Source organism: Eleutherodactylus coqui, chromosome 1 (genome assembly GCF_035609145.1).
Source record: "Eleutherodactylus coqui strain aEleCoq1 chromosome 1, aEleCoq1.hap1, whole genome shotgun sequence".
NCBI classification, from domain to species: domain Eukaryota; kingdom Metazoa; phylum Chordata; class Amphibia; order Anura; family Eleutherodactylidae; genus Eleutherodactylus; species Eleutherodactylus coqui.
The window spans coordinates 8,653,685-8,725,773 of NC_089837.1; the positions used below are offsets into that span (position 1 = coordinate 8,653,685).

At 46.3% G+C, this 72,089-nt stretch overlaps 1 protein-coding gene across 1 annotated transcript; it reads left to right on the top strand.

Annotated features, from left to right (window-relative positions):
* Positions 1–20,530: 20,530 nt before the first annotated feature.
* On the top strand, positions 20,531–42,460 carry LOC136625282 (vomeronasal type-2 receptor 26-like). Its single transcript, XM_066603058.1, has 6 exons — positions 20,531–20,818; positions 21,969–22,613; positions 22,688–22,765; positions 39,456–39,665; positions 41,313–41,436; positions 41,556–42,460. The coding sequence occupies exons 1-6, from the start codon at positions 20,531–20,533 to the stop codon at positions 42,458–42,460; spliced, it is 2,250 nt and encodes a 749-aa protein (XP_066459155.1).
* The last annotated feature ends 29,629 nt before the right edge of the window (positions 42,461–72,089 follow it).

Genomic DNA, 72,089 nt, shown 5'->3' on the forward strand with positions numbered 1-72,089 from the left:
AGTTGGCCCTCTGAACTGCGTCTTCTGCCACTAGCGCTGTCAGATGGGAACTTTAGCATTACTTTTTCCACCAGGGCACTGTGGTATTGCATCACTCTTGTACCCCTTTCCACTTCGGGAATGAGAGTGGAAAGGTTTTCCTTATACCGTGGGTCGAGAAGGGTGTACACCCAGTAATCTATGTTGGCCAGAATGCGTCTAATGCACGGGTCACAGGAAAGGCAGCCTAACATGAACTCAAGTAAAGGTAATGATCTCACCTATGTAGCAGGTTATGTCAGCTCCCGTCTTATATTAAACAAACCTCTCTGTACTCCGCCTGATAACATGCTCCCTGACCTACTGACTGCAATCCCTGCTAGCCATCATAAACCGCTCCTGCAGTCACACCGTTTCTGCCGTCACACGGCTAAATGTCTGACCATTGTCTATGTGTATAGCATCGCTCACTCTCCACCTCGCCATACTGTGCACATCTCCAGCCCCTTTACCCTCTGTATCACCCCATTACTTGGAGTATGTAAGCTCGTTGGAGCAGGACCCTCACCCCTATTGTTTCCATCAACTGATTACTATATGTAACCGTGGTTCTGTAATGTTTGTATTTTGTCTTTCTGTATTCCCCCTGTCTATGTAAGCGCTGCGGAATATGTTGGCGCTATACAAATAAAGATTATTATTATTATTATTATTATTATATTTCTTGCTGTGTCCTCTTTTCAGCATGAAGAAAGCAGTCTCTCATCGATACCGCTCGATCCTATCTTGACACGTGCATTTAAATGATAGGAGCTTGGATGCATAGAGATAAAAGCTTTTTTTCTATTTATTCAGTATGTGCTCATCACAAGGACGTTTGTATTTTTCTTGTTATGATGGGCACATACTGAATAAATAGAAGAAAGCTTTTATCTCTATGCATCCAAGCTCCTATCATTTAAATGCACATGTAACATGAACTCAGCCATGTGTGCCAGAATCCCAGTATGCAACACATCGCTGTCGTCACTAGGAGGTTGCTCCTCCTCATCTTCAGCCTATACATGCTGACTAGGGAAGCAGCATGGGTACCCTCTGCAGTGTGGGCATCAGGCTCTTCCCCTCCCCCTCCTCCTCCAAAACGTGCTGAGATATAGACGTGAGGGGGTTCTGGCTATCAAGCGACATACTGTCATCCACCGTCTCCTGTTCTAACAGCAAAGCGTCTGCCTTTATGCTTAGCAGCAAACTTCTCAGCAGGCAAAGCAGCGGGGTGGTAACGCTAATTATGGCCGCATTGCTGCTCACCATTTGACTCCTGAAAGTTTCTGAGGACCTGACAGATGTCTGCCATCTATGCCCACTCCTCTGTGAAGTACTGCGGAGGCTGACTACCAATCCGCCGGCCATGTTGCAGCTGGTATTCCACAATAGCTCTGCCCTGCTCGTAAAGCCTGGCCAACATGTGCAGCGTAGAATTCTAGCTCGTGGGCACGTTGCACAGCAGTCGGTGCTCTGGAAGCTGGAACTGATGTTGCAGTGTCCTGACGGTGGCAGCATCCGTGGTGTATTTGCGGAAATGTGCGCACACGTGCCGCACCTTGCCGAGCAGGTCAGACAAGTGGGGGCAGTTTTTCAGAAACCGCTAAATCACCAGAATGAAGATGTGGGCCAGGCATAGCACATGTGTGAGGCTGCCAAGTTGGCCTGGTTGGAGGCTCAGCAGCAAAAGCCAGAATTCAGTCTGCTTTGTCAGACCCTGTAACAGTTTGGGGGCCGTGTGCCTCTTGCGACCTAAGCTGATTAATTTCAGCACAGCTTGCTAACGCCTCCCCACCACCGTACTGTCGCATCGCGCTATTGACTGCTGGCAATGTGCTCACACTTCTTAAGTAAGAGGGAGGGGGGTTTGGAGGAGGTGGCATAATACGCCGTAGATACCAGCACTGAGGTAGGACCCGCTATCCTCGGTGTAGGTAGCACATGAGCGATCCCAGGCTCTGACTCAGTCCCAGCCTCCACCAAGTTCACCCAATGTGGCGTCAGGGAGATATAGTGCCATTGCCCGCCAGCACTTGTCCGTGTGTCCATCATTAAGTCGAGCTTCCCTGTAACTGCATTGGTGAGGGCACGGTTTATGTTGCGGGAAACATGCTGGTGTAGGGTGGGGATGGCACACCGGGAAAAATAGTGGCGACTGGGGACGGAGTAGCCCGGGACCACCACCGCCATCATGTTTTTGAAAGCCTCCGTTTTCACAAGCCTGTATGGCAGCATCTTCACGCTGAGTAATTCGGCAATGTGCACGTTTAAAGATTGTGCATGCGGGTGGGTGTCGGCGTATTTCTGCTTTTGCTCCAATGCTTGTGTTAGCGACAGCTTAACGCTTTTCCGGGAGACATTGCTAGAGGCTGTGGAGGACCGTGGAGGTGAGGGTGTGGGTGCAGGCCGGGAGACGCTCATGCCTGCGTCCTGGGAGGGGGATTGGATCTGTGTGGCAGGTTGTGGCACAGGGGAAGAGGCAGTGTTGTGACCCGGAGGCGGTGAATGGCCTTTATCCCACCTTGCGAGGTGCTTGGCAAACCATATGCCTGCGCATGCTGGTGGTGGTGAGGCTGGTAGTGGCTCCCCGGCTAATCTTGGTGTGGCACAGTTTGCACACCACTGTTCGTCGGTCGTCCACGCTCTCACTTAAAAACATTCACACCTTTGAACATCTAGCCCTCTGCACGGAGGTTTGCCGCAAAGGGGTGCTGTGGAAAACAGTTGGTGGATTCTGGTCCTGCCTCTCCCCCTGGCCACCCCACTGCCTCTTCCAACCTGTCCTGCTGCTGCACTGGCCTTCCCTTCTGAAGCCATGTCTTCAGTAGGCTTAGCAAGCCAAGTGGGGTCAGTCACCTCATGGTCCAGCAGCTCTTCCTCCGAATCCTCTGTGCGCTCTTCCCTCGGACTTACTGCCCTTACAATAACCTCGCTGACAGACAACTGTGTCTCATTATCCTCATCCACAAAAAGCTCTGGAGACAGTTGCTGGAAGTCCCCAGCCTCATCACCCGGACTCCGGGAACTTTCCAAATGTTGGGCATCGGTCACAACAAACTCCTCAGGTGAGTGAGAAACCATTTTTTTCCACTCAGAGCAGCGACCCGAGAACAGTTCCTGGGAGTCTGCCTGCTCATAATATCTCCTTCCTGGAGTGATGAGGGTGTGAGGAAGGGGGAGCAACCAGAGGATTCAAAGGTGCAGTCTCAGTAGTGGACTGCGTGGAAGACTGGGGGTTCGATACATCCGCGATCCACGACAGCACCTGTTCGCACTACTGTGCTTGTAATAAAGGTCTGCAACGTGGACCTGCAAATTGTGATATGAAGCTGGGGAGCAGAGAGATGTGGCACCCCCCTAATCCCTCTTCAGCTGGCTGTGATTCACCCCACCCAGGACCCTGTCTCTGCCCACACCCTCACTTTGATGCCCGTGTCCACGTCCTCGACCCTTACCCCTACTCCTCATCATGTCGGATAAAGGATAGAGCAGTGCCCAAATAAATTAACACACTGTATAGCACTAAGAAATGGGGCTAATTCACCACACACAGAGACTTGTGGATACCGGAGGCTCTATGCTGTGAAAGAAAAAATTAAACCGCTGTCTTGCACTGATACCTAGGGGTAATTTACCGCACACAGAAACTTGTAGATAATAGAGGCTGTATAAAGTGGCAGAAAAAAGTAACTCAGTGGATAGTGCCGATAAGTGCGGCTACTTCACCGCACACAGACAATGGTAGATGTGAGATGCTCTGCGCAGGGGCAGAAAACTATTATTAACCCAGTGGATAGTGCTGATAACTGCGGCTACTTCACCGCACACAAGGAAAAGGTATTGTGATATGCTCTGCACTGCTGGAGAAAAAATTAACGGACTGTTTAGCGATGAGAACTCTGGCTAATTGACCTCACACAGCAAATGGTAGATGTGAGATGCTCTGCACAGCCCCATAAAAAATTAACAGACTGTTTAGCGATGAGAACTCTGGCTAAAACCGCACACAGCGAATGGGATATGTGAGATGCTCTGCACTGCCCCAGGAAAAATTAGCCCACTGTTTAGCGATGAGAACTCTGGCTAATTCATCGCACACAAAATGGGAGATGTGAAATGCTCTGCACAGGGGCAGAAAAATTAACCCAGTGGATAGTGCTGATAACTGCGGCTAATGCACCCAACACAGAGAATGGTAGATGTGAGATACTCTGCGCAGGCCTAGATGCTTGGAAAAAAAATTGGTGCACTACTGCTCCCAGCCAGCCAAAAAAGTAATGCACACAATGAGGAGTAGCCTTAAGAAGGACTGTTGGGTTCTTGAAAACAGGATCTGCCCTACTCTAACACTTTCCCTATCTGAGCGACAGCTCTTTCCCTAACCTCTGCCAGCATGCGTCTGAGGCGACCCACGGACGGCACCAGTTTAAGTACTCGGTGGTCACCTGACCCCGCCAGCCACTCACTGCTGTAGACATGCAGTGGGCTAGCACGCTTCTGGAGGAAGTAGTAATGCCTTCCCCGCATGTTTATTGGCTAAAAAATGGAGCTAAACATGCGGGGAAGGAAATTAAATTGACTCGAGTACCAAGCATCTTGAGTACCCTTATGCTCAAACGAGCATCAAGCTCGGACAAGTATGCTCACTCATCTCTAGTCTCTAATGTACTTCTTTTGAATGTGCCCTCATAACTCCTTGTAAAGGGGCAGCTATATGGGCAAAATTGGGTATAAAGCGCTGGTAGTAGCCGACAAAGCCTAGAAACCTTCTGACTTCTTTAAAGGTTTTTGGAGTGGGCCAATTTTTCACTGCCGCTGTATTATCAGGATCAGCATACACTCCACCAGCACTAACGATGTGTCTGAGGCAGTGCACCTGAGTCTGCAGCAAGTGACACATTTAATTTTTAGACCATGGTCTACTAAGATCTGAAAGACTTCACAGAGATGTTGTAAGTGGTCTTCATAGCTTTTAGAGTATACATGGTGTCAAATGCTTTAGAGAAGTCCAGATATACGAGATCAATAGACTCTTCCAGGTCAAGCCTAGAACTTACTTCATCATAGAAGCTGATCAGATTGGTCTGACATGATTGACCCCTCTTGAACCCATTCTGAGGAGGGGTTATACTGTTGTTCTCCTTGAGGTATTCTAGGATGGCATCTCTCAGAAACCCCTCAAATATATATTTTTTTTAATTATTGAAGTGAGACTTCACTGAGTGCCAAACAAACACCAAGAGAGACACTGCTTACACCTAAATGTAGAAGTGAGACTCACGGACGGATACCATTTGTGTCTCCCTACAGCCCAATGAGAAGGCGGATCTCGTCGATTTTGAACAGACATTGGCCAGTATTGCAGTTGGTGCCAAATGTAATGAATTCCAAAACTAACCCATTATGTCATATAGGCGTTGTCCTAGTTTACGTGACAAATTGGTCTGTACACGGTTTATAAAGAAGTATTCATCCAAACAGCGGACATTTATCCCTAGCAAAACGGGCAATTACCCATGCTTGCGATGTTCATGCTGTGCTAATATGGTAAAAGGAGATAAATTCCATCATTCACAAAGCGGTGCCAGCTTTCAGATTAAAGGTCGATCTACGTGTTCGTCATCCTACGTTGTGTACTTGATAACTTGTCCATGTGGATTACAATATGCGGGTGAAACCACGAAGGAGGTGAGGACAAGGATAACAAACCATAAGAGCACTATTCAGAAATTTAGATCTACCCGTCTCGCGACATTTTTATGGTCACAATCACTCGATTAGTCAGTTGAAATTTCGGGTTATTGATGACGTTCCACCATCAGTAAGGGGAGGTGATAGGACTAAGGCTCCAAAGAAAAAGGAATTGCAGTGGATATGTCTTTTGGATACGATGACCCAAAGGGCCTTCACCAGGGATACAATGCTGCCGTGTACTTGTAAGATATGTCAGCTTGTGATGCATTTAGAAGTATTACAGCAATAAGTGACGATTTATGTTTTTAATTCTGTGTTCTTTTGTTTTCACAGTCCATATTGGCGATCATTATGGCAGGGGCTTTACACCTATATTTGAATTCTTAATAAATTGGGGTACTTCATTGGTGACACTCTTTCTATATTTTGTACATAACATAATATGGATATGATTGTGATTTAATAGGCATGATCATAGCAAAAAAAACGCTTTTGTCTAAATATAATGATGTATTCTGCGTCTTCCTGTCACATGGAGATTTTATAGCCATTAAAGGAATATATGGGTCAAATAAGGTGATTACATGATAATGAGGAGATGCCTGGGGTCATTATGTCTCTATGCGTATTCTAGATATAATGTACCAGCCGGGTCTATAAGTAAGGTAATGAGACATCAAGAGCGAATTAGGCTGGTATTTAGACATGAGACATATATATTCTATTTTGGTACGCAAAGGAAATACTAGGCTGATCTTACTATCTGGATACAATTATACAAATAACATCTTTTAGGGATAATTGATGCAACTTTGGTTGGTTAATAAACATTATATTGTGTGACTCTACAAATTGCGTTCAGCACACCATCATGCCTATACACAATTCTGCAATACATTTTTTGAATGTAAGCTCCAAGAGCTAATTGATATAATTGAGTTTCTTTAATAAAAACGGACCCCACACAAACGTGGATTGGCACGCCATTATGTCCCCATATAATTTTGTGACATTACGATGCCTGTCAGCCTAGGTACTTGCCCCTTATTATATACTAGCTGATATACCCGGCTTCGCCCAAGTTAATTTGGTACTGGTGTTTATCTGGTGTTCACACGGAAAATCTTATGAAGTCGTGGTTACTTTAGAGATACTGAGGAAAAACATATGTTCACCATTTTGCATAGTTCTCTGCGTTACCCAGGAAACTCCACGTGGAGGAAACCATGCGACGTTTCCTTCATATAAAATTACATCAGGAAGTGAGAGAATTAGATTACGTACATAAAATTTGGACACTAATTCTTTTGCGCATAGAATTGAATAATGGAGTTGAGACCCATTAGCTTTTCCTATTTATGACATAAATGCTCGTGCCAAATTTCCCGTTTCTATGACACCGGAAAGTGAGAAAATTACATACCGCATGTAAAATTGGATGCTAATTCTTTTGCGCATAGAATTGAATAATGGACTTGGGACCCATTCGCTTTTCCTATGTATGACATAATCAATGCTCGTGCCAAATTCCCCGTTTCTATGACACCGGAAAGTGAGAAAATTACATTCCGTACGTAAAATTTGGACGCCAATTCTTTTGCGCATAGAATTGAATAATCGAGTTGGGACCCATTAGCTTTTCCTATTTATGACATAATCAATGCCCGTGCCAAATTTCCTGTTTCTATGACACCGGAAAGTGAGAAAATTACATTCCGCACGTAAAATTTCAACGCCAATTCTTTTGCACTAGAATTGAATAATGGAGTTGGGACCCATTCGCTTTTCCTATTTATGACACAATCAATGCTCGTGCCAAATTTCCCGTTTCTATGACACCGGAATGTGAGAAAATTACATTCCGTACGTAAAATATGGACGCTAATTCTTTTGCGCATAGAATTGAATAATGGAGTTGGGACCCATTAGCTTTTACTATTTATGACATAATCAATGCTTGTGCCAAATTTCCTGTTTCTATGACACTGGAAAGTAAAGAAAATACATTCCGCACGTAAAATTTCGACGCCAATTCTTTTGCGCATAGAATTGAATAATGGAGTTGGGACCTATTAACTTTTCCTATTTATGACATAATCAATGCTCGTGCCAAATTTCACGTTTCTATGATACCGGAAAGTGAGAAAATTACATTCCGCACGTAAAATTTGGACGCTAATTCTTTTGCGCATAGAATTGAATAATCGAGTTGGGACCCATTAGATTTTCCTATTTATGACATAATCAATGCTCGTGCCAAATTTCCCGTTTCTATGACATTGGGAAGTGAGTGATTTAGATTATGTACGTTAAATTTCGACGCCAATTCTTTTGCGCATAGAATTGAATAATCGAGTTGGGACCCATTAACTTTTACTATTTATGACATAATCAATGCTCGTGCCAAATTTCCTGTTTCTATGACACCGGAAAGTGAAAAAATTACATTCCGCACGTAAAATTTGGACGCTAATTCTTTTGCGCATAGAATTGAATAATCGAGTTGGGACCCATTAGCTTTTCCTATTTATGACATAATCAATGCTCGTGCCAATTTTCCTGTTTCTATGACACCGGAAAGTGAGAAAATTACATTGCGCACGTAAAATTTCAACGCCAATTCTTTTGCACTAGAATTGAATAATGGAGTTGGGACCCATAAGCTTTTCATATTTATGACATAATCAATGCTCGTGCCAAATTTACCGTTTCTATGACACCGGAATGTGAGAAAATTACATTCCGTACGTAAAATATGGACGATAATTCTTTTGCGCATAGAATTGAATAATGGAGTTGGGACCCATTAGCTTTTACTATTTATGACATAATCAATGCTCGTGCCAAATTTCCTGTTTCTATGACACTGGAAAGTAAAGAAAATACATTCCGCACGTAAAATTTCGACGCCAATTCTTTTGCGCATAGAATTGAATAATGGAGTTAGGACCTATTAACTTTTCCTATTTATGACATAATCAATGCTCGTGCCAAATTTCACGTTTCTATGACACCGGAAAGTGAGAAAATTACATTCCGCACGTAAAATTTGGACGCTAATTCTTTCGCGCATAGAATTGAATAATGGAGTTGGGACCCATTAGCTTTTACTATTTATGACATAATCAATGCTCGTGCCAAATTTCCTGTTTCTATGACACTGGAAAGTAAAGAAAATACATTCCGCACGTAAAATTTCGACGCCAATTCTTTTGCGCATAGAATTGAATAATGGAGTTGGGACCTATTAACTTTTCCTATTTATGACATAATCAATGCTCGTGCCAAATTTCACGTTTCTATGACACCGGAAAGTGAGAAAATTACATTCCGCACGTAAAATTTGGACGCTAATTCTTTTGCGCATAGAATTGAATAATCGAGTTGGGACCCATTAGCTTTTCCTATTTATGACATAATCAATGCTCGTGCCAAATTTCCCGTTTCTATGACATTGGGAAGTGAGTGATTTAGATTATGTACGTTAAATTTCGACGCCAATTCTTTTGCGCTAGAATTGAATAATCGAGTTGGGACCCAATTTATTTTCCTATTTTGGAGATAATCTATGCTTGCGCCAAATTTCATGTTTCTACGACATCGGGAAGTTGGAGAACTTTTGGCGAGTCAGTCAGTCAGTGAGGGCTTTCAGCTTTATATATATAGATGCGGCTTTCTAGAATCAACTGCGCATGCACGGCTCATGACAGGTTGGGATAACACATCCCTGTGATTCAGTAGTGATGACACATAATGCGTGACTCCACGGAGCGCTCTGCGCATGCGCGGGACATACAGGACGCCATTGATTACCCACGAAGGAGCTAACGCGAGACTTTACGAACACGCGAAGCATTGTGGGCTATTGACATGTGCAATGGACCCCGACGATTGCGTAGGTATACATGGGCTGTAAACTGTCACTATGGCGCATGCGCGAGATATGCAGGACGCTATTGAATGTCTGGGAAGGAGTTATCGCGAGTTCTTCCTATTTGTGATACATTATGAGCTACTGAAATGCGCAATGTGGCCCGATTGAAGTATAATGATATACAGGTTACAAATCGCCATGATGCTGCCAATTATGGACGCTATTCACCCGCTTGTCAGAGGAGGTAACAATTGTGATGATATTCACTGTGATTGGTTTATCCCTTTATGCATGCACTATTTAAATGTGGTTTGTTGCTGAGTGTTTTTAGACTTGAAAAAGACTTGCTAAGAGTCAAAACGTTGTTTTTACACCTGGAGGAATACACAAGTTTTACTTGCACCAAATTGCTGCCACCTTTACCTCTTTTGTGGATCTATTTTTGAGTACAGTTGACTTTTCCATCACTTTCGATAAACTTTTTCTTCCTGATGCTGTTCACCCTGTTCGACATATTGGTTCCATCTATGAACATGATGGAGTGGAGGTGCCTACTCCATCCCCTCCCAACTTCTATGTTGATGAAAGCTCTACTAATATTATTAGTGATACTTCTATTTGAGAAGAAATGATTTTGAGAGGGGGTCTACATCTACAGACTTCCCCTACAATTCCAAGGTTGTACAGGTCTTCACTCCTGACATTCACCAGTAGGTCAGTATGGCAGCCATGATTGTATACACTTTATTAGAGATGAGCGAACGTACTCGTCCGAGCTTGATGCTTGTTCGAGTATTAGGGTGCTCGAGATGCTCGTTACTCCAGACGAGCACCACGCGGTACTCGAGTTAATTCCATTTCCTTCCCTGCATGTTTTAGCCATTTTCGAGCCAATAGACATGCAGGGAAGGCATTACAACTTCCTTCTGTGACGTGCCAGCCCTATCCCACCCCCCTGCATGAGTGGCTGGTGAGATCAAGTGACCGCTGAGTATTCAAAGCGGTCCCACCCGCGGCTCGCCTCAGACACACACTGGGAGAGGGGAGAGTGCTGTTCCTGCTATAGGGAGAGTGTTAGGTTACTGTTAGCGTCTTCAAGAACCCCAACGGTCCTTCTTAGGGCCACATTTGACCCTGTGCATTACTGTTGTGGCAGCTGGGAACAGTTTTGCCCTGAGTATAGGGGCAGTACTGGTCAGGCAGGGACAGTGGTAGTGTAGAATCCTGTCTACAAGAACCCCAACGGTCCTTCTTAGGGCTACCTGTGACCGTGCGCATTTTACTGCCTGGTTGCTGGGAGTTGTGGTGCCTCACTATTACCCAGCTAGGCCTTTTTGCAGACTTGCGTATAATTTTTTTCGGACTACAGTTTGCGTTACATAACCGCTGTCAGCCTCCAACTGGACGCCAATAATTCCATAATTTTTTACACCGCTCTGTGCCTGCCGTCAACTTCACGCACAGCGTGCGGCAACAGCCCCTGATAGAGGGAAAGTCATATACACGCCTGCATCCTTTTTTTTCTTTTAATTAAATAAAAGCTCCTTCTTAGAGCTACCTGTGACCGTGTGCATTTTACTGCCTGGCTGCTGGGAGTTGTAGTGAATCACTATTGCACGGCTAGGCCTGTTTGCAGCCTTCCTTATTCTTTGTTTCTGACTGGAGTTAGCGTTACATAACCGCTGTCAGTGTAAAAAGGGTACGCCAATAATTCCAGAATTATTCACACTCTTTTCGTAATACACCATGCTGAGGGGTAGGGGTAGGCCTAGAGGACGTGGACGCGGAGGTCCAAGTGAGAGTGTGGGTACAGGCTGAGTTCCTGGTCCAGGTGAATCGCAGCCGGCTGCTGTGGGATTAGGAGAAAGGCAAGTTTCTGGGGTCCCCAGCTTCATATCACAATTTTTGGGTCCACGTGGTAGTCCTTTATTACAAGCAGAGCAGCAATGTATCGACCACCCAGTCTTCTACGTCGTCCACTGCTGCAACTCTGAATCCTCTCGCTGCTGCTCCTCCTTCCTCCCAGCCTCCTCGCTCCATGAAAATGACACATTCTGATGAGCAGGCAGACTCCCAGGAACTGTTCTCGGGCCCCTGCCTTGATTGGGAAAAAATGGTTCCACTCTCACCTGAGGAGTTTGTCGTGATCGATGCCCAACCTTTGGAAAGTTCCCGGGGTCCGGGTGATGAGGCTGGGGACTTTCAGCAACTGTCTCAAGAGCTTTCAGTGGATGAGGAGGACAATGATGATGAGACACAGTTGTCTATCTGTGAGGTAGTAGTAAGGGCAGTAAGTCTGAGGGAGGAGCGCACAGAGGATTTGGAGGAAGAGCCGCTGGACGATGAGGTGACTGACCCCACCTGGTTCGCTAAGCCAACTGAGGACAGGTGTTCAGAGGGGGAGGCAAGTGCAGCAGCAGGACAGGTTGGAAGACGCAGTGGGGTGGCCAGGAGTAGAGACAGGGCCAGAGCGAAGACTCCCCCAACTGTTTCCCAAAGTACCCCCTCACGCCAAGCCACCCTGCAGAGGCCTAGGTCTTCAAAGGTGTGGATGTTTTTCAGTGAGAGCGCGGACGACCGACGAACAGTGGTGTGCAACCTGTGTCACGCCAAGATCAGCCGGGGAGCCACCAGTACCAGCCTCACCACCACCAGCATGCGCAGGCATATGAAGGCCAAACACCCCACGAGGTGGGATGAAGGCAGTTCACCGCCTCCGGGTCGCACCACTGCCTCTCCCACTGTGCTCCAACCTGCGACTCAGATCCAACCCCCCTCTCAAGACACAAAAGTTAGGGAGAGCGCCATCACAAAAATGAAAAAATTAGTAACTATATCGGATTCTACTTACCGGGTGTCAGGCGGGGCAACAAACATAAATTTGTGTCCCACCTGCACCAGGAATCCACGTTCACCTTTAGAGCGTTTCTTTGCCGATGGGTGGAGTTTTATCCAGAAAAGCTAGTGCTAGAGAATCTAATAGTTCTACTAAGCTAATCTAGAGAGCAGCAGCTCAAAAAGTACCCCAAAAAGTTTCAGAGAACAAATTGGGAAATAAACAATGATACAAAAAAGAAAAAAACTTTTCACTGCGCTACACTCCCAACCTAAACCGTCCTGTGGGAATAAGCTACTAAAAACATAAGTCAATAGTAAGCTATAATTTTATTCCCCATATTACACATAACAGATATATTAAAAGCAACGCGTTTCTGCGTCCACTAACGCCTTTATCAAGCTAAAACGTTTTAGCTTGATAAAGGCGTCAGTGGACGCAGAAACGCGTTTCTTTTAATATATCTGTTATGTGTAGTATGGGGAATAAAATTATAGCTTACTATTGACTTATGTTTTTAGTAGCTTATTCCCACAGGACGGTTTGGGTTGGGAGTGTAGCGCAGTAAAAAGTTTTTTCCCTCTCAAGACACAGGCATGAGCACCTCCCGGCCTGCACCCACACCCTCACCTCCGCTGTCCTCGGCCCCATGCAGCAATGTCTCACAGCGCAGCGTCCAGCTGTCGCTAGTGCAAGCGTTGGAGCACAAGCGCAAATACGCCGCCACGCACCCGCACGCTCAAGCTTTAAACGTGCACATTGCCAAATTGATCAGCCTGGAGATGCTGCCGTATAGGCTTGTGGAAATGGAGGCTTTCAAAAACATGATGGCGGCGGCGGTCCCACGCTACTCAGTCCCCAGTCGCCACTATTTTTCCTGGTGTGCCATCCCAGCCCTACACCAGCATGTCTCCCGCATCAATCGTGCCCTCACCAACACAGTTACTGGGAGGGTCCACTTAACCACGGACCCGTGGACAAGTACTGGCGGGCAGGGTCACTATATCTCCCCGACGGCACATTGGGTGAATTTGGTGGAGGCTGGGACCGAGTCAGAGCCTGGGACCTCGCATGTTCAACCCACACCCAGAATAGCGGGTCCTTCCTCGGTTCTGGTATCTGCGGCGGTCTATGCCACCTCCTCTAACCCCTCCCCTTCCTCCTCCTCCAACGCAACCTCTACCTCTCAATTAAGAAATGTGAGCAGCACGTCGCCAGCAGTCAGTGTGGCGTGGCGCAGCAGCAGAGCGGTGGGCAAACGTCAGCAGGCCGTGCTAAAACTACTCAGCCTAGATAACAAGGGGCACACGGCCCCCGAGCTGTTGCAGGGTCTGACAGACCAGACCGACCTCTGGCTTTCGCCACTGAGCCTCCAACTGGGCATGGTCATGTGTGACAACGGCTGTAACCTGGTGGCGGCTCTGCAGCTCGGCAGCCTCACACACGTGCCATGCCTGACCCACGTCTTCAATCTGGTGGTTCAGCGGTTTCTGAAAAACTACCCGCACTTATCTGACCTGCTCAGCAAGGTGCGGCGCGTCTGCGCACATTTCCGCAAGTCCATCATGGACGCTGCCACCCTGAGGACCCTGCAACATCGGTTTAATCTGCCAGAGCACCGGCGGTTCTGCAATGTGCCCACATGGTGGAATTCTACGCTCCACATGTTGGCCAGGCTGTATGACCAGCGTAGAACAATAATGGAATACCAACTCCAACATGGGAGACGGAGTGGTAGTCAGCCTCCCCAATTCTTTACCAAGGAGTGGGCCTGGATGGCAGACATCTGCCAGGTCCTCGGAAACTTTGAGGAGTCTACCCAGATGGTAAGCGGCGATGCTGCAATCATTAGCGTCACCATTCCTCTGCTCTGCCTGCTGAGAAGTTGGCTGCAAAGCATAAAGGCTGATGCTTTGCGGTCGGAACAGGAGATGGGGGAAGAGAGTATGTCGCTTGATAGTCAGAGCACCCTCATGTCTATATCTCAGCGCGTTTTGGAGGAGGAGGAGGGGGAGGAGCAGGAGGGGGAAGAGACAGCTGGACCCACTGCAGAGGGTACCCATGCTACTTGCCTCCCATCTGTTCAGCCTGTATGGCCTGTGGACGAGGAGGAGGAGGAGAATCCTGAAAGTGATCTTCCTAGTGAGGACAGCGATGTGTTGCATACTGGTACCCTGGCATACATGGCTGACTTCATGTTAGGCTGCCTTTCTCGTGACCCTCGCGTTAGACGCATTCTGGCCACTACGGATTACTGGGTGTACACCCTTTTTCGACCCACGGTATAAGGAGAACCTTTCCACTCTCATTCCCGAAGAGGAAAGGGGTTCGAGAGTGATGCAATACCACAGGGCCGTGGTGGACAAACTGATGGTAAACTTCCCATCTGACAGCGCTAGTGGCAGAAGGCGCAGTTCCGAGGGCCAAAAAGCAGGGGAGGCATGGAGATCAGGCAGCATGTTCAACGCAGGCAGGGGAACACTCTCCAAGGCCTTTGCCAGCTTTATGGCTCCCCAGCAAGACTGTGTCACCACCCCCCAGTCAAGGCTGAGTCGGGGGGAGCACTGTAAAAAGATGGTGAAGGAGTACGTAGGCGATTGTACCTCTATCCTCCGTGATGCCTCTGCTCCATACAACTATTGGGTGTCAAAGCTGGACACGTGGCACGAACTTGCGCTGTATGCCCTGGAGGTGCTGGCTTGCCCTGCTGCTAGCGTCTTGTCAGAGAGGGTGTTTAGTGCAGCTGGGGGAATCATCACAGACAAGCGTACCCGCCTGTCAACTGCCACTGCCGACATGCTTACACTCATAAAGATGAACAAAGCCTGGATTTTCCCTGACTTCTCTTCTCCACCGGCGGAGAGCAGCGGAACCTAAAGATTGTTTTCGCTGCAACCGCAGATAAAAGCACTCTTCTCTATCTCCTGGAAAATGGGGCATTTATCTTTGTCAATCTGTCTCTGACATTAGTCCTCCTCCTGCTACTCTTCCTCCAGAAACAACATGTCATTTCGCTGAACGGCCAATTTTTCTGCGGCCCAAAAGGCTCATCTACCAATGTTTTTACAATTTTTCAAAGTTTCAAAAGTATTGAGACCGTAACATGAACCAATTTTTTTCAACAGAGCTGCCTACAGGCTCTGTTACAAATTAAGCAACAGTTTGCTGTATCTTTAAAAAAATGTTTATGGGTTTCACCTGCCCTCTCGGTTGATAGATTTTTCAGAGGTACACTTGTACTCTTGGTACACTTGTTTTTGGGGCCCACACCTACACTCTTATCCAACTAATTTTTGTGGCCTTCACCTACCCTCATGGTATCCCAATGTTTCAGAGGTTTGCCTATACTATTACTACAGAAATTTTGCTGGGGTCTGCCTGCCTATACTTCTGCTACAATAACGTTACAGGGGTCTGCCTATACTGCTGCCACTTACGTGTTACAGGGGTCTGCCTATACTGCTGCTTCATGAATGTTACAGGGGTCTGCCTATACTTCTGCCACGTAAATGTTACAGGGGTCTGCTTATACTGCTGCCACAAGGATGTTACTGGGGTCTGCCTATACTTCTGCTATGGAAATGTTACTGGGATCTGTCTATAGGAAATGTTAGAGGGGTCTACGTATACTTTTGCTACAAAAATGGTACTGGGGTCTGCCTATGCTTCTGCTACATAAATGTTATAGGGGTCTGCTTATACTGCTGCCACAAGGATGTTACTGAGGTCTGCCTATACTTCTGCTACAGAAATGTTACTGGGAACTGTCTATACGGTTACTACAGAAATGTTACAGGGGTCTGCGTATACTTCTGCTACAAAAATGGTACTGGGGTCTGCCTATGCTTCTGCTACATAAATGTTATAGGGGTCTGCTTATACTGATGCGACAGACATGTTACTGGGGTCTGCCTTTACTTCTACAGAAATGGTACTGGGTCTGCCTGTACTGCTGCTACAAAAATGGTACTGGGTCTGCCTGTACTGCTGCTACAAAAATGGTACTGGGGTCTGCCTATGCTCCTGCTACATAAATGTTTCATGGGTCTGCTTATACTGCTGCTATAGAAATGTTACTGGGGTCTCCCTAGACTTCTGCAACATAACTGTTAGTGGGGTCAGCTTATACCTTTGCTACAGGAATATTACAGGGGTCTGTGTATACTATGGGTGCACTAAGTCTTCCCATTGCGGTGTTCTACCAAAAAAAAACCTAGACTGACTAGGGCATGGATTGTGGGCCGAGGTCAACTTGTATTTTCTCTCACGTTACCATAGCTATCCGGAGCACTGCAATGGGATTTTTTTATGTACCGTCTGTGGGTTCCTGCTAGCCACCCATGTTGTGGGTGCACACAGACTTGCCATAGCGGAGTTGTACCTGCCTGGCACTTTTAAAAAAACCCAAGCTGCCTAGGGCATGGAGTGTGGGCCGAAGCCAACATGTATTTTCTCTCACGTTACCTCAGCTATCCAGGGCACTGCAATGGGATTTCTTTATGTACCGTGTGTGGGATCCTGCTAGCCACCCATGCTGTGGGTGCACACAGACTTCCCATTGAGGTGTTTTACCTGTCTGTCCCCAAAACACTGACAGGCTTGGGTAGGGTGCAGAGTGCAGATGGTTTACCCCTTGCGTTGTCGATGAGGTATCCGACACCCGAACACAATGAGTAGTGTGTGGACACATGAAGTCCCCATTGCTATGTCACTCGCAGCACCTTGGGCCACACAAGGTGTTTGCTGGGACAGAGGCTGACCCAGGGCCCGCTCACATACTTCCCACACCGAGTATTGCTGCATTGTGGAGATATGTAGAAGTGCTGGGATGGCAGCTGAGTCCCCTTTATGCCCATGTTTGCAGTTCCTGACGGAGGTGGCACAGGATTGGAAATGATGATTGTACGTCAATTTATCATCAATTCTCAACAGCATTGTGGGCTATCGCCCACCCCTTTCGAGAAGGGTCGCTGCCTGACACTGCCAACCCTCTGCAGTGTGTGCTTCCAGTTCCTCCACATGGCAGACACACTTATAAATAGACATGAGGGTGGTGTGGCTATGAGTCCAGCGTGTGGCATGAGGGCAGCTGAAGGCTGCGCAGGGATACTTTTGTGTGCGCTGCGGATGCAGGGTCGTGCAAGGGGGTTGGGCAGCATGTTACCCAGAAGAAGGGGGAGGGGTGTGACCCGCAGGCAGTGATTGTGCTTGGTAGGAGGTAGTGTGGTGCTTAGCTAAGATATGCCTTGCTAATGAGGGTTTGTCCGAAGTAAAAATTGTTAGGGGGGGGGCACTCTTGCCACTATTGTGGCCTAATAGTGAGACCTGGGAACCTGAGATGCAGCCCTGCATGTTGCCACTCGCCTGCCCTATCCGTTTCTGTGTCGTTTCCATCACTTTCATAGGTTTTGCAGATTTTCACAAATGAAAACCTTAGCAGAGCATGGGTCATATACAAAAATGCTTGAGTCGCCCATTGACCTCAATGGAGTTCGTTACTTGAAACGAACTCTCGAACATCGCGGAAAGATCGACTCGAGCCACAAGCACCCGAGCATTTTGGTGCTCGCTCATCTCTACACCTGACGTAATTGTAATACCACCCCCACTTTTATAACACATGGCGTTATACCGCCTGCAGTATAGCTGAAAGTGAACGGAGTGCCATCCAGTGTCCTCCTCACTGTGGGGGTACAATGACCGCGCAATGAGGAGGATGGGAGAGAAGTTTCTATGCAATTGTAAGATTCCAACAGGGAGGTTTGGAGGTGGTTCTGTTAGGGTGGTGGTGGCGGTGGGGTGTTCCTGCTGACTAGGGCCATTGGCTATAGTGAAGTCCACCCTCAACACCAATGGGTACAGAGACATTTCAGGCAATATCGCATTATCTACCTTGTGGCAATATTCTGGTACAGCTCTTTGTCTTTAACAACATGACCGACCACCATGTCATACAGCATACAGTGTTCCGGCTTGTTTTGAGAAGCAGAACATCTACTAAGTTTATTGGCCAGCCCGAAGTCCGTATCTCAATACCAACAAGCATCTTATGAATGAACTACAGCGCCATATCCAAGCATGCCCAACACACCCATTATCCCCAGCTTCACTATCTCTCCACACTTCTATGGGAATTTGGTGGAGAGCAGCCTTGGAGGGTTACCGCAGTCATTGTGGCCAAAGGTGGCCAACACCGGATTAAAAAATGTCAATGTAATCCAATTCCATCACCTTCTATGTGCATCCCAATACTTCTGTCAGCATAGTCTATACTGTATTGTTGGAATGCAAAATTGATTTTACACTTTTGCAATCTATTTGACAGACTGTCACTTATATTCCTTAATTTCGGAAGTCTGTTCCAGCCAGAGTAAAAGTAGATTCTGGACAAAACTGACAAAAAGGTAGTTTCAAACTAAGAATGAGACTCCTGATCCTATTAGGCCACTCTTACATACAGCGTCGATAAAACACCTTTCAAACATGGTGGTTTACTGCGATTTTGATTAGCATTTTCGAATGCAGGTTACTGCGCTCAACAATGCCCTTTGATACTCCCAATCATTGTGATGGGTGATGAGGTGCAATAAAAAATGTGAAAACGCAGAAAAATAGTGGTGTTAAAAACGTTGCGTTCGAGCACAGCTCTCCAAGGCTCCATTGAAATCAATGGAATGTTGTACTGCGATTAACGCATGAGAGCGGCCTTAGTGTGCCAGTACCGATCGCTCATGTAACCTGGCTAATTTCATGCTATTAGGTTATATTCCAGGTTAGCTTCTCCTAAAAAAACTTGGAAAACCATCTAATATTTTGCCCACTTCCCCTCTGCCTTACTTTAGTGTCACACTATTGAGGCTCTATGGCTCGAGTCCTTTATTGTTTCAGATTAGATATTTTTATATATTAGAGAACAAATAATTTATAACATTTCTTTCTTCTTATTAGGCTGCTTTCACACAGGAGACAAAATTGTGTGATTTTCTCGCAATGCCACAGTGCTACAGATCGTATGTACCGTATGTGAAGCCCATGGTTTCCAATGGGTTCCCTCACATGCGCAAGGTTTTCTCTAATGCTATATTGGGATTAAAAAAATTGTGGTATGCTCAATATTTGGGCGATTTGCGATTTTTTTTTGTAGCCCATGTTTCCCTATGGAGCCTCCTTGTTTATCGCATCAATTCTCAAGAACTAGCAATTTTCATGTGATGCAATACATTTCCCTACCCCTAAAATAAGCCCTAGCTGTATTCCCAGAAAAAAAGGCATACTTACCTAGCTGGCTCAGTCTGGTTCCCCTTACTGCTGTCCGGAGATCCGCCATGCGTCCTGGAGTCCTCAGTCGCCCACAGAAGATCACTTCCGGGTCTCAGAATTCCTAAATCCCACCTCCAGGAAGCAATGGCTGTGATTGGTTCATCAAGCGCTGCATTGCTTGGCTGAGTAGTGCTAGATGAACCTATTAACAGCCAGAGCATTGTGGAGGTAGGATTTATAAATTGGCTGAGCCGCGGTATTGATTGGCCTATTCATAAATCCCGCCTCCACAATGTGATTGATTCTTCAAACTCTGCTCAGCCAATCAATGCCGAGCTTGATGAACCAATCACAGTCCTCACATTGATTCATCGAGCGCTGCATTGATTGCCTGAGTAGCGCTGGATGAACCAATCAGAGTCATTGCTTCCTGGAGGTGGGATTTATGAATCCCGCAACTAGGAAGTGATCTTCTGCGGGTGAACGAGGAATGCTGGATGCACGTCGGAGTTCCGGACAGCTGCAGGAGGACCCGGACTGAGCCTGCAAGGTATACATACTTTTTTTTCAGAAAATGCAGTTAGGGCTTATTTTAGGGGTAGGGCTTAAGCTTCTCATGATAAAATAGCATTATTATTGCTGGCAGCAGCAAAGCGATTTACTATTTTTTAACAAGAAAAACGCATCACTGACGCTGCAAAATCAAGGGAACACTGCAGCGATATCGCAGCATTTTTGTAGCTGCAATATTGCTGTCGCCCATGTAAAAGAAGTCTTAATTTTATGTTATAAAGCATTACTAGTTCACTCCGTCTCTAATAGCCAATCATTCTCTCCACAGACCCATGCCTCAGTATTACAGGTATCTTCTGACTTTCCGTTTTGTCATTGAGGAAATTAACCGAGATCAGACAATTCTACCCAACGTCTCTCTGGGATATCATGTATACGACTCGTGCTCCGACAGCAGGAAAGCTGTCAAGAGTGTCCTACAGATTTTATCAGGACCCGGAAGGACCGTCCCCAATTATTGTTGTAGAGAGCAGAGGAACGTAGCCGGATTTATTGGAGACCTGGGTTCAGCATCTACGGTGTCCATGGCTCAAATACTGGCCACATACCGGTACTCACAGGTAGGTGGCATCCTCATGTCCTTAGCTCCGTCAGCAAAACATGTTTCTGGTTTTCATTAATCATTTAGGCTGGTCTCACAGGACTGCATATAAACTGCGAAATCCGCGAACATCACCCGTCCAAATGATCCACGGTATTCCGTACACATTGAAAGAATAGAACATTCGCATGTCCGCTCAGATGAGTGGACAGCGATTGCAATTTCCACCAGCAGATTTCAAATCACAGCATGTTCTATTTTTGTGCGTAATCTACATGGATGGCTTCCACTGACATTGCGGATAGGCCATGGGTACCCGTGTCATCGACTAGTGATGGAATGGGAAAAACAAATACTATAAAGATAAAATCTGTACTGTTATGGCTCATTGTGCCATAGGGATGCATGAGGCCTCTACTGTGGGTACTTTTCAAATATTCTTTATGAAAATTCCAATAAAAAATATTGTTGTTTGCACCGTCACCCTGTCTGGGGGCGGGGCCGATGTTCATTGGCAGCTGACTTCCTGCCCCACGGCGGCTCATTGAATGTTTATCCCAAAAACATTTATCACAGTGAAATAGTAGAGAAGCTGTAGTAAATTGGGCTGTACCGTTTACTGGCTGAAGTGTGCAATACAAACCCCAAGAAAACAACTCACACTCTACTTGCAAAAATACACCTAATGGCTACAACCCCCCGAATATGGAGGCACAACTCACTTTGAAACAATCTCTTTGCTGGTGGTGGCTACAATCTTTTATGGCTGGATTTCACCACTGCCGATTGCTTCCTAGGTGTTCTCTGTCCTCTAGGCAGGCTGCCAAAGAGTCATCAAGTTTGTAATCTAGGGACCCTTGCATCAGCATGGCTTCTCATAACTTCACCTGAGCCCCCAAGAATCTGCTTCTTTAGCTTGGGCTCATCACCCCTTTGCTCTTCCTTTCAATAGTAGGACTCAAGTAATTGCCACCAGACACGGAGAACAACAGGAACAGTTACATACTGCTCTTTCTGTTGCATTTTCTCCAACTAAACTTTGGATGTGACTCCCTTTTGATAACTTTAACTTCAGTCCTTGTTTACATTGGCTCAGAGCCTTCTCATGTCTCACATATTTTCCTATTATCCCTCACAATGTATATTTGTTCTCTATCACTTTTTTGTAGATTAGCTATGGAGCAACAAGCAATGTCTTAACAGACAGAAATCTTTACCCAACTTTTTACCGAACTGTTCAAAGTGCCCAGATCAGTTGTTTGGTGCTATCTAACATGATCAAGTTCTTTAGATGGACATGGGTTGGGATTGTATCTTCAGACGATGACAGTGGTAATGAGGAGATTCGGATTTTGACAAAATATCTGACCATGAATGGAATCTGTGTGGCCTACACCATAAAAGTAGATGTGAAAGAAAGAAAAAACATGGAGATCATCAGCAAGTCATCAGCCCAGGTTATCATACTCTGTGGGACGTATTCTGTATACCTTTCAAATTGGTTACATGCAATACGAGTTGTGCTGCGGGATAAGACTCTGGTCTTCGGTCCTCCATTTGCTTTGATGACAACAATTATGGAACATCACAGAGAAGCATTAAATGGGAGTTTGGCTATCCAACCTACTCGGCTGTCTCTTCCAGATATGAGAAGGTTCTATGAAAGTTTCCAGATTATAAATCATCCAGAAGACATGTTACTGGTTCATATTTGCTTGCGATATTTCAACTGTCTATCAAGAGATCCTCGAATTAATGCATTACTTCAGTTCATACACAACATATCTCTTCATAACTGTACTGGAACAGAAAAGGTCACAGATTTTATTAACTTTCAAGGCGGAGGATCTCTGACCGAGTCTATAAAGCTGTGTATTTATTGGCTCAGGCTGTACATGATCTGCACATGTCTATAGCCAGACAGACTACTGATAAGGTCGCTCTTCTCCAGAAATATTGGCATCAGGTAAGTCGTTTGAAGAATTATTAAACCAGCACTGTGAATGGGACTGTTATGAGCTCATTGTTGGCTGTCATTGGTATGAGCATACTTTGACTTTTGTGATTATGGAGGCACTGTGGTTGGTACTGTTGGCTGCTATTGTTATAGGGGTACTGTCGATGGAGCTGTCATGGACCAATCACTGTAGCTCCCCACCAATCTTGGCATCTGGTGTTGTCTCCTTGGCTCAGCTCCATGTTGACTGTTGTGCTGGAAAACCACCAAAGACTTTCAAGTAATCAGAAATCAAGTACAGGGTAAAAGCAGCACATACAGTAGCTGCACACAACAGTATCCTCCTACTCTCAAGATGACCTGCAGAAAATGGGATTAAAGGTCATTCTATTGTACAGGTGGCAGCGCTGGGGTCCTAGGTTCTTATCCAACTAAGGACAATGTATGAATGGAGTTTGTAGGTTCTTCCCATGTTTGCCCAGGTTTTACCCCACACTCCAAAAACATGCTAATAGGTGCATATAAAATTGTGCAAAATATAATATAGTGCAAAAGCAATAACACTTTAATAAATTGATTTTTGTGGTCATAACCAAGACATTCTTTAAAGTAATTACAAACCTTCTCACCACATGGAACCAGTGATACAAGGAAAACACATAAATACAGTCCACATACCTATAAGAAGAAACTTTGAGCCAGAGTTCTTGATGATATATAAACATATGGCACCTGAACTGCTATGGTCCATAATATATCTGGATGTGCTGCTGTCAGGGAAATTTCTGCGTACAGCACCAATCAGGCCCACCCCAATGCCCCGCTGCCGGCGGTAAAGAAGAGACACCACACATGGAGGTCTGGTATAGTTCCTCACACGGGGACATGACTGCGCACTTTATTACAGATTACATGGGATCTTATACCCTTTGGTTTCATCACTAGGAATGGGTGATGGTCTCATTGGCTCAAATTCACCGCATAACCATATATGTGAAGTCCGGATTTCTGGCTCAGGCACTGATAGTCATATACGTAGTTAAACAGTTGTTATCTTGATACGGCGCCTCTGGGAAAACAGCCAAGCACGCGGCCTTCGTGTTCGGTTCTGTATCATCTCTGAATTTCTGGACACATCTCTCTCAGCCTTGCAAACTTTTGGAATATCTGATGTAAGGCGACATATAAGTTTTTCTCATTTTAACTTTGAATAGAACTTGCATACAGGTATAAAAACATAAAAAACATATGGCAATATATACATATACCCTCACAAACCCCCCTAAAAACTTATATGGAGATCAAGCACCAGGCCTTGCACTCTCCCTTGTGTCAGAGTTTCCCCACTGCCTGTAAGGCCCTACTCCTAGGAGGGGGGATCCCTACCTCACCTCAGAAGGAGGCCATGGATTCCCTGGGCTCATTTCCGGGCATCCATACCCTCTATCTGTACAAGTTAACACCCCACAGGGTGCGCCCTTGCCGGAACCTAAGGTCTTCTGCACTATCCCTAGGCAAATGGGAAGTCCACTGACAATCCTTCTTAGGAGATCGGGGCAGGCGCAGTACTAGTATATTTCTCCATTCTTCTGGTAACGTACATGGTTAGCATTATCGGAACTGGCTCTTCATCTTTTTCAAAAAAGGGAAATGTTGGTGTCACATTATGCAGTTCCTTACTTATACTCTTTTTGATCAAAGGGATAATACACGTACAGGAAGTTACACACCCCACCTCTTTCTGCTAAAATCATATCCAGGGCCACTCTATTTTGGAACGTCATGGATGCAGTAGGCCCTAACTGGTCAGCTAACCCTTGCAAAGCATCTCTGGTGTAGTTTACAAACCTCTGCTGATTGTAATAGATATAATTCATCTAATCTACATTATTATTAACAGTGACAATAGCAAATAAGGACTCAAAACCTGCTTTAGGCCACCTGCACACGGGCGGAAATCCCGCGGCGGTATTTCCCGCGGGATTTCCGCCACTGAAAGTTTGCATAGGAGTGCATTACAATATGCACTCCTATGCAGACGGCCGCGGTTTGGCACATGAAAGAGCCGGGGCCGCCAGGCGCGGGTGAGTACGCGCTCGTCTCTGCAGGCGCTCGGGTCGGGTCCCGCGGCGAGAATTCTCGCTGCCGGATCCGACCCGCTCGTCTGCAGGCGGCCTTAACCTGATCTTTAGAATTAAATTCATCTGGCACCCCATTTGGCACTCCTATTGCATCTATGTATACATGTGGATGGCTAGTGTACAGTAGTCAAAGGTGTGTGTGGCTACTTGTGTGTGTTAGAGAAATTGTACCACAATGTCACTGTGATAGCCACTTCCACCCAGGTCCCCAACCCTGCCCATAGCCTGTAAAGGATATGCATGATCATGAGTTTTTTCAGTGCGAAGTGTGGATCCAAGTGGCCTTTCCTTCGAGCTTGACTGCAGTTGGGGTGGTGAACAACATCTGGTAAGGACCTTCAAACCGGGTTTCTCTCTCAAACTTTTTCACATAGACCCTGTCACCTGGTTTCAGATTGTGACACTCATCTGTAGGACCTGGGAGAAAAGCAGAGACTGCAGAATGCCTTATTGACAATTCCTTGGAGAGGCCTATGACAAAATTAACAAGAAAATCATTCCCCAAACTCAGCTACTGTGGCATGTACCCCCCTGGGAAAGAACTAATGGGAGACACTCAATTCAAGATTTGCCCGTTTTTCTTCATTGCCTTTTGGATCTACTTTCCCACTACTCCGTGGATAGTAGGGTGTGTGAAAAGCCTGGAATATACCCAAAGCAGACATGATGTGTTGCATTATTTCACCTGTGAAGTGTGTACCTTTGTTTGACTCAATCACTTCCGGTGCCCCATATCTGCGGATTACCTCATTCATGAGCTTCTGTGCGGTTACCTGCTTATTTACTTTGGTAGCAGAGTAGGTCTCTCCAACCTGAAAAGACATCAACAACAACAAGCACATATTCATACTTCCCAACAAGTGGGAGCTGAATGTAGCCAATTTGCAATCCCTGAAATGGGTAGAGTGGCCTAGGCAAGTGTTATGTGGCAAATTTACTTCTGCCCTGTTGCTTACGGCAAAGATCATGCAAAATTGGACAAATGATGCAGCAGCTACAGAAAACCCAGGAGCCACCCGTCCTCGTTCAAGCGTCGACTTTATTGCTGCTTTGAGAGGTGCGTCTTTCCGTGCCTCAGCTGGGCCATCATGGGGCACAGGGACTGTGGTAGGCAAGTGCTGTTGACTGTTCGCCATACACCGTCCCTTTTTAGTCCATTTTTCCTTTTCTTCCTTGCTGGCTTGTAACTGTAAAGTCCTTAGTATATCAAAGTCCAAAGTTTTTATCAAAGTTCAAAGTGTAGTCAAAGTCCAAAGTTATTGTCAAATTCTTCTTTTCTTCTGTTCTTCCACGGCTTGAGGGCCACTGCCTTTGCTGTGTGGTCTGTGATGGCGTTGCCTCTTGCTTCTCCGGTGTAGGAATCGGTGTGAGCTTTCCACTTTGTCAGGTAGAAGTAGGGCTTCCATGAGACTCTGCACCGCTGCATCATTCTTAATTGGCTGTCCTGTTGAGGTAAAAAACTGTCTGGCCTTCCATATTGGGCTGTAATCATGAGCTATGCCAAATGCATACCGGGAGTCAGTGTAAAGGGTTGCCGTCTTACCTTCTGCCACTCTACTCGCCTCAGTGAGGGCCTTCCAGTTCCGCTTCTTGTGCTGAGACATGCGGAGGCAGAGCTTCTGCTTTTAGGACATCTTGTTGTGTGACCACTGCATATCCAGTGTGGAGTCGTCAATCACCCTGGGACCATCTATAAAAAACAACTCAAAATATGCATTGTTAACAAGGGCTTTCAGTAACTTTTTAAAACTTAAATTTTCTTGTTGCATCAATGCTTGACAATCATGCTGATATTCTATTTCAAAAAGATCAGAATCTTGTTGCAAAAAATTAAAAAAAATGGCTGATTTGCAATACCTAGATCACCTATGCCTTCTCCTCCCCCCCTTTGAACCAGGGTAGTCAATTGGAAGAAGATTAGTCGGGTTCAAGGTAGTACAACATTGGAAAAAAAATTTGATGGATGCAGATAAGGCCTGTAAAATGTTAGCACCAATAACATGAGACATGAGACATGAGTTACATCGGGGCAGAATAATCTACAAACATGTATTAATATTTGAAATGTGATATCCTTTAAGCAAATTCATTATTAATCTGATCCTGCCTGCAATGTCTTATCAAATTTGAGAGAGAAAAAAAAAAAAAAAAACTTTTACTAGCTGCTCAAGATTTTCACCCCCTCCCTCGTGGACAAGAGGGATGACCCATTACGTCATCTAGCTCCACCCCCTCGATACTGGCCGCTTGCTTCTTTCTACACACCTTCATTTAAGCTCCACAGTCCGCACGTCCACATCACAACCAAGTAAAGTCTTATGCATGGGGCGGGGGGACTTTTATCCCCAGTCAATATCCGCATCACATATTTTACATTCATCACAGCCTAAATACTGGGCTATAACTCTCATCCATCCATTCGCCCAAGTCGGCCCCGTCACCCCCCATTGAAGGTGCACCAGAACACACAGATACACAGAAAAAAAGTGTGACAAACATACATCAGTTGAAAAACATTGAGGTGAGTGCCACAATGCTACAAAGTACATGATTCTATTGAGATGAGATTGTGAATGAGCGCTATTTTTGACAAATTATGTGAAAAAGTTTGTGTAACTGAGACATTCTATCTTTCTTATCTACTGAAACTATTATATGCTATATTAAACGCTGATATATTCTAGAATGCGTGGGTATCTTTCAGCCCCCCTTCCTTTCCTTCTCTGTGTGACTCTGAGCTTAGAGTCAAGTCTGAAAGCCCCCACCTTTGCAAAATAACTGTTATCTCTCTATGAATATGCATTCACCGACTGAACAGAGTTGTTTTAGTTTAACTATTCCCTGCATTTGAACTCATAAATAACACATATGCTGGGACCTTCTGACAACGCAACATGTTCTGCATTTTCAACCCCTGTATTCTTAAAAGCCCCCACAGGATGTGAGTGGGGTATAACTTTCTTACACCTGTATGAAAGAGACCAAGACGTGTCCATTTGTGACCTCAGAACTCAGTAAGAATATACCTTAGAAATTGCTATATTTCCTGAATTCTAAGACTGTATAATTCATTAGATTAATTTCAAGCTTTCATTCTATTCAAGCAAACAAGGCTACTTTCCAGGGTTAGTATTGCATTTTCTCTCGCTCTGTTATCTCTTGACCTTGGAACCTAGACATAGGCTGCAGCTTCAAGTAAACAATCCTTCTCCCACTAAAGCAAGCTCAGTTAACCATTTGTACATATATACACACACACACACATACATTTATATCTATCCTAGTATTATACACCTTTTCCTCTCTCTCTCTCTGCTCCTCACTTCAGCACTTTCTAGCAACCCTTGGTCTTTCAAGGCGCCCGTCTTGGTCCTAAAGACCTCCTCCCAGTCTCCATACTGTAATCTACCGTGCGGGTCCTTGTTACACATTTTCATAACAGTTTTCTTACATTTTACAAATTGGGACCCTTGTTTCTCCTCCACCAATTCATCCGCACGGCGGCGGCCCATAAGGGGCTCTGTCTTCTTTTAATAAGGTCTTAAGCATATTAGAACAACAAGAATAATAATAACACGCTCCATAGAATGTATCCTTCTTAAACCAAATTGTCAGCCCCTTATATACTGGCAAAACAACCGAAGGTCTCTTCTCCTATGGAACCAGCCTCACAGAATGCATCTCTCTGAAATCAAATCGTTAGCCCCATATATAAGGCAAAACAACCGAGAGTCCCTTCTCCTATGAAGCCTGTCTCACAAAATGCATCCCTCTTAAATCAAATTGTTAGCCCCTTATATACTGGCAAAACAACCGAGGGTCCCTTCTCTTATGAGACTAAATGAAAAGAATGAGAAAAAAATTCTGCAGATACAACAAACAATCTCCACTATCATTAAAAACACTATGGACTTCAGCAACAAATAGACTAATGACTAGTCCCTGGGTGAGCGATTGGTGCGCTTATCACGGTCAGTGGTCCGTGACGGCAAACCCGAAGCCCACAAGTTACCGTGTAGAACTCTTAACCCAAGCCGTCCGGTCACAAAACACAGATAGTCCCTCCTGCTGCAAGGCTCTCAGTGTAAAACACAACATAAATATATACCGGTCTTACCTGGAGTTCTGTGAGTTGATCAGGCTCGGTTTGCAGCAGGACGGTTTCCCCGTGGCGTGGATCCGGGTGGACAGGGCTGCACGGCTCGGGTTTTACCGCCCCACGTTGGGCGCCATTTGTCAGGGAAAATTTCTACGTACAGCACCAATCAGGCCCACCCCAATGCCCCGCTACTGGCGGTAAAGAAGATACACCACAAACGGAGGTCTGGTATAGTTCCTCACACGGGGACATGACTGCGCACTTTATTACAGATTACATGGGATCTTATACCCTTTGGTCTCATCACTAGGAATGGGTGATGGTCTCATTGGCTCAAATTCACCGCATAACCATATATGTGAAGTCCGGATTTCTGGCTCAGGCACTGATAGTCATATACGTAGTTAAACAGTCATTATCTTGATACGGCGCCTCTGGGAAAATAGCCAAGCACGCGGCCTTCGTGTTCGGTTCTGTATCATCTCTGAATTTCTGGACACATCTCTCTCAGCCTTGCAAACTTTTGGAATATCTGATGTAAGGCGACATATAAGTTTTTCTCATTTTAACTTTGAATAGAACTTGCATACAGGTATAAAAGCATAAAAAACATTTGGCAATATATACATATACCCTCACACTGCTCCACCACATGATACACCCAAATCATAGGGAAGTGTATGAAAGCGCTGATCACAAGTGTAAAGAGGAGCCACGTAAATGCAAATGCATTTGCAAAAGTTTGTTTGCTCGTGCAAACTATTTTTTATATGGGCAAATGTTCTTGTTCTCAAATGGAGCTGCTCCCCAGGGGTTCCTGTGTATTGGCGGGAAAAGAGTGAACTCTGACACAGAGACGACTGAGAGAACCATAGAGAATGTCTCTGAGGGCTTCTGTGCCTGCTATAGAAGAACTGACAAGAGAAAGGGGGCAGCCTTGGGAATGCTGATTGTCGCTGCCTGAATGATCACTGTGTCAAAAAATCATCATCAGAAGTGGGTAGCTTAAGGAAGCCATTTACAGGTCAATAGGCATTACAACCACAATGACTGTGATTGTTATAGCTAGAGAATTGCTGCCCAACAGCTTGTCAGATCAAGTATCGGCTTCGGTCATCAAAAGGCTTCTCATCTAGAGATGAACGACCACCAAAATGCTCGGGTGCTCGTTGCTTGAGTCGAACTTTTCGTAATGCTCGAGAGCTCGTTTCGAGTAACGAAACCCATTGAAGTCAATGGGGGACTTGAGCATTTTTGTATGGGACCGATGCTCCGCATAGATGATGACTTGTCAAACACCAGAAATCATCCGAAAGTCATAGAAACAGCACAGAAACTGATAGGGAAGGGCAAGGGCAGCATGCATGGCTGCATCTGAGTCTCCAAGGTCCCACTATTAAGCCAAAATGGGGGCAAGAGTCTGGCGTCACCCCGTAACAATTTACTAGGGACAGACCTTCATTAGCAAGGCACACGCGCTGGCACATCTTAGCTAAGCACCACACTACCTGCAACCAAGGACAATCACTGCCTGCCGGTGACACCGCTGCCTCTTCTCTTGGGTTACATGCTGGCATTGCTGTCCAACACCCCCCCCCCCCCCCTGCACGACCCTGCGTCCACAACGCACGCAAAATTTTCTCTGCACAGCGTTCAGCTGGCCTCATCCCACACGCTCGCTTTATAGCCACACCACCCTCCTGTCGATTTATAGGTGCGTAATGGATGAAGAGGAACCGGAGGCACACACTGCAGAGGGTTGGCAGGGCTAGGCAGCGACCCTCTTTGAAAGTGTGGGCGACATCCCACAATGCTGTTAAGAATTGATGATAAATTGACGTACGGTCATCATTCCAATCCCGTGCCACCTCTGTCAAAAAATGTTCAGAAGCCGCAAACGTGGGCATAAAGAGGACTCTGGTGCCAGCACTTCTACACATCTCCACAATGCAGCAATACTCTGTGTGGGAAGCATGTGAGCGGGCCCAGGGTCAGGCTCAGTCCCAGCCTCCATCTTTTGTGACCCAAGGTGCCGCGAGTTACATAACAATAGGAAATCCATGTATCCCCACACAATTCATTCAGTGTAGGTGTCAGATAGCTCAACACCGCAATGGGAAGTCTTTGAGTTCCTTGGGCTCGGCTATGCTGTCGGTGCACAAAGATGGTATTACACAGGAAGAAATCAGAGTGCCCAAACATAGCAGAGTTTCACCTAGTCAAGGTCCTCGGCCTCGGCCCACATTTCTGGCCTAGTCAGTCAGTTTATTTGTGCCAGACAGGTAAAACACTGCAATGGGAAGTCTTTGTGCACCCACAGCATAAGCTAGCCCAAGGAACTCAAAACTGGTATTACACATGAGTAAATCAGAGTGCCCAAACATGGCACAGTTTCACCCTGCTAAGGGACTCGGCGCACATTTCTGCCCTAGTCAGTCAGTGTATTTGTGCCAGACAGGTAAAACAACGCAATGGGAAGTCTTTGTGTATCCACAGCATAGGCGGGGCCAAGGAACGCAAGGAAAGTATTACACAAAGAAATCAGAGCGCCCAAACAAGGCAGTTTCACCCTGCCAAGGACCTTGGCCTCGGCTCACACCCTCTGTAATCATGGGCATAAAGCGGACTCAGATGCTAGTGCAGCACGAGAGAAAATACATCTTGCCCAGTGCTGATCCCCAGACCCCAAGCAGGAGGAGGTGGTATAATAAGGCCAAGAAACAATGACAGAGTTAGGACCCGCAATACTTTATGTGGGAAGTACGTGAGCGGGCCCTGGGTCAGGCTCGGTCCAAGCCTCCACCTTGTGTAACCCAAGGTGCCATGAGTTAAATAACTATGGGAAATCCATGTGTCCCCACACAATTCATTCTGTGTAGGTGTCAGATAGCTCAACACTGCATTGGGAAGTTTTGAGTTCCTTCGGCTTGCCTATGCTGTGGGTGCACAAAAATGATATTACACAGGAAGAAATCAGAGTTTCACCCCGCCAAGGACCTCGGCCTCAGCCCACATTTCTGCCCAAGCCAGTCAGTGTACTTGTGCCAGATAGGTAAAACACCGCGATGGGAAGTCTTTGTGCACCCACAGCATAAGCAGACCTCTGTAACATATCTGAAGCAAGAGTATAGGCGAACCCCTCAAACCATTCAGTAGAAACTGTATAGGCGGACCCCAGTAAGTAACATTTCTGTAGCAAGCGTATAGGCAGACCCCAGTAATGGTTCTGTAGCAAAAGTATAGGCGAACCCCTGTAACATTTCTGTAGCAAGAGTATAGGTGGACCCCAGTAATATTTCTGTAGCAAAAGTATAGGTGGACTCCAGTAACATTTCTGTAGCAGAAGTATAGGTAAACCCCTGTAACATTTCTGCAGCAGGAGTATAGGCGGACCCCAGTAACATTTTCGTAGCAAAAGTATAGGCGAACCCCTGTAACATTTCTATAGCAAGAGTATAGGGGGACCCCAGTAACATTTCTGTAGCAAAAGTATAGGCGGACCCCAGTAAGTAGTATTTCTGTAGGAAGAGTATAGGCGGACCCCAGTAACGTTTCCATAGTAAGAGTATAGGCGGACCCCAGTAACATTTCTGTAGCAAAAGTAAAGGTGAACCCCTGTAACATTTCTGTAGCAGGAGTATAGGCGAACCCCAGTAACATTGGTGTACCAATAGTATAGGTGAACACCTGTAAAAATTTGTTTACCAAGAGCATGGGCGAAGCCTGGAAAAAATTGTTTGCTAAGAGTAAATGGCAGTGTCCTGAAAAATTGGTGTAATTAGAGTACAAATGTACCCATGAAAAATTGCTGAACACCGAGGGCAGGTGAAACTGACAAACATTTTTTGACGATACAGCTCATTTTTGGTCAATTTGTAACAGAGCCTGGAGGCAGCCCTCCACCAAAATTGGTTTCAGTTTAACTTTTAAAACTTGAAAAACTGATAAAACTTTAAAAAATGTTATAAATAGAGCATTTTGGGCCGCATAGAAATTGGCAGTTCAGCATGATGAAATGCTGTTTTAGGAGGAGGAGGAGGAGGAGGAGGAGAAATAATACACAAAGCTAATTCTCCCGTTTTTGGGGTGATAGAGGATGCATTTTTCTCCTGTTATAGCGAAAAGATACTTTAGGATCCACTGCTTTCCACTGGTGGAGAAGAGAAGTCTGTGGAAATCCAGCCTTTGTTTATCTTTATGAGGGTAAGCATGTCGTCATTGTCAGTTGACAGGCGGGTACGCTTATCCGTGATGATCCCCCCAGCAGCACTAAACACCCTCTCTGAGAAGACGCTAGTGGCAGGGCAGGCCAGCACCTCCAGGGTAGAGCGTAGGGCACACGTTTGTGCCACGTGTCCAGCTTTGACACCCAATAGTTGCATGGAGCAGAGGCATCACGGAAGACAGTGGTACGGTTAGCTATGTTCTCCTTCACCATCTATTTACAGTGCTCCCTCTGACTTAGTCTTTACTGGGGAGTGGTGACACAGTCTTGCTGCGGATCCATAAAACTGGCAAAGCCCTTGGAGAGTGTTCCCCTGCCTGCACTGGACATGCTATCTGATCCCCACGCCTCCCCTGCTAGTTGGCCCTCTGAATTGCGTCTTCATGGTCACGGGAAAGGCAGCCTAACATGAAGTCAGCCATGTGTGCCAAAGTCTCAGTACGCAATACATCACTGTTCTCACTAGGAAGATACTCCTCCTCCTTCGCTTCAGCCTATACACGCTGAACAGATGACAGGCAAGCAGCATGGTTATCCTCTGCAGTGTGGCCAGCAGTCTCTTCCCCCTCCTCCTCGCCCTCCTCCTCCTCATCCTCCTCCAAAACCCGCTGGGATATAGACATGAGGGTGGTCTGTCTATCAAGCGACATACTGTCATTCCCCGTCTCCTCTTCTAACTGCAAAGCGTTGGCCTTTAAGCATTGGCCTTCTAACCGCAAAGCATCGCCGCTCACCATTTGGGTAGAGTCCTCAAAGTTTCCGAATGCCTGGCAGATGTCGGCCATCCATGCCCACTCCTCTGTAAAGAACTGCGGAGGCTGACTACCACTCCACTGCCCATGTTGTAGCTGGTATTCCATAATTGCTGTACGCTGCTCATACAGCCCCACCAACATGTGCAACGTAGAATTACAGTGTGTGGGCATGTCACACAGCAGCCGGTGCTCTGGCAGCTGAAACCAACGTTGCAGTTTCCTTAGGGTGGCAGCATCCGTGGTGGACTTGCGGAAATGTGCGCACACGTGGAGCGCCTTGCCGAGCAGCTCAGACAAGTGGGGGTAGTTTTTCAGAAACCGCTGAACCACCAGATTAAAGATATGCACCAGGCATGGCACGTGAGTGAGGCTGCCAAGCTACAGAGCCGCCACCAGGTTACAGCCGGTGTCACACACGACCATGTCCGGTTCGAGGCTCAGCGGCGAAAGGCAGAGGTCGGATTGCTCCGTCAGACCCTGTAGCAGCTCGGGGGCCGTGTGCCTCTTGTCACCTAAGCTGATTGGTTTCACACAGCTTGCTGACGCTTGCCCACCGCTGTGCTGCCATGCCACGCGCTACGGACTGCTGGCGATGTGCTCACACTTTGTAATTGAGAGGTAGAGGTGGCGGAGGAGGGGGGGCAGTTTGGAGGAGGTGGCATAATACGCTGCGGATACCAGCACCGTGGCACGGCCCGGTACTCTTCGTGTGGCTAGCATGTGAGCGGTCCCAGGCTCTTACTCGTTCACCCAATGCTCCGTCAGGGAGATATAATAGCCCTGCATCTCCAGGCTGATTAATTTGGCAATGTGCACGTTTAACGCTTGTGCATGCGGGTGGGTGGAGGCGTATTTGCGCTTTCGCTCCCATACTTGTGTTAGCGACAGCTGAGCGCTGCACTGGGAGACATTGCTAGAGGCCATGGAGGACCATGGAGGTGAGGGTGTGGGTGCAGGCCGGGAGATGCTCGTGTCTGCGTCATGGGAGGGGGATTGGATCTGTGTGGCAGGTTGTGGTACAGAAGAAGAGGCAGTGGTGTGACCCGGAGGCGGTGAATGGCCTTTGTCCCACCCTGTGGGGTTCTTGGCTATCATATGCCTGCGCATGCTGGTGGTGGTGAGGCTGGTAGTGGTGGCTCCCCGGCTGATCTTGGTGCAGCACATTTTGCACACCATTGTTCATCGGTCGTCCGTGCTCTCACTGGAAAACATCCACATCTTTGGACATCTAGCCCTCTGCACTGAGGCTTGCCACGAGGGGGTGCTGTGGGAAACAGTTGGGGGATTCTTTGCTCTGGCCCTGCCTCTTCTCCTGGCCACCCCACTGCCTCTTTCTACCAGTCCTGCTGCTGCAATTTCGTTTCCTTCTGAAGCCCATTCTTCAGTAGGCTTAGCAAGCCAGGTGGGGTCAGTCACCTCATCGTCCAGCAGCTCTTCCTCTGAATCCTCTGTGCGCTCCTCCCTCGGACATACTGCCCTTACTACTAGCTCACTGACAGACAACTGTGTCTCATCATCCTCATCCACAAAAAGCTCTTGAGACAGTTGCCGGAAGTCCCCAGCCTCATCCCCCGGACCCCGGGAACTTTCCAAAGGTTGGGCATCGGTCACGACAAACTCCTCAGGTGAGAGAGTAACCATTTTTTCCCATTCTGGGCAGGAACCTGAGAACATTTCCTGGGAATCTGCCTGCTCAGAATCTGTCATTTTCCTGGAGCGATGAGGCTGGGAGGAAGGAGGAGCAGCCAGAGGATTCAGAGGCGCAGTCCCTAGGCTGGGGGTAGTAGAAGAACTGTGTAGAAGACTGGGGGTTTGATACATTGCTGGATGCATTATCTGCCATCCACAACAGGACCTGCTTGAACTGCTCTTCTTGTAATAAAGGTCTGCCACGTGGACCCGCAAATTGTGATAGGAAGCAGGGGAGCGTAGGGACTTGGTGCTCTCCTAATCCCTCAGCAGCCGGCTGTGATGGACCCCGCCCAGGACCCAGGTCCACGTAACGTCCTCCACCCTTACCTCTACTACTCATCATGTCGGAGTAAAGATAGAGCAGGGCCAAAATAAATTACCCCACCGTACAGAACTGAGAACTGTGGCTAATTTACCGCACACAGAGACGTGTAGATACCGGAGGGTCTATGCTGTGACCGGAAAAAATTAAACTGCTGTCTAGCACTGATACACAGGGGTCATTTACCGCTCACAGAGACCTGTATATAATAGAGAGGCTGTATGCAGTGGAAGAAAAATAGAAAGGCAGTGGATAATGCTGATAACTGCGACAACTTCACCACAACCAAGGAAAGGGTATTATGCAACGATCTGCCCAGGGGCAGAAAGCTATACAGGCAGGGAACAGTGCTAATAAGTGCAGCAACTTCACCGCACCCAAGGAAAGGATATTGTGCGAAGCTCTCCACAGGGGCAGAAAGCTATACAGCTAGTGAACAGTGCTGATAACGGCGGCAACTTCACCGCACCCAAGGAAAGGGTATTTCCCGATGCTCTGCACAGGGGCAGAAAGCTATACAGCAAGTGGATAGCGCTGATAACAGGGGCAACTTCACTGCACCCAAGGAAAGGGTATTGTGCGATGCTCTGCCCAAGGGCAGAAAGCTATACAGGCAGTGAACAGTGCTAATAAGTGCAGCAACTTCACCGCACCCAAGGGAAGGATATTGTGAGAAGCTCTGCACAGGGGCAGAAAGCTATACAGCTAGTGAACAGTGCTGATAACGGTGGCAACTTCACCGCACCCAAGGAAAGGGTATTGTATGACGCTTTCAGCCCAGGGGCAGAAAGCTATACAGCCAATGGATGGTGCTGATAACTGCGGCTACTTCACCCAACTCATAGAATGGTATCTGTGTAATGCTGTTCTGCAGTGGCCCAGGAAATATTTGCGTACTATTTAGCGATTAAAGTCAGCCCACTGCCTAAGGTACTGCACACATAGTACGGTATAACCGCAATGATCAGGAGTGGCCCAGGAAATATTTGCATACTATTTAGCGATGAGAGTGCGCTGCTATAGCTGTAATGCTCTACAGAGGGATATATGTTTTAAAAAAACAAAATTGGTGCACTACTGCTCCCAGCCAGCCACAACTGTAATGCACAGGATGAGGAGTAGCCGTAAGAAGGACTGTTGGGGTTCTTGAAGGCAGGATCCTACTCAAACACTTTCCCTATATAAGCAGCTCTTTCCCTCAACTCTGCCTAATGTAGTGCAGACTGAGAGCTGTAATGCTCTGCAGAGATATATATATATATATATATATATATTAAATAGAAAAAAAAAACCCAACTGCACCGCACCCAAGAAAAGGGTATTGTGCGACGCCCTGCCCAGGGGCAGAAAGCTATACAGCCAGTAGATTGTCCTGATAACTGCGGCTACTTCACCCAACACATAGAATTGAATCTGTGAAATGCTGTTCTGCAGTGGGCCAGGAAATATTTGCGTACTATTTAGTGATGAGAGTGAGCTGCTATAGCTGTAATGCTCTCCAGAGGGATCCTACTCTAACACTTTTCCTGTATAAGCCTCAGCACTTTCCCTAACCTCTGCCAGCATGCGTCTGAGGGCGGGACCACTTTAAGTACTTGGCGGTCACCTGATCTCGCCAGCCACTCACTGCTGTGGGAGGGAGAGGGCTGACACATCACAGGAGGAAGTGGTAATGCCTTCCCTGCATGTTTATTGGGTAGAAAATGGCACTAAACATGCGGGGAAGGGAATGCAATTGACTCGAGTACCGTGTGGTGTTTGTCTCCAGTAACGAGCATCTCGAGCACCCTAAAACTTGAACGAGCATCAAGTTCGGACCAGTGTGCTCGCTCATCTCTATTCTCATCCCTTTTGCAGTACTGAGTAGGCCTTGAGATCTGTAAGTGAGGATGGGCCTCAGTCAAAGCCAATTGTGTTCACACAGAGATTAGGCAAGCCTGTCAGTCACAATACACTAGCTCAAGCAAATACCTAAAATACAGAAACATGAATTCAGAAACTTATAGAACCATTGTTGTAGGAGTATGCATCTACCAGTTTCACAAAAGTGACTGGAAAATACTTGTGTTATAAGTCTGATGTCCACATCATATCCTGGTTACTGTGTTGCCAACCACCTGGCACAACACAGGTGCAGAAGTAGAGCAAAGCATTACAGCTAGAGATGAGCGAGCATACTCATCCGAGCTTGATGCTCGTTCGAGTATTAGGGTGCTTGAGATGCTCATTACTTGAGATGAGCACCACGCGGTACTCGTCTCGATTAAACGAACACTGACCATTGAATTCAATGGAGCCGGCAATACGGCCGGCTCCATTGAAAGCAATGGGCTGCCGGCGATCACACAATGAATTTTCAGGAAGGGCTTAAATATATAAGCCCTTCCCTGCAATTCATCCAGAAATATGTAAAAATAAAAAATATATATATACTCACCTGGTCCCGGCAGACGGAGTTCAGCTGCGGCCAGCTGGCAGTTCTCCTGAACTGCTCTCTGTAGTATTCAGCAGCCGGGGATTTAAAATCCCCGCCTGCTGAATGAGCTGCCTCTGATTGGTCACAGCCTGACCAATCAGAGGCATCCCTCACTCACACCCATTCATGAATGGGTGAGTGAGTGTTGCCTCTGATTGGCTTAGCGCAGCTCTCAGCTGAATGACAGCAGTTCAGCACCACAGTGCAGGAGACAGCAGGAGAAGATGCAGCTGTTCCCCGGCAGCTGAAGGGAGGTGAGTATCTATTTTTTTTGTTTTTTAAATCACTTTTAATTAATTTCCAGGGAATGGCTTATATGTAAAGCCCTTCCCTGAAAAAGAATTCAGGTGTGCCAGCGGACCATTGTCTTCAATGGAGTCGCCGGCAGCAGCAGCGGCTCCATTGAAGAGAATGCCTGCATTTTTATTCTTTTTTACACTAAAATCTTTCTTTTTCAGGTAAGGGCTTATATTTCTAAGCCCTTCCCGAAAATTCATCCCGCGCTCGCTGGCAGCCCATTGCTTTCAATGGAGTCGGCTGTATTGCCGGCTCCATTGAATTCAATGGGCTAACATCGTTCTTCTCTGCCACAGCTGTTACAGCTGTGGCAGAGGAGAACGATTTTAATGCTGACAAAATTTTATTTTTTTTTTACACATTTTAGGATGATTTTCAGGTAAGGGCTTATATTTTTAAGCCCTTCCCGAAAATTCTTCCCGCGCTCGCCAGCAGCCCATTGCTTTCAATGGAGCCGGCTGTATTGCCGGCTCCATTGAATTCAATGGGCTAACATCGTTCTTCTCTGCCACAGCTGTTACAGTGTGGGCCTTTAGGTCAGGGGCTCTCCCATCAGATGTAGTGGTTGAGCTCTGCACATTCTTTAGAAGAAAGTCTTATATGTAGGGTGACAACTCTGGCAGCTCATCCACAAACCAGAGGAAAAGTATGAAGGTTTCTTAGCTATAATACAAGGTACTTCTGTCTTACAGCTCCATCACGTTTTGGGAAATCAAAGGGACACTGATGACAATCCCTATTTTTATAGAAATGGGGATTTGACTGACAGCTATAATACTGTGAACTGGAACAGTTTCAGTAATGGAAGTTGGATATTTAGGTTTGTTGGCCGTACAGAAACAAAGAACTACACTTTTCGTATCAATGTGAAGAAGATATTATGGAAGACCAGCAACAATCAGGTGAGTGCCACCACAGATCAGCTGTCTGACTACTATATCTCACAGGAGCTAGTCACTGTGAAGAGGGAGCCTTCCTCTCCTCCCATGTGCCTATGGTTTACTTGGGGGACAAACGAGTCATCTGTAGCCTGATTTTGATATTCTACTGGTCATCTACTCACTCAGCAGGACCACGCAGTCATCCTCACTTGTGCAGTAACTTCTCCACCAGCCTTTACTCCGGCTCTGGCTCCCCGGCCTACTGGTCTGCTAGGGACTCCCATCACTTGAGCCAAACTCTCTAAAGGCCTCTTTTCTATCCTCTCTGAACTAGAAAGCTTTTTCATCTAGTTCCAGTATCTTTGACTCTGCTGGCATTTGTACTGCTGTTAACCTGATTCAGCTCTATGTATTATCTTATCTTTATCTGGTAAGCAGCATTCTATTCAACTTGATACTCTGTACTAGGGGCATCAAACGCATAGCCTATGAGCCGAATATCATTTCTTTTCTTCCATGTGAGCATAGTACAACTGCTCCTTGAGTGACAGAGAGAGGTTATTGCCATCTTATATACTCTATAATATAGCATTAACCTCTGTCCAATATAAAAAATATAGTTTAAAATGCGCCTCTCATGCAATTTATAAAGGTTTCTGTTATAGTTTAATTAGATGTGGACTTACCCGGTGCTTGAAGGGTGAATCCGAAGGGAACGAACCAAGCCCTCTCCACCTGTTGTCCACGTTTGCCTTCAGACAGTTTCTTGCTTCTCCGTGTCTTTAGGAGCGGCGTCTGGGGATTCCTAGGACCGTGCTGGCAGGCACGGTTAGATTGAACGGTGTACGAGGATAAAAAATGTTCAATCCCGCTCCGTAGAAGAAACGAATCTCTTTTTTATTAATTGTTGAAGCAACCGTTGCTTTAACCTCTGAGCAGTCGTACCAGGCACAGGTGAAGAAAAGAAATGATATTTGCTTGAGTTTGACACACGTGCTACATGCCATCATGCAGATAGATACCTCATCATGTTCCTCAGGATTCTTCTCACCTTGGAGGCCAAGACTTCAAGGTCAGTCAAAGTTGGCCAAATCAATGCTCTATTGATATATTACAGGAGGGGGGGGGGCGTTTATATTTAATATATAGAGATCAAAAATACAATGGAAACTCCTCAGTTATTGTAGTTAAGAATAATCATGTACAAGTCCGGCCTCATGTGTCTCGGGTTATGTATTACAAGTCCAGAAAAAGTAGTATCCAGCTGCACTCAATTTATGCCTACTTAGAGTAAGAAAGAAAGGATGCAAGCCACCAAAACAGAGCCTGAACCTGGAGACCCCACATGCAATCCCCAAAATAGTGCGGAAAAGGGGCAGAACAAACAATAAAAAGGCCTTGCAGTGGCCGAAATGTAGCTTGCCTTTTTAAAGAACATGGAGTAATAAAGGACATTTTTTTATTTGACTTTTATTGTTTGTGCTGCCCCTTTTTGTCGCACCATTTTTGGGTTATGTATTCGATTTTCCTTTTTTTCCCAGATATAATTAGACACCATGGATACAATGTTGTAAACCATTTGGCCTTGTTCCTTACATCTACACTAATACAAGAATATTGCACTTCAGCCCTTTACAGTGTTATACAGTGTTCTTGTTGCATTGTTAGGTTCCTGAGTCTCAATGTTCAAAGAACTGTTTACCAGGAACCCATAAAGTCTCCCAGTCCAGCATCCATACCTGCTGCTATACTTGTGTCCAGTGCTCCTCAGGAGAAATCTCCAACATTACAGGTATGAAGATGTTAGACATAGACGTGCTCCACTGATCACTAACGAGTAAAGGTATATTGTCTGTGTTTCAGATACTCAATATTCATTATTAGTTGGTTTTTTAATCTTCTAATTTCCAGACAGTGAAACCTGCATGAAATGTACAGAACTTGATTGGCCCAACGAGAAGAGGAACCGTTGTGTGCCAAAGCAGCTGGAATTTCTCTCCTACACAGATGACACAATCGTCCTGGTTATTTCCCTGGTCTCTGCTATATTTTCTTTCCTTACATTCATGATTCTTGTTATTTTTATTTTGCACCAAGACACGGCCATCGTCAAGGCCAATAACAGGAACCTGAGCTTCCTCCTCCTGGTTTCCATCATACTGAGCTTCCTCTGTGTCTTCTTGTTCCTTGGACATCCCGTGGACCTCACTTGCATACTACGTCAGGTCTCATTTGGAATCCTCTTCACAGTAGCAGTTTCTTGCGTCTTGGCCAAGACCATCATGGTTTCCATTGCTTTCAGAGCCACCAAGCCTGACAGTTCCTGGAAACGCTGGATTGGAAGCAAGTGGTCTAATTTTTTGGTGGTGTTTTGTGCATCCATCCAAGTAATAATCTGTATGGGTTGGTTGGCTCTAGCGCCCCCCTTCCTGGAGCTGGACACACATTCCTATCAGAGAAAGATCATTGTGCAGTGTAATGAAGGTTGTGTTATTGGGTTCTACTCTGTCCTGGGTTATATGGGGGTCTTGGCGTCTGTTAGCTTTATTATGGCTTTTTTAGCTCGGACATTACCGGACAGTTTTAATGAGGCCAAGTACATTACCTTCAGCATGCTGGTGTTCTGTAGTGTCTGGATTGCCATGATCCCAGCTTATCTGAGCACCAGAGGGAAATACATGGTGGCTGTGGAGATATTTGCCATATTCACCTCATGTGCTGGACTTTTAGGGTGTATATTCTTCCCAAAGTGCTACATTATCCTATGGAGACCGGACCTCAACACAAGAACACGTTTACTGGAGGGAAGAAGATAAGAGATTTGTATAGTGCCTATTAAATACTATACTGCAATATACAGAATAGATCTACTTATGTCTGTTAAATATAAAGTTCACTTGAAATATATTTTGTGAAATATATCTTCTTTGGTAAATGTGAAGATGTTCTGGTCTAAACCAGCATATCATAGACTGTTAGAGTTGGAAGGGTCCATATAGCACATCGAACAGCAATACAGTCCTCTGCTAACCACAATATATGGCCTAGAAATGGATCTTACTAGCAGAGTCCAACACATCCTTGCTTCCAGATCAAAGTGCAAATAAGGCACCAGCACAGCAGATTCATTGGCCAGGGTACATAAAAAATCTGGGTTTATTTAGTATCTTACATCAATTAATTCATTGGTCACTAGAGATGAGCGAGCACGCTCAGTAAGGTCAATTACTCGAGCGAGCATCACTCTTCTCAAGTAACTGCCTTCTTGTACGAGCAGGTTCGGGGGATGGGGGGCAGCGGGGGAGAGCGGAAGGGAGCAGGGGGGGGGGGACTGAGAGATCTCACAGAGACCTTACTGAGCGTGCTCGCTCATCTCTATGTAATTGCTATTGTTAATGTGACTAATAAAGTACAGAAGAGATACATTAAAGGGAACCTGTCACCAGTTTTTAGAACATAAAATTCAAAACCGCGCTACATTAGTCCAGTTGCACTGATTACCGCACTGGTCTTGTTATCAATGGTGATGACGTCATACTGGCATAATCAATGTTTGAAAAGCTCCGTGCCATATGTAAATGCAGCCAAGAGGTCCGGTGGGTAGAGCAGACCGCCTTCCTTGCTGCATTGTATCTGACTTAGCCTCTCCAATGCTCTGTGATGTGGATAATGTAGCTGATGTAATCCACATACCGCTGGGAAACCTTGCGCTGTGTTGTGCCGTCTGTTCCCGTGCATGCCAGATAAGCTACGTGAATCTACCCACAAATGGTAAGGCTTGTCTGCACATTAGGGGAGCCAATGGCACAGCGTAACGGGAGATTTAGAGATGTGCATGGATAACGCCAACTACACCCTCCATGTCATAGGTGGCTGGAGAGACGGACTGAGTTGAAAAAAATGCAGCTATGGAAGTTGGTGAAGCCGCCAACCAGACTGCAGCGCTGTAGTTACAGTATAAAGCGTGGGAGTTTGGTTTTTTTTAACTCTTTTTTTATTGTCATTTTCATATTAACAAAACAAAAATATATCCCATCAGTGTAACATATCGCTACTTGTACAGATTCACATACAAGATTTAGGTCTTAGGTTCATTTCAATCAACTATATACATATACATGTTAAAAATAAAAAAAAGCCTAAACAATCACAAAAAAGCACAGATCACCCTAATACACAAAGAAGGGAAAGACCCATCCCAATGTAATAACTATAGGCCAATCTCTTTATTAAACCTCGACATAAAAATTTGGGCCAAACTGCTAGCACGCCGAATAGGGAAAATTGTCCCAAAACTAATATTAGACGAACAGGCGGGTTTTGTAAAAGGTAGGGAAGGAAAAGATAATTCTGCAATACTCCTACACTCTATACACTACGCAAAAAAAAAGAATATCCCACTAGTATTTTTAGGAATCGATGCTGAAAAAGCTTTCGATCGGGTCGATTGGACATTTATGAGAGCAGCCCTTCGCAAATTCAACTTCCCCCCAGGTTTAATTAACGCTATCTTCTCCTTATATGCAAACCCGTATGCGAGATTAAAAGTAAATGACATATTGTCTCAACCATTCAACATAACAAATGGCACCCGCCAGGGCTGCCCACTGTCCCCTACATTATTCATTCTCACATTAGAGATTCTATTACAAGCGGTTAGACAAGACTCAGAAATACAAGGTCTAGAGATAGGAGGGGAACACATCCAATCGGCAGCTTTTGCAGATGACATTCTTTTCTTAATTTCAAATCCTCTGCAAGGCCTCCCCAGACTAAACAGATTACTAGATTTATATGGCGGTTTCTCAAATCTTAAAGTAGATAAAAACAAATCAGTTCTATTGAACATTTCGCTACCCCCACACAGAGCCGCAGAGATTAAGAAAACATCCCCATATGTCTGGTCAGAACACCATATAGACTATATTAGCATCAAAATTACAAATAACCTGACAAAACTTTATGACTCCAATTTAGAGCCGTTGCTGGCAGAGGTGGCTTCCCTTCTCTCAGCGTACAACTTCCCCATCATATCCTGGTTTGGTAGAAAGAACCTCATAAAAACATATATTCTCCCCAAGATACTTTAGAGAAGCTACCAATACATATAGCAAAATCCTTCTTTAAGAAAATAAGTTCACTATTTCCGTGCTACTTCTGGAAGTACAAACGTCCCAGGCTGGCTTACACACTAATGTCCAGGAGCAGACAATTTGGTGGGGTAGGTCTACCTAATATTTTAGAATACTATAAAGCTATTAATTTAAAAAGATGGCTAGAACTTTTGTATCCGCTAAATAACCACAAATTAAGGAAATTAGCACAACTAAACCAGGGAAAGAACTTCCTCAAAGACATGAGGTTCCCCAGCCCAAAAGACTATCGCCCCAGAGGCTTTAATATTCTTACAAGAGGCATCTGCGAGACCTGGGACTCCCTTTCTCACACACTAGCACCATTACCATCACCCAACACACCCCTAAGCCTACTCCCGTCCAGCATTAAACACCCAAAGTCAGAGATCCTAGACGACTTATGGAATATACTTGAAGATCTGTCAATTCATGACCTACAGGCTATAATACACAAAGACCTTCATACTATAATAAATACGCTCTTCCCACAAAGGAAAATGCAAGACCTCCATATAGCTCATGTTTCGGCTGTCAATTCAAACTTTAAAATTGACCACCCATCAACAAGACCCATGACCGAATTCGAAAGATTAATGAACAACAAAAGTAAAGAGGCTAGGAAAATCTCACATCTAACCAAAAAATTTATATTGCAAAGTGTCTTAACTAGACCGACATACATCTCATCCTGGGAAAAAGAATTAGGTTTAAAAATAACAGATGTGGAACTTCAGACAATATTTAAATCCTCTTATGGGGTCTCGCCATGTGTCCGTCTCCAAGAAAATCATTATAAACTACTCTCAAGGTGGTATAAAACCCCGGAATGGCTATTTATGTATAAACTGGCTGAGTCGGATAGATGTTGGAGATGCCAAGAACAAACGGGATCATATTTACACAAATGGTGGGACTATAGGAAGATTAAGTCCTTCTGGTTAGAAATTGAGAGAGAAATAACAACAATCCTCAAAAAAGAAATCCAGCTCTTCCCAGACACGGTTATACTAAGCAGACCAAATAAGACATTCAACCCCTTAAAAGATAAATTAATATCTTTCATGATAGCGGCAGCAAAAGCTTTAATCCCCCTCCATTGGGGAAGCACAGATCCCCCATCTATAAAGACATGGAAAGAGAAATTGAACCAAATTCATCAATTTGAAGAAATCCTTAGCTGGACAAATTTAACATACACCCAGTTTCTTGAAATCTGGTCCCCTTGGATAGACCACAACCGGAGTACAACTCCAGATACCTAAATACACAGCAAAAGGACTCTACAATTCATAAGGCCCCCGTATAATATAATATAATATATTGTATTGTATCATAAGCCACCCTCAACCCCTGGTAAACGCGACGAGAGGAGACAATCACACGCTAAGAAAGGATGTGAGAACGAATGTGACGAGAACTCTGCTGATCTGATGACAAACTGCATTGTTATGGCCTCCCCGCCTGCTGCTTCGCTCTGGATATACCCAAGATGACTATTGTGGGGGCCGGGGCTCTTGTCAATTCCCCCGGTTGGCTCGAGACCCTCCCCTCGCAGATCACCTATATAGAGAAATAATGTGTACACCCCAAACGTAGAGGGGAAGTGACGCTGAGAGGAGTTGCAGCGGTGGAGGCACTTAAGATGGAGGGGTGCGGCAACGTAACAAGGGAGAACACCTTTACCACAATCGTTGTACTTGCTTCACCCTTCGCTGTCCCCACCTTCCCGCTTTACTCTTTTACTGTTTATAATGTCGACAATATCGCAGTCAGTGGGGATCTCGGTCAGGCCCCTATAGCCAAATAATAAAGCCTTAAAGCATAATATGAAGATCTGGGGGAGTGATTGAGATCCACCAACAGTTAAAAAACCTCAATGTATAATGTTAAAGGCAGAGGATCTTCTAAGTTCTAAGTATAATTACATTTGTTTATACATAAAAAATTTTCAATAAAAAATGAATTAACAAAAAAAAAAATAATAAAAAAATAAAAAAAAGCCGACAAATCTTATTAACCTCTGAGCAAAGGTGGGAAACTACTAATGTATAAACTTGTGTCTTCATAGTCTCATCCTCAGTTAAATTAGGGGCGCATTAATTGAGTTTCAGGGCTTCGATGTCTCCCAGAGAGAAAAACATTTTTTATGTCCCCGATCGGTTGGCATCATCTTGGGTATAATACCAGGTTGTGTTGCTGAATGGCCTCATACATTCAATGATCTTGCTTGGGGCCAGGAACCTCTCTATAAAAATCTGCCATTTTTAAAAGAACTTTGTGGCTTAAAGGGGTTGTCCGGCCATAAACATTAGGTCTCATTACTTCTGTTTGCCCAATACAATGCACTTTGTAATATACATTGTGCATTGTAAATTAGGCAAACAGAAGTTATTCACTTACCTTTTGGACTGCCCCCCCCTGTGTTGCTCCTCGGTTGCCATGGGTTCCAACAAGCCTCTTGTCCTCTTCTTGTCGGGACGACGGGGACAAGCTTCTCCAGCACAGCTCTGCGCATGTGCAGAAGAACTTCAGCCGCTGGGAAGCTCAGTTCTGCCTGCAGGGGAGGCGTGGCTGCTGGCTCTTCATCTCCAAGGTAAGAATGAGTGGAGGGGCGGGCCCTCGCGGGGGGGGGGGGGGGGGGTTGCAGAGGGAGAGATGGATGGATGGATGTGTGCAGGGGGGGGGTGCAGTTATGTGTGTGTGTGCTAGTGGTGTCTGGAGACCCGGCTGTCAGAAGTCCCGGGGGAAGGAGGGGGGGTGGAGAGGGAGAGATGGATGGATGGATGGATGTGTGCAAGGGGGGGGTGCAGTGATGTGTGTGTGTGTGTGCAGGGACCCGGCTGACAGAAGTCGGGGGGGGGGTCATTGTGAGAGGGGTCGCTGTGGGAGGGGCACTATGAGGGCATGTGTGTGTGGGGAAATGTTTTGTTTTACTTTACTTTAGCAGGGTGGGGGGGGGGGCAGTAGGTAGCTTTGCAGTGGGGGGCTGCAGGAGAGTTCTCTCTCGGCTCTCCCCAGCCGCTCTCCATTCACTATACACTGTGCTGCTGTTTACACTCATGGTAGGATTTTATCGTGAACCATGAGAGTATAACAGTCTCCCCTGGCCACAACCCCTCTGATTATAGTATGCAGCAGGGGGCGGGGCCTGGGCGGGGAGAGACTGTAGATCAGTTCAATAGAGGTGGGCGTGTCGTGGACGGGGCTAGGACGTGAGCTGAGGGAAATCCTGCCTTTTCATGTCTCTTACTACCATCGGGAGCGCGCACACAGAAGAGGGAGAGCGCAGAGCATTGTGGGAAGGTAGCACAGAGGCGCCATCTTTGAAAGCTACAGTGAAGATCAGATTCTAAGGTAAGAAACTGACATTCCAGCTGATCTACCTGCCGGTGTGGCCCCTGTATGCTGTCTGTTACTATCCTTACTGAAGGGAAAGCAGCAGCATTATAAAAAATTTTACCCTGTGTGGCCGGACAACCCCTTTAAGATTCTGCACATCTCTCAATCTCCAATCTTTCCATTCTTAAAATATATTTTCACTGTTGCCGGACATCGGCCGCCGCCGGGGGTTTGGCTGCAGCCAGTTTGCCGACAGGCATCTTTTACCTATTAACAGAATAGTGTGTCATATAAGAACTCCTTGTCTGGTGACAAAGAGAGTGAAAAGCACAAACTTGTGGTGAGAACTGTATTGTCTGCCCCCCCAATCTCGCCACAAGTTCTCGAGTATCCGCCCAAAACGTTTTGATTTTGGGGCAGTACCAGATAACGTGCAAAAAGTTAGAATTAGACTCGGAAGATTGAGGGCATGCATGAATCTTGTTGGGCCTCTGGGATGTGGAGGGATGTTGAATCCATGGATTGCTCCATGTATAATTATAAAGAAGGTTTCTCGCCATCTTTCATTTGTAATTGCTTTTCTTACAGAGGCTCACCCTTCAACTATCCCCTGGGGTATCTCCAAGTCCCATAGCTCTCGCACCCAGTAACCAATGCCAAACAGCTGCTGTAAAAGCTAGTAGAGTCTTGGGGTGCATTAAAAGAGGTATAGGAGTTCAAAGAAGGGCAACTAAACTAATACATGGAATGAAGAGACTGGAATACCCAGAGAGGCACCAAAACTGGGATTATCCACCCCGGAAAAAAGACGGCTAAGGGGCGACCAAATAACTATGTATAAATACATGAGGGGACGATACAAGGATCTCTGCCATGATCTGTTTATACCCAGGACTGCCACGGTAACAAGAGGGCATCCTCTACATCTAGAGGGAAGCAGGTTTCATCGCCCACACAGAAAAGAGTTCTTTACTGTAAGAGCAGTTAGACTGTGGAACTCTCTGCCTGAGGATGTGGTGATGGCAAAATCCATAGAGGAGTTTAAGAGGGACTAGATGTCTTTCGATGGTCTCCCTGGCACTGCAGCAGGCTGCTGTGTAATCCTCACCGCTGTCAGAGGATTCTCTCTCTGGTACACAGGGCTTTGAATTCCTCCAGCTGTGATTGGATCAAGCGCCAGCCAATCACAGCTGGTGCTCGATGAACCAATCACAGCCATTTAGTGATGTAATTTACTAAATGGCTATGAATGATCGAGCACTGGTTGCGATTGCCTTTCGCTAGATCCAAGCACAGCGCTCACTTCCTGGGGGCAGGGGTATTCAAAGACCTGTGTACCAGAAGGAAAATCCTCTAACAGCGGGGAGGATTACACAGCAACCTGCAGCAAGGCCCAGGAAGACCATCATGGGGGACACAGATGCCGGCTGCGAGGTTAGTATTGCGTTCTTTTCACCTAGTGTAGCTAGGGCTTATATTTCAAGCCCCCTCCTGAAAATCAGTGTAGGGCTTATTATCAGGGTAGGTCTTATTTTCAGGGAAGCTCAGTATTTAACTACCTTAACACTAGGAAGCGGGAATGTCATAACTCCCACCCCCATTCCATCCTCTCCTCCTTCCTCCCTGTTAATAGCCTGTTCACCCAGTTATAATATACAAGATGACTGTAATGACTTACATGTATAAGTTTATTGAAATTGTGTATTACACTTGAGTTGGTTGAGTACCAAAGAGATGTAACATGTTCTTATTTCTGCAGTAGACGTGATGAGGTATAAGGGCTCGGTCAGGCGGGCGTTTTGATGCGTGAAATTTTGTGCACATAACTGATGCATTTAAAAGCGTGCGTCACGGTGAAAAAAATGCACCTAGCAGCGTTCATCTGCAACATAAATTTGCATTGTGCATTAAAATGCGCATGAATCATTGAGCGTCCATAGATTAATCCTCGCGCATCTCTTCCTGGCCCAGCCCACTACAAGGTGTTATAAATTGGTGGTAATGAAGCCTGTTCTTCATTCTGGTTTGGCCTGGATGTGCGTGACATCACTGGACTTGGAGACATGCCGTCGCGAGATGATATTACTGTACCTGGTTGATGTTGCGTGTATGTAGGCTTTTGGCTTGCCTGCCAGTGGATGCATTTGGCTACCTTGCTAGGGACCAGCCTAGTGCTAGCAATAGTCCTAGGCCAGTCAGGAGGAAGAGGCGGACTAGAAGGTACTGGGTGCATCCGATGGTGGAGCAGCGGGAACGTATTGGGCTGTTTTACTCCCTGTACGTGCACCTGAGGCGTTACCCGGACAAGTTCATTGCCTTTTGTCGTTTGTCGGTCAGCATGTCCGATGAACTGCTGGAGGTGGTGTGTGCCGGCAGTACAGACAGAGATACCAACATGCGTGACAGTATCTCTGCTGAGGAAAGACTCCTGGTCACTTGCGGTAAGTGATCATCTGTCTGTAGGTCACATCATGTATGTTATAATTAGAGATGAGCGAGCACCAAAATGCTCGGGTGCTCGTTACTCGAGTCGAACTTTCAGTGATGCTCGAGAGTTTCGTTTCGAGAAACGAACCCCATTGAAGTCAATGGGCGACCCGAGCATTTTTGTATAAGACTGGTGCTCCGCTAAGGTTTTCATTTGTGAAAATCTTAGCAAATCACCAAAGTCATGTAAAAAACACAGAAATGGATAGGGCAGTCGAGGAGCAACATGCAGGGCTGCATTTTGGGCTACGAGGTCTCACTATTAAGCCACAATAGTGGCAAGAGTGAGACCCCCCCCCCCCCACACTGTCAGCATTAAGATCGTTCTCCTCTGCCACAGCTGTAACAGCTGTGGCAGAGAAGAACAATGTTAGCCCATTGAATTCAATGAAGCCGGCAATACAGCAGGTTCCACTGAAAGCAATGGGCTGCCGGCGAGCGCGGGATGAATTTTCGGGAAGGGCTTAAAAATATAAGCCCTTACCTGAAAAAGAAAGATTTTAGTGTAAAAAAGAATAAAAATGCAGGCATTCTCTTCAATGGAGCCGCTGCTGCTGCCGGCGACTCCATTGAAGACAATGGTCCGCTGGCACACCTGAATTCTTTTTCAGGGAAGGGCTTTACATATAAGCCATTTCCTGGAAATGAATTAAAAGTGATTTAAAAAACAAAAAAAAATAGATACTCACCTCCCTTCAGCTGCCGGGGCACAGCCGCGACTTCTCCTGCTGTCCCCTGCACTGTGGTGCTGAACTGCTGATCTATCACCAGCCGGGGATTTAAAATCCCCGCCCGCTGAATAAGCTGCCTCTGATTGGTCAGAGCCTCACCAATCAGAGGCAGCTCTCACTCACACCCATTCATGAATTCATGAATGGGTGTGAGTGAGAGCTGCCTCTGATTGGTGAGGCTGTGACCAATTAGAGGCAGCTCATTCAGCAGGCGGGGATTTTAAATCCCCGGCTGCTGAATACTACTCAGTGCAGTTCAGAGGAACTGCTGGCCGGACGCGGCTGAACTCCTGCTGCAGCGGGAAGGTGAGTATACTTTTTTTTTTTTTTTACACATTTTAGGATGATTTTCAGGTAAGGGCTTATATTTTTAAGCCCTTCCCGAAAATTCATCCCGCGCTCGCTGGCAGCCCATTGCTTTCAATGGAGCCGGCTCCATTAAATTCAATGGTCAGTGCTCGTTTAATCGAGACGAGTACCGCGTGGTGCTCGTCTCGAGTAACGAGCATCTCGAGCACCCTAATACTCGAACAAGCAACAAGCTCGGACGAGTATGCTCGCTCATCTCTAGTTATAATGTTTCGTCACTTCCCTGTGTAGCCCTTGTATCTTTGATGAGACTTGCTTGGTTATTAGGCTTTGTCCTTGATTTCCCTGCACATTAGCAGACCTCACACCTATACCTGAAGCCCCATCACAGGCTCCATGCCCACGGCACATAGGGTTTGGCTTATCATTAAATAAAAAGACATAAATCTTTAGCTGTTAAGGTTCCCTTTTACAGGCATTGATGCCTAATAATAAGGCACACTTTGTGGCGAAGGCCCTTTGTCAGCACTGCCCCCCCCCCCCAAAGGAACCTGTTTTAATGGAGGTGCAAGGTGTTTTTTATTTTTTAATTTTGGTGGTGTGTGGTAATCCACTTCATCTAGGGCCAAATATTCTGTTTTGTAATAGAGCCTATTTAGACACAACGATTATCGCCACAAAGATCTCATTTCAGTGACTTTTGATGGATAATGGTGGTGTGATTTTGAGCGATTACCTTGTGCTCCGGAGGATGCAGAAGACAAGCAGGGGTCCGCTTCTTCTCTGCATGCAGCTCTACCCGCTTGGAGTGGCCGCCTGTCATACAGCCCTGCGTTCTCACCATAGTAAGGAGAACACTGCTGGACAGCTCTGCTCTCCATACCCATGCTGTCTTCAGGGATGGGATCCAGCTGAACCAATATTATCAGCTGTATCTTGCTGTGAATTCATCATAAGTGATCGCTGACCTTTCTGCATGCTTTTAAGATCAGCGATCAGCGACGGCTTAGCGAAAACTGAGCGCTGTAAGTGCAGCTAGACACAACAATTATCGCTCTAAAAATGTTTTTTGCGATTTGTGAGCGAGAATTGTTGTGTCTAAAAAGGTGCAAGGCTTGTATTTCTTAAACGTCCTTTTGGGGGGGAACCACTTTATGTAGGGCCACATGGTATTTTTCGCAATCATGCACTTCAAACTGACTCTAGGCGGGGAAGTATGCGCACCAAATTAGCGGCCAAGCAAAGATTTTGGCGAAAAACATGTAGGCCAATGTGCAATGTGTTCCATTTGTCAGTGGATAGTTGTGTACTATGTATATGGTTGTTATACATGCTGACCCATGTTAATAGTGTCATTTGATGCTGCACGTTTTTTTCCTTCATTGTAAGATCTCCTCTTTCCAAAGATTTCTGGCAACTGGGAATTTATTTGCTTCGCTGCATTTGGCTTTCTGGATTGGCCGCTCTACCATTGGTGGAATCTTCAGGGAGACCCGTGATGTCCTTTGGCAGCATCTTGTACCTTTGGTGATGGCTCCGCCTTCTCGTCAAGATTGATCGGACATCGCTGAGGGATTTATGAGTGCTGCACAGTTTTCGAGCCGCATTGGGGTACTGGACGGGAAGCATATTCATGCCTGAAAGCCACCTAACTCAAGGTCTCAGTATTTCAACTATAGGCAGTTCTTTTCGGTGGTCCTCCTTGCTGTTGCTGACAGCAACTATCAATTCCTGCTGGTTGATATTGGGTCCTTTGGGAGCGCTGGGGATGCTCGCATTTTCAGAGCTTCCAGAAAGGGTAGGCGGCTGAGGGACCAGCAGCTTTGTGTGCCTGCACCCCAGACCCTTCCTGGCTTGGCAGGTCCAGAAGCCCCATTTGTCTTTGTGGCGGATGAGGCATTTGGCCTGTCTAATAATGTAATGTGTCCCTTTGCTGGGAGGAACATTGAAACCAGGTGGCAGGTGTTTAATTACCGCCTCACATGTGCCTGGCGTTATGTGGAGTGTGCGTTTGGTATTCTCGCTAATCGTTGTTGAGTGTTACTAAGTGCCATTCAGCTGGCTCCTGACAACGTGTCTGCGGTAATTAGCGCCTGTGTAGTTATACATAATTTGTGCCGGCAACATGATACTGTTTTGAATACTGTGGATGCTTTGCCCACTGCTTTTGGGGCAAAGTTTTGGCGGAGCCTGTACAGTATGGTAGGCCAGCATGCTCTGCCGTACAAGTCAGGGACCTCTTCGTGGAGTACTTCCTCTCTTCACAGGGAGCACTTCTGTGGCAGTTGGACCCTGTGCAAGGAGACCGATGAGCTGGTTTCTCAAGATAGTTTTTATTTATTTTTTTAAGCTGGCTGTGCCCACCTTCTTCTATTAGCTAGATCATTATTGGCACATTCTGGTAGTTAGGGACGCACAAATAATGAGGATCCTTGACGTGGATTGCGAGCTTGTACTATATTGGCCACCTTCTACTCCATATAGCAAAAGGGATCTCCCACTTGGGGCCTCTTTTGGTTTTATTTTGCGAAGACGCAGATGGTGGCCAATGTAGTGAGCCAATACCTTGTTTTGGGCCCTCATCCCTGGGACCCCTTTTAAATTTTTTTAGCCTTCGACTATGGTCCTAGTCGCATTTTGTCACTTCTGTTCTCCCAGGAAATCAGCTCACCATTTGTGTGTATGTAGTGCAAATCTGGCAGGCTGTGATATGATTTTGTGACAAGCAAAATTGTAATTGCCTTGCAAATGTTTGTGCCGTTGTGGCCCTTAACCACAAACTTTTGCAAACTTTACCTTCTATACCTTTTGAAGGGCACATTTCATGTTGCCAGAGATATATGGCTGAGCGAGGTAACTTTTTAAGGGCATTCTCTATAGGACTCCTGGTGTGGTTATGGAGCGCCATCACTAGGGATGCAGCAGCACTGCGTTTGATCAAAGAAGTGTGAATGTTGTCCAGGTAAATGGCAAGGCCATAAAATCATTGTGTTTGTAAGGGATGCCGATATGACCCCTACGAAACATTCATGTATATGAGCGTTTCTGGTGCTGTTGACACTGGTGATGTTGGCTGAAAGAAAGATTTACATACATCTTTTATCCAATGTCCTCCTAGCGATATTGTTTGCCAAATATTCGCTAAACAAGAATATATGTTTTTACAGATATGTTTGATGACAATGTGTGTTGGATTGATTTCAAATATGTCCCTTTTTTCATAGGTCAACCCAGAGCGTAGCATTGCCTTACAGGTTGGGTAACCCAAAGCATGTGTTCAGAGGTTTGAACAATTCACAGATATTGTCCAGCTTTTTTGAAACATGTATGCTTGCCATGTGAGGACAAATCACTAATTCCGAAGTGAAGTGGCCTGACTAACCACACCTTTCATCTGTAGAAGCTCAACTATTGTCGCCTGGCCCACCGTCGTAAGCATGTGTTAATACAGACTCTTGTGCCCTACCTGCTGGCCGCTGCAGCTCTAAGCACTCACTCACCATAAAAGTCTGTCTATGTTAAAAGCTGTAGCACCTTTCCCGAAATTCAAAAAAATGACCAAACAAGGTACCCAAGTTGCTTCCATGAGTGATTCTCAGCATAGTGTTTTTTTGTTCTTTTTTAAGATTTATTCGTTTTTCTAGGAATGTAGTTGACCTGGGCCAATATACTCCCCCTCAAAAATGTCCACTTCACCTGATGTGTGTTGCAGCAACCATTTTACCTGTGACCTCTCTAAGCTTGTAATAAAAACATTACAAAATGGAATTGTTTTGCGTTAGTGTTTTTATACTTAAAACTTAATAAAATATATTTTTGAAAATAGTGAGCCAACATGGCTCAAATGTCTAAACATTTAGGAACATCACATTTCTGGGACATCGTGAAACCCAGCTTATGGTTGCAGATGATGGACCAGCTGGAAAAATGGAAATGCAGGGCCCTTTCTGCACCCCCACAAGCATCCTCACTGGGGCATGGAAAGATCCATGGGCGGTGGTGTGGATGGGGACTGTGTGGAGGCAGAAGGTGGGTGGTCTTCGTCAAGAAGTGAGCGCCTCCCCACTGATGGCAATTGGCCAGGCGCTCACGGACTCCATCTAGGCCACTGCAGAAATTCAATCTGCAGGTGGCATAGACAGATTTCATTGAAATACAAGGCCACCCTCTCCCCAGGTGGACATCTCTCGTATTTGGGGACAAACAAAAAAAATTGTGCTAATCAGTCCCAACAACACCACAAATACACATTTCTTTCTGTCATTAATCTTACTGGAATGTGGCTAAAAAACAGAAAACTGCAGCGAAGGCATGTGTCTCTGGGTCCCCTGCTCACCCACTGTGGGTGGTAACCATATTTATTTGTTAATCTCTGTGCAGTGTTGTTATAGCTCATTATTAATACATTTAGCTGCCTCTCCTGCTGTTATCCCAGATGGTTATTTGTTCAGGCCCCAGTGTGTAAGCAGTGTGTAGCAATTACCTGTCACAGGACAGGATGGGCCTAAGTCTGGTCTCTCCACCTCCACCAGAGGTTGTGGTGACCTCAGAGGAACCAACCCAACAGGCGACCTCTCTGCTGATGTTGGGTCACTGGCAGGGGGTTCTTCTGCAGACAAGCATAGCAAGGCATTTTTAAAAATCTTGCCCTGATCTATAACAATTGAGTTAACATGACAGGATGTTAGTAAGTATTACTGGGCAGTCTGTATCACTTACCTGGTGGCTCCTCCTGAGTGGCATCTGGTGGAGGTGTCTCAGGCGGGCCAGACACACTGTAGAAGCGCCGACCTGCCCAGATTCCGCCCTGTGACTTGGTGGCTCATCTGTTAGGACATTAAAGTGAACACTAAATTAGGCAAAAAAACAATCAGAGCAGCATTCATGAAAAAACCTCTAAAAAAAAGGGGTTGAAAGATCCAATGAACAAGCGGCCCAGACTAATGGCATGGAGCTATGTACATATTCTACCACATTGTCCCAGGCGGTCATAAAGGCACGTTGTTTTTGTAACTGTTATATTTACACATTTTAAAAGGAGAACCCTTGTAAACATACTTGTAATAAACCCTCTGATGGGCGCGCTCATGGGGCGGTCGTGTCACTTCTGGCCCTATGATGTGCTTAATACGCACTCCATGCTATTCGATACTTCACACTCCATGCTGCAGAGTCCTAGATACAAGTCTGCGCCAGTATGTTCCTGTAAAGTGTAAATCGGGCGAAAACAAAAAAAAAAAACCACACTTTGCCACGCCCAACATCAATATGTGAAATCAATTTCCGCTCACACCCAAACACACAGTCGGGTTACCTCCTTCCTGACGACGAAGTTCAAGGCGGATCCTCTGCAGATGCCGAGGGTCCTTTAGTTTAAGGTCACTCCACCTCTTTTGCAGTTGGATCCGGCTCTGCACATTCCTATACTTCCTCGCCATCGCCGATTGGATCTTTCGCAAAATATATTTTTTTGTGCTTCTGGGGGTGCATGTAGGACCCATGTTTCCCATCATAATCTAGCCTATACATCATTTGGACCAGCAGACGGGTTTTTGACGTCCCAGCGGTGATGTGCATTCACTCATCTTGGCTTATCATTTGCAAAAAACAAAATGGCGCTGCACCACCACTATCCAGCGTAAGAGGCACGCAGGGGCCACGCACATATGACGCGAGATGCACATTTTACTCCTCTGAGTGCATTGGTCTCCTTGACAATATTCGCCGCCCAACTCAAACAGGTGTACATTTACGTCGCCAGTTTGTCCGTAGGTAACAGCAAAAATGTACATAGAAAATATGAGCGACGAATAAAAGGGCGAATAGGCTAAAATGGGAAACATTAATACCAAATGTGACTCAACAGTTGGCTAAAATAACGAATACTACATGCTCCATGTGCGGACACGTGGATAGAGGCAGGTGAACAACACCGGCGGACCACAACACCCCTCAAATGTGCTTTGTATGTTAAAAAAACCCGAGTATGAGGCCAGGTCTAAAGCATCCCACACCTGTTCCTACAATATTCCTCCAGCTTGTTAGTTGTCTGGACATTCTCTAATGTTCGCCCCAAGAGAACTTTCTCTGTGGCTAAAGTGTTGCAGTCGGGAAGGGTTGTGTGATGTTTGTAAGCAAACACTATTGGAAGGCTTGCTTGTTACCCATCACATACTGACTGGAGGTCAGCCTCAATGCACTGGCGTAAACAAAGAACCCTTGAGTAGAGCCTGAGCTCAACTAACATTACATTTGATTTTAGAGAGGCTTTTCAGGATGAGGCTATTGTCCGCTTGGACCTTCATCTTAACTTTACTTACACTATTGAGAATATGAAAAGCACCAAAGACCAGAACCTTCATTCAACCAAAGGATTCAAGCTAGGATGACTAACGGTCTGGACCATCGCTACACATGTGCTTACTTATCCAAGTTTAAATATGAGAACTGAGCTGAACACACAATCCAACATGTCAAATCAAAAATGTGAGTCTTTAATATACAAATTAAAGGCTTGCATTTCCTGAGCCGTAGACAATAGCGCCTGTGAACATAGGTTTGTTAAACGTTTTTTGAATACAAACACAAAATAAACAACAATGACAAAATCTGTTGACTCAGGGCAAACGTCGCCCGTTTTCTTTTTCTGGCTTCAGTCCGAAGCTCTCTCAGACTGGGGCAGCCGCCCACTACGCCTTATCGGCCCCGAAGAGGGAGGTCAGGTTGGGTCCTGTCTCAAATGATCCCCTCCAAAATAATCACGCTGGAGCTCTCTGGTGGGCCAACAGGGGGTTGGTAAGGTCTGTGTGGCGCTGTGTGACAGAAGGGGATGTCACCCAGGCATGCTGCCCCCAGTAAAATGCCTGCAGACAAATTAGCTAAGGTCTTCTCCTACTGAGGATTCTCCCTCACTCATGGTGGAAGGCGGATGCAGGAAAGGGGGGTGGGGCTGCTCGCAGAACACTGTGGATGAGAGGCAGGCTCAGTGGTAGGGATTTGAGCGGGTGTCATCATAGTTGTTGGCTCTCCCCTCGACCGCTGCCCCTGCTCTAGCAAACTGTGCTTCCTACTACGAGCCAATGGTAGTGGGGAAAAAAGAATCCCCCCAAGCGCCTTGCCAGCCAGGGGACCTGGCGCTCGGACATGGGAGCCAATTCTCATATATAGCACTATCGGGGTGCCTCCCCCTTCCGTGGAGAAACCAGTGGTCTAAAAACCAAAACACCTCCATTGCTGGACACTCAGCGAGCGCAGCATCAAGCACCGTCTCCATGACAACCCTCACTCTCTCCTGTAGCCATGTGGGCACCTGCCAAAAGTGACAAGCGATTAAACGACCAAATACATCAGCCCAATCATCATCTGCCCGAGATCGCAAATATTGCAATGCTGCATGCTCAATATCACCGGGCAGATAATGATGGGGCTGCTGTGATCACTAATGCTAAGGGAAAGCCCCAGGGGGATTCCTTTGGGGCCTCCTAGGGCTCCGCCTATGGGGATGCTGTTGTGAGCAACGATCGGAATCCCGAGATGGAGTCAAACCAGGAGACAAAACGGGACTCCTGAATTGACGCCTAGGTGGAGTCCTAGGGGGACAGCCAGAGGAATCCCGAGGGAGAGTGCAACCAGGAGACCTAAGGGGATTCCTGGTTGGACTCCTTGGGGGAGCCCAAGGGGGCCACCCAGAGGAATCCCCAAGGGGAGTACAACCAGGAGACCTATGGGAACTCCGGATTGGACTTCTCTGGGGACTAAATGGGGGAGAATTGGATCCAATCTGCAAGGGCCACCGCTGAGTAAGCCTCTCATACACAGGGCGCCACCGATCCCAAGATGAGGAAGAGCGTGTTGTTGTTGATTCCCTTTCGTGGGTCTTCCTCCCAGGAGCGTTCCTCCACATTGCTGTATCTCCTAAGGACATAAGCGGGGAGAAAACACATTCGTATCTACATAGGCTCTACATTTTTAGAAAGCTCTATTAATGAACAGTAATTCACAGAGGTGAGACAGAAAGCATAAAGAAATAATTCACAGAAAAGGCAGCCAGATATAAGAGATATACTACAGGAAACGCTCATCATTACCTGATATCACGCAGCAAGGCAGATAGCTTTATAGAGGAGACACAATGTACTGGGGCAGTCTGATTGCACAGCCACTCACCTCAACCCAGGGTGGGTGAGGTGGGGCTGAGTGGCTGTGCAATCAGCCTGCCCCAGAACATTGTGTCTCCTCTATAAAGCTATCTGCCTCGCGGCATGATATCAGGTTAGAATAGTGAGGGAGCATTTCCTGTAGTATATCTCTTGTATCTGGCCGCCCTTTTCGGAGAGTTGTGGATATTAATTAATAGGCATTAACTAGTGACACTAATTAGCTGAGTCTCATTAGTTGCATCCATTGTGCAATAGCCAAAAAGGAGACTTGCTGGAGGCAGAAGTATTTTGGCGATGTGGGTCACGTGGACTCATGTTTGTGTTCCAAATTAGACCAAAAAACCCATAAGATGTGTTGATGAATGACATAGCTTTATCAAAAGGGCCCTTAACAAGACGCATGCCCCTTATATAGATATGGGGGGAGAGTATACAGCCATGTGGGCAGAGCATTAAAAGGATCATCATTTCGGAAAGACTTAAAGCAGACTGGCCAGAAAGTTTGAATTGCCCTGACCAATTTGAAAGCACCACAAAAGAGCGCTAGGATGGGACATGTGGTCTGTGGCTGCAGACACCATTGGAGGTCAAACCATGCAGGTAAGCGGGTACACCAACAATTTGAGTTGCTTTTTGTATTTACAGGAGGGGTTTCTACACACTGGTACGTAGTGGGATGAAATGCATATAGGTTTAACATTAATAGCAGCCATCTGGACTCATTGATGGGTTTTGCGCACATAATGTATTGGGGGCCCCTAATGCCATATTCATTTGTACTTACGGGGGAGGTCCATACATGGCAGTAGAAAATCTAATTGTCTGGCAAATTGGTATGTTGGGATGAAGAGCCCTGCTCATGCCTTTTTACCAGGCTCTTCCGAAAAGCGTCTCTGAACACCAGGACGTCATCACTTCTGCTACTAAAAGAGGAAAACGCAACGCAAAAGGGAATCAAACAAATGTCTACGCAACATAAACATCATCCATAGAGGCGAGAAATGCAATTGGGAACTAAAAAACCATATGAGGACACCACAGAACGTCCCAGCAAAGGGCCCAACGCATAAGGCAATGGCATGCCAGTAGGTCAGACTACATAAATATCATAAAGGCACATACATGGCAACCATAGCTCACCTACACAGGGTGAAAAACACTGACTAAGTAAACAGACACTTCTAAGTAATTTAAGGGCGGGGGCAGCGAAAATTCGCACCTAACGTGGTTGGGCAGAAACTAATACACAGTGTGAGCATGGTGAGAAAACGAAGAGTACATTCAACTCACTCCTCTCATTCCGGTAACAACGCTCAAAGACCGCCATAGCTGGTGAAACCTGTCTTGGGCAACCTCTTGCCACAGAACTGGTTTTTGGGAACGATGTTTATAGCCGCTGCTGCTCGTATCCCACAGGGCGGCCGCCTCTCCACAGAATGTATTAAAGGGGTTGTCCCGCGGCAGCAAGTGGGTCTATACACTTCTGTATGGCCATAATAATGCACTTTGTAATGTACATTGTGCATTAATTATGAGCCATACAGAAGTTATAAAAAGTTTTTCACTTACCTGCTCCATTGCTGGCGTCCTCGTCTCCATGGTTGCCGTCTAATTTTCGCCGTCTAATGGCCAAATTAGACGCGCTTGCGCAGTCCGGGTCTTCTGCTCTTCTCAATGGGGCTCCGTGTAGCTCCGCCCCGTCACATGCCGATTCCAGCCAATCAGGAGGCTGGAATCGGCAATGGACCGCACAGAAGAGCTGCGGTCCACGGAGGAAGAAGATCCCGGCGGCCATCTTCACCGGTAAGTATAGAAGTCACCGGAGCGCGGGGATTCAGGTAAGCGCTGTGCTGTGTTTTTTTTAAGTCCCTGCATCGGGGTTGTCTCGCGCCGAACGGGGGGGGGGGGGTGTTGAAAAAAAAAAACCCGTTTCGGCGCGGGACAACCCCTTTAAGTCCTTCTTGTTCAGCCTTATAGATGTCAGCCGTATCTCACCCACGCTACCAGGAATCTTTTATAGTGGAGGCAGAGAGGCGGGGAACATACACCCCTAATTAATCGCAAACAGTTGTGAGAAATTCGAAGGCCATAGCTTTAGGCAAATGGAAGCGGACAGATTTCCATATGCTTTAACAAAGGGGAGCCACTCAGCAGGTGTGGAAACACATGAATTGAGGTCCAACATAATTACATGCGATTGCAACATGCAGGCGGCGACGTAGAACATGTCATCAAGAGAAACAAGTATGGAAAAAGTGTAATATTCTATGTTTTGGCGTTAAAGTAGGCCAAATAGATTTTAGGCGAGAGAAGCTGACCGAAATAAAATGGGGTTTGGTAATGAAAAAAAAAAGCGCTAAAATGCATACGTGTATGAGCCTTCGCCAGGAGGGGCGTGGACAATGCAAAGCTTCTTTATGCCTCCATTCACACAACCTTTTGCCCAGGAGTTACACAGTAGCCCCAATAAGGACAACATCGTCAGCACGTGCTATTGATTTCACTTTCACATGGAAGCCTATGCACTCATTCAGATGATTGGTGTGCAGTGCGGCGTGCTCGAAAGAACACAATAGCAGGCGATGGCAAGTCATGCATTTTTGCGCAAAATGTTGGCGAACGCAAAACGCAGATAACCGCGTTTTGAAAGACGGTGTCCTATAATTTTCACCGCAGGCGTTTTTGTGCATGTAAAATTCGCACATGTGACCGATCCCATTGAAAAGCATTGGTTCTATATAGATGCAGACCGCATCAAAACGCCCGTGTGACTGAGCCCTAAATCCTTACCGGTCCACACTCGCATTACTTGTCCCATCTTCTCGCCATGCAGAGGTCTTTCTCTTTCTCAGTGCTTAGTGGTAGCACAGGCATATCCTGGGTAGACAGAGCCCAGGCCAAGCAGAAGGGAACCGCTTGTCTTCCTCCATGCTCTCCTCACACAGATCTATCAGGGTCTGCACAGCTGATTCAGCAGAACTTTTCTCCAACTCCAACTTCAACAACCACTCTACTCAACTTTACTCCCCTCTTCTTCTCTCTCTCTCTCCCCAACTACTCATCCTTGCAAACCACATACATGTTTATAAACATAGTTACATGACTTGCACAATGATACATTTTCCAGACATAACCCAGACATTAACCCATACAATCCTGCAGAGGTGCAATACCCATAACTCTGATGCATACTACACATAAGACAATGACAAGACAATGGCACGAGACAGACATATAACATAAAGGAGGGGCCCCACTAACTTTGGGACACTACATATGCACTATAGTTTCCTTGTAGAATCCAAGACTGTACAATGAAAGCCAAATGCAGAATTCTGTAGTTAAAGGTATTTAAAAGTGACAAAGAAGCTTTTATAAATGGTCCTAAGAAAGGAGCCGATTTCTGCTCTCCTGGAAATATGCTGTATTTTTGAAGACTGGGAGGAACTGCTGAGCCTCGACCTAAATCCAGACCAGAGATGTATGATACTGTACTGCATAAAAGGAGGGGAGATGCTGACATCTAGCACATTGTGATCTGTCCTACACCATGGTCTATGACCCTGCGCTATACAGCCTCCTGCTATGTGCTGTATTGGGGTACACAGCTTTATCTAGCAGACTCCTACACAGACCTCTATTCTCCGCACACACCAGGATGGCCCTGTTACTTGTACTGATTCTGTATGCTGCTCATTGCAGATCTCTACCAGCACTCTGTAATCTGCATCTAATGGACTCTGTTGAGGACTATGAATATTTTCAGGATGGAGAAATCATTATCGGAGGGGTTTTCACTGTCAATTACTTTATGAATGAGCTGACCTTTAATGGGTTTATTCCTACTTACATTTGTCTGAGGTAAGTGCGATTGTCTCGGGGTCAGTGGTGAGGAAATCTCAAGGTTAGTGGTGAGGATCATTCAGGGTCCGTGGTGAGAAGTGCTTGGGTTAGTGGTGAGAAGCGCTCAGGGTCAGTGGTGAGAAGTGCTTGGGTCAGTGGTGAGGAGCGCTCAGGGTCAGTGGTGAGAAGTGCTTGGGTCAGTGGTGAGGAGCGCTCTGGGTCAGTGGTGAGGAGCGCTCTGGGTCAGTGGTGAGGAGCGCTCTGGGTCAGTGGTGAGGAGCGCTCTGGGTCAGTGGTGAGGAGCGCTCTGGGTCAGTGGTGAGGAGCGCTCAGGGTCAGTGGTGAGGAGCGCTCAGGGTCAGTGGTGAGGAGCGCTCAGGGTCAGTGGTGAGGAGCGCTCTGGGTCAGTGGTGAGGAGCGCTCGGGGTCAGTGGTGAGAAGTGCTTGGGTCAGTGGTGAGGAGCGCTCGGGGATAGTTGTGAGGTGCTTGTAAAGAAGATGCAAAAGTTAACCTAGCATAGTTGGATACATGTTATAGTTGCTGGAGTGTAGTTGTAGAGCTGATGTAGAATGCTGTGGTTTATTAGGAGAGATGCTAAAAGTGCTGCTAATTATTGCATTCCTGCTGAGGGTTATTTTACATTATTGGTGTCTATGATGCAACTGATAAATGTATTATTCTCTGTTTTGGCCTCCCTGGACATTGTATGAGTGGTCTTATTACGAAACTCAGTGGCCATTGGAAAGTGTCCATCACCAGGTCATCCTGCTGGGCAGCACATGTGTATCTGATGAATGAATGATAGGACATGATGTATTCTGCAGAGTGATGCCTGTTTTGGTATATTAAGCAGGGGGTCACATTGCTTATTGTAGTTGCTCAGTTGCCTTGGCAGTGAAGTGTAAGACTGGCGCAAAGTTGGGTGAGGCAGAGTCATGAGCCATAAGAGAAGCCCTGGAAGCCTGGAAGAGGCCGAGGGCTGTCAGTGTTCTGTGAATCCCTGGACCATCCTGATTAGAACCAGAGTAATCGGTCAGTGTGGTAACTAGCATGGCCTGCAGCAGAGTGAAAAATGAAGATTAGCATATGCCTGCAGATCCCAGCTCTGTCCTAAGAAAACTGATCTCAAAGCAGCCAAGAAGCAAGATCTGCGTAAAACGAATAGCCAGTAATCTTATTACATCAGTCTTGAGCTGCTGAGTGGAGGGTAACTTTAAGGCCTCTTTCACATGACCATATGCGTCTTTATGCTTGGCTGATCGCCGCAAAAAATCACGTGAAGGGGTAAAAGGCCATGATCAAGTTCCGGTCTAAATTAGTGTTTTCTCATTCATTCACAGAGGCGACTGCAGGGTATCACCAAAAATATGCACTGCAGCACGGACATCCTCAGAATGACTTGTAATGGTTAAATAGAGGTGGCTGTAATCATTTCCCAGCATTGAGAGCTGCTAAGCTCCCTCTCTTTTTTTCAACTCCCATAGAATCCTATGGGAGCCTCCTGTCTATCTCATGAAAAGATCGGGAGAGACCTATTTTTCATGCACCGTATAAAATCAGTTGCCATTTTCGGTCATCGATGCCCTGTTTTTAAAAATCGCTCATCTCAATGAATACATTGGAAACCAACGCTTCAGATGGTGGCGGTTTTTGAACCCAGCTACAATACCTGTGTATACACGCTCCTGTGAATAAGACCTAAGACTGTGAGTGTATACCAACGAGAAACGTGCTGAGTCTCCACAGACGTACGCAGGGCTGTAGAAGTAAATAGGGGATTGAGAAAAGTAACTAAGAGACTGAGAATGTTCCCAGGAAATGTGGATGCACAAAGGACTGAGTATTTGGAGCCGACCCAAACTAGGTTCCACAAGGGCTGGCAAGCTGACAGTATCGCTGGGCTGTAAGGCTATCCGTATGGCGAGAGTGTGGCCAACTGGTGGAGCTTGTATTGCCAAAGTACTGAAGAGCGTTCTAACAGTCTGACTGTGTGATATGTTACCGTGACAGCCTCATGTGAACACTACCCCTGTGTAAAGGGCGGTGACATCCCAGAGCTACATTGCATTACCTGAAATGGTTAATTCCGAAGTGGGCCAGCATTAGGTCGGTCTCACACAAGCGTTTGTTTTTGAACCTGCCATTTTTCAGCGTTTTTGACACCACATAATTGAAATGGGTGATGTGCGATTAAACACACTGAAATAGAACGGACGGCGGTCGATCAGCGTGCGTTAGAAACAACTCGCTACCTCCCTCATCTAAGATCGTCCACTGAAATCAATGGAGGCTTAGTACAGAGTTTTTAGTAGGCCTTTCAAACGCTGTAACCTTAAAGGGGTTGTCCCGCGCCGAAACGGGTTTTTTTTTTTTTCAACCCCCCCCCCGTTCGGCGCGAGACAACCCCGATGCAGGGAGGTAAAGAAAGCTCACCGGAGCGCTTACCTTAATCCCCGCGCTCCGGTGACTTCTCTACTCACCGCTGAAGATGGCCTCTTCCTCCGTGGACCGCAGCTCTTCTGTGCGGTCCACTGCCGATTCCAGCCTCCTGATTGGCTGGAATCGGCACGTGACGGGGCGGAGCTACACGGAGCTACACGGAGCCCCATAGAAGACTGCAGAAGACCCGGACTGCGCAAGCGCGGCTAATTTGGCCATCGGAGGCCAAAAATTAGTCGGCTCCATGGAGACGAGGACGCCAGCAACGGAGCAGGTAAGTATAAAACTTTTTATAACTTCTGTATGGCTCATAATTAATGCACAATGTACATTACAAAGTGCATTATTATGGCCATACAGAAGTGTATAGACCCACTTGCTGCCTCGGGACATCTCCTTTAAGCTAAAACCATTATGGCTCCTGGCCATAACCCGCAGCGTCCCCTACCTCATCTCGCTGACAAGCATGGCCAACACTGTGTTGTCTTTGGCAGACATTGCATCTCCCATCAATTTCCTAGTCCCCCAGGGTGCATGCGTCTGCCCTGTCTGCTCTTAAAGGGCCAGCATGAACAGCAGCTTTCCAGTCCCCAACCAATCCTGACAGGTCCAGGACTATTTGTAGCCACTCTAGCCATCAGCATGTGACTCAACAATATGTTTATACTGTGTGAAGGTGCAAGTGTCTTTCTGATATCCTGGTATTTGATCTGTTTCTGAACTACCCAGCTTTCCTGTCCCCTCCAATCTTGACCTTGGCTCATTATTTGACTACACTTTACTTTAGTGCTGCCCGCCCTGACCCTTTACCTGATCTATCTTGTGAACATATTCTACCTGCCATGACTTCAGCTCGGTTCTATGACTTCAGCTCTGTTCTATGACTTCAGCTCTGTTCTATGACTTCAGCTCTGTTCTATGACTTCATCTCTGTCTACACCCTCCAGTATTGCCCATCAAATACAGAATTCAATTCCAATTCACCACCCTCATCCACAAAGCTCTTAACAACACCGTATTGCCCTATATTGCCTCCCTCATCTCAATCCACCGCGCAGCCCGCTCACTCCGCTCTGCAAACGGAATCAGATGAAGCGTCACTTTAATTCAAACCTCTCATTCCCACCTCTAAGACTTCTCCAGAGCAGCACCAGTCCTCTGGAACGTGCCACCCCAAACTATTCTGGCAATCCCCAACACACAAAACTTTAGGTGTAGTGGCCCAGAGTTAGTAGGGCCCCTCCGTAATGTTATACGTCCGTCTCGTGCAATTGTCCTGTCAGTATCTTATGTGTATTATTAATTTGGATTATGTATATTGCAACTCTGCAGCACAAAATGGGTTAAAGGGGTTGTCCCGCGCCGAAACGGGTTTTTTTTTTTTCAATAGCCCCCCCGTTCGGCGCGAGACAAACCCGATGCAGGGGTTGAAAAAAAAAAAAGCGGATAGTACTTACCCGAATCCCCGCGCTGCGGCGACTTCTTACTTACCTTGCGAAGATGGCCGCCGGGATCTTCACCCACGGTGGACCGCAGGTCTTCTCCCATGGTGCACCGTGGGCTCTGTGCGTTCCATTGCCGATTCCAGCCTCCTGATTGGCTGGAATCGGCACACGTGACGGGGCGGAGCTACGAGGAGCAGCTCTCCGGCACTAGCGGCCCCATTCAGAAGGGAGAAGAGCGGACTGCGCAAGCGCGTCTAATCGGGAGATTAGATGCTGAAATTAGATGGCACCATGGAGACGAGGACGCTAGCAACGGAGCAGGTAAGTGAATAACTTCTGTATGGCTCATAATTAATGCACGATGTATATTACAAAGTGCATTAATATGGCCATACAGAAGTGTATAACCCCACTTGCTTTCGCGGGACAACCCCTTTAAAGCAGACTGGCCAGAAAGTTTGAATTGCCCTGACCAATTTGAAAACACCACAAAAGAGCGCTAGGATGGGACATGTAGTCTGTGGCTGCAGACACAATTGGAGGTCAAACCATGCAGGTAAACGGGTACACAAACAATGTGAGTTGCTTTTTGTATTTACAGGAGGGGTTTCTACACACTGGTACGTAGTGGGAGGAAATGCATATAGGTTTAACATTAATAGCAGCCATCTGGACTCATTGATGGGTTTTGCGCACATAATGTATTGGGGGCCCCTAATGCCATATTCATTTGTACTTACGGGGGAGGTCCATACATGGCAGCAGAAAATCTAATTGTCTGGCAAATTTGTATATTGGAGCTGAAGAGCCCTGCTCATGCCTTTTTACCAGGCTCTTCCGAAAAGCGTCTCTGAACACCAAGACGTCATCACTTCTGCTACTAAAGGAGGAAAACGCAACGCAAAAGGAATCAAACAAATGTCAGCGCAACATAAACATCATCCATAGAGGCGAGAAATGCAATTGAGAACTAAAAAACCATACGAGGACACCACAGAACGTCCCAGCAAAGGGCCCAACGCATAAGGCAATGGCATGCCAGTAGGTCAAACTACATAAATATCATAAAGGCACATACATGGCAACCATAGCTCACGTACACAGGGTGAAGAACACAGACTAAGTAAACAGACACTTCTAAGTAATTTGGGGGCGGGGGCAGCGAAAATTCGCACCTAACGTGGTTGGGCAGAAACTAATACACAGTGTGAGCATGGTGAGAAAACAAAGAGTACATTCAACTCACTCCTCTCATTCCGGTAACAACGCTCAAAGACCGCCATAGCTGGTGAAACCTGTCTTGGGCAACCTCTTGCCACAGAACTGGTTTTTGGGAACGATGTTTATAGCCGCTGCTGCTCGTATCCCACAGGGCGGCCGCCTCTCCACAGAATGTATTAAAGGGGTTGTCCCGCGGCAGCAAGTGGGTCTATACACTTCTGTATGGCCATAATAATGCACTTTGTAATGTACATTGTGCATTAATTATGAGCCATACAGAAGTTATAAAAAGTTATTCACTTACCTGCTCCGTTGCTGGCGTCCCCGTCTCCATGGTTGCCGTCTAATTTTCGCCGTCTAATGGCCAAATTAGACGCGCTTGCGCAGTCCGGGTCTTCTGCTCTTCTCAATGGGGCTCCGTGTAGCTCCGCCCCGTCACATGCCGATTCCAGCCAATCAGGAGGCTGGAATCGGCAATGGACCGCACAGAAGAGCTGCGGTCCACGGAGGAAGAAGATCCCGGCGGCCATCTTCACCGGTAAGTATAGAAGTCACCGGAGCGCAGGGATTCAGGTAAGCGCTGTGCTGTTTTTTTTTTTAAGTCCCTGCATCGGGGTTGTCTCGCGCCGAACGGGGGGGGAGGGGGGGTGTTGAAAAAAAAAAAACCCGTTTCGGCGCGGGACAACCCCTTTAAGTCCTTCTTGTTCAGCCTTATAGATGTCAGCCGTATCTCACCCACGCTACCAGGAATCTTTTATAGTGGAGGCAGAGAGGCGGGGAACATACACCCCTAATTAATCGCAAACAGTTGTGAAATATTCGAAGGCCATAGCTTTAGGCAAATGGAAGCGGCCAGATTTCCATATGCTTTAACAAAGGGGAGCCACTCAGCAGGTGTGGAAACACATGAATTGAGGTCCAACATAATTACATGCGATTGCAACATGCAGGCGGCGACGTAGAACATGTCATCAAGAGAAACAAGTATGTAAAAAGTGTAATATTCTATGTTTTGGCGTTAAAATAGGCCAAATAGATTTTAGGCGAGAGAAGCTGACCTAAATAAAATGGGGTTTGGTAATGAAAAAAAAAAGCGCTAAAATGCATACGTGTATGAGCCTTCGCCAGGAGGGGCGTGGACAATGCAAAGCTTCTTTATGCCTCCATTCACACAACCCTTTGCCCAGAAGTTACACAGTAGCCCCAATAAGGACAACATCGTCAGCACTTGCTATTGAGCCTATGCACTCATTCAGATTATTGGTGTGCAGTGCGGCGTGCTCCAAAGAATACAATAGCAGGCGATGGCAACTCATGCATTTTTGCGCAAAATGTTTGCGAACGCAGATAACCGCGTTTTGAAAGACGGTGTCCTATAATTTTCACCGCAGGCGTTTTTGTGCATGTAAAATTCGCACATGTGACCGATCCCATTGAAAAGCATTGGTTCTATATAGATGCAGACCGCATCAAAACGCCCGTGTGACTGAGCCCTAAATCCTTACCGGTCCACACTCGCATTACTTGTGCCGTCTTCTCGCCATGCAGAGGTCTTTCTCTTTCTCAGTGCTTAGTGGTAGCACAGGCATATCCTGGGTAGACAGAGCCCAGGCCAAGCAGAAGGGAATCGCTTGTCTTCCTCCATGCTCTCCTCACACAGATCTATCAGGGTCTGCACAGCTGATTCAGCAGAACTTTTCTCCAACTCCAACTTCAACAACCACTCTACTCAACTTTACTCCCCTCTTCTTCTCTCTCTCCCCAACTACTCATCCTTGCAAACCACATACATGTTTATAAAACATAGTTACATGACTTGCACAATGATACATTTTCCAGACATAACCCAGACATTAACCCATTCAATCCTGCAGAGGTGCAATACCCATAACTCTGATGCATACTACACATAAGACAATGACAAGACAATGGCACGAGACAGACATATAACATAAAGGAGGGGCCCCACTAACTTTGGGACACTACATATGCACTACAGTTTCCTTGTAGAATCCAAGACTGTACAATGAAAGCCAAATGCAGAATTCTGTAGTTAAAGGTATTTAAAAGTGACAACGAAGCTTTTATAAATGGTCCTAAGAAAGGAGCCGATTTCTGCTCTCCTGGAAATATGCTGTATTTTGAAGACTGGGAGGAACAGCTGAGCCTCGACCTAAATCCAGACCAGAGATGTATGATACTGTACTGCATAAAAGGAGGGGCGATGCTGACATCTAGCACATTGTGCTCTGTCCTACACCATGGTCTATGACCCTGCGCTATACAGCCTCCTGCTATGCGCTATACTGGGGTACACGGCTTTATCCAGCAGACTCCTACACAGACCTCTATTCTCCACACACACCAGGATGGCCCTGTTACTTGTACTGATTCTGTATGCTGCTCATTGCAGATCTCTACCAGCACTCTGTAATCTGCATCTAATGGACTCTGTTGAGGACTATGAATATTTTCAGAATGGAGAAATCATAATCGGAGGGGTTTTCACTGTCAATTACTTTATGAATGAGCTGACCTTTAATGGGTTTATTCCTACTTACATTTGTCTGAGGTAAGTGCGATTGCCTCGGGGTAAGTGGTGAGAAGCTCTCAAAGTCAGTGTAGAGGAAATCTCAAGGTTAGTGGTGAGGATCATTCAGGGTCCATGGTGAGAAGTGCTTTGGTCAGTGGTGAGGAGTGCTCAGGGTCAGTGATGAGAAGTGCTTGGGTCAGTGGTGATGAGCGCTCTGGGTCAGTGGTGATGAGCGCTCTGGGTCAGTGGTGAGAAGTGCTTGGGTCAGTGGTGAGGAGCGCTCGAGTCAGTGGTGGGAAGTGCTTGGGTTAGTGGTGAGGAGCGCTCTGGGTTAGTGGTGAGGAGCGCTCTGGGTCAGTGGTGAGGAGCGCTCTGGGTCAGTGGTGAGGAGCGCTCTGGGTCAGTGGTGAGAAGTGCTTGGGTCAGTGGTGAGGAGCGCTCGGGTCAGTGGTGAGAAGTGCTTGGGTCAGTGGTGAGGAGCGCTCGGGGATAGTTGTGAGGTGCTTGTAAAGAAGATGCAAAAGTTAACCTAGCATAGCTGGATACATGTTATAGTTGCTGGAGTGTAGTTGTAGAGATGACGTAGAATGCTGTGGTTTATTAGGAGAGATGCTAAAAGTGCTGCTAATTATTGCATTCCTGCTGAGGGTTATTTTACATTATTGGTGTCTATTATGCAACTGATAAATGTATTATTCTCTGTTTTGGCCTCCCTGGACATTGTATGAGTGGTCTTATTACGAAACTCAGTGGCCATTGGAAAGTGTCCATCACCAGGTCATCCTGCTGGGCAGCACATGTGC

Excerpts from the sequence above, each read along its gene's own strand:
- LOC136625282 (XM_066603058.1), top strand. The coding sequence starts at position 20,531 with ATGCCTCAGTATTACAGGTATCTTCTGACTTTCCGTTTTGTCATTGAG. Across the intron at positions 20,819-21,968 it reads CCACATACCGGTACTCACAG|ATTAGCTATGGAGCAACAAG; the intron begins GTAGGTGGCATC and ends ACTTTTTTGTAG. Across the intron at positions 22,614-22,687 it reads ACTGTACTGGAACAGAAAAG|GCTGTACATGATCTGCACAT; the intron begins GTCACAGATTTT and ends TTATTGGCTCAG.